This window comes from Emydura macquarii, unplaced genomic scaffold (genome assembly GCF_026122565.2).
Source record: "Emydura macquarii macquarii isolate MOO-44397 ecotype Brisbane River unplaced genomic scaffold, CSIRO-AGI_Emac_v2 contig_845, whole genome shotgun sequence".
In the NCBI taxonomy this organism is placed as follows: Eukaryota; Metazoa; Chordata; order Testudines; family Chelidae; genus Emydura; species Emydura macquarii.
Window position 1 is genome coordinate 108044 of NW_027130982.1, and position 68369 is coordinate 176412.

At 57.2% G+C, this 68369-nt stretch overlaps 4 protein-coding genes and 2 pseudogenes across 6 annotated transcripts; 2 read left to right on the forward strand and 4 right to left on the reverse strand.

Moving 5' to 3' along the window:
- The first annotated feature begins 1117 nt into the window (after positions 1 to 1117).
- On the forward strand, positions 1118 to 10849 carry LOC137149839 (ubiquitin carboxyl-terminal hydrolase CYLD-like). The gene is given in 16 exon segments (XM_067543456.1): positions 1118 to 1158; positions 1701 to 2077; positions 2080 to 2129; positions 2501 to 2830; positions 2937 to 3042; positions 3800 to 4122; positions 4451 to 4619; positions 4796 to 4937; positions 5216 to 5338; positions 5823 to 5914; positions 6107 to 6170; positions 6440 to 6584; positions 6687 to 6795; positions 7185 to 7303; positions 7592 to 7808; positions 8565 to 10849. Coding segments are annotated over 16 exon segments (2592 nt in total). The 3' UTR covers positions 8750 to 10849.
- A 12885-nt stretch (positions 10850 to 23734) lies between these two features.
- Positions 23735 to 34142, forward strand: KHNYN (KH and NYN domain containing). Of its 3 annotated transcripts, XM_067543448.1 has the most exons (9): positions 23735 to 23786; positions 24397 to 24657; positions 27769 to 28325; positions 28410 to 29300; positions 30031 to 30161; positions 30492 to 30588; positions 31221 to 31328; positions 31699 to 31800; positions 32078 to 34142. In XM_067543448.1, exons 2-9 carry the CDS (start codon positions 24430 to 24432, stop codon positions 32388 to 32390), a joined length of 2427 nt encoding a protein of 808 aa, XP_067399549.1. In that variant the 5' UTR covers positions 23735 to 23786; positions 24397 to 24429; the 3' UTR covers positions 32391 to 34142. The 3 variants fall into 3 exon arrangements, with proteins under 3 accessions (XP_067399549.1, XP_067399547.1, XP_067399548.1); XM_067543446.1 differs by having other exon boundaries at positions 27769 to 29300; XM_067543447.1 differs by lacking the exon at positions 23735 to 23786 and having other exon boundaries at positions 24297 to 24657; positions 27769 to 29300.
- A 394-nt stretch (positions 34143 to 34536) lies between these two features.
- LOC137149830 (uncharacterized) lies at positions 34537 to 37028 on the reverse strand. Its single transcript, XM_067543449.1, has 2 exons — positions 36860 to 37028; positions 34537 to 36408 (listed from the first exon to the last, which is right to left on the reverse strand). The coding sequence occupies exon 2, from the start codon at positions 36391 to 36393 to the stop codon at positions 35362 to 35364; it is 1032 nt and encodes a 343-aa protein (XP_067399550.1). The 5' UTR covers positions 36394 to 36408; positions 36860 to 37028; the 3' UTR covers positions 34537 to 35361.
- Positions 37029 to 38164: 1136 nt separating this feature from the next.
- Positions 38165 to 40383, reverse strand: LOC137149833 (uncharacterized). The gene is made up of 3 exons (XM_067543452.1): positions 40122 to 40383; positions 39978 to 40042; positions 38165 to 39426 (listed from the first exon to the last, which is right to left on the reverse strand). The coding sequence occupies exons 2-3, from the start codon at positions 40002 to 40004 to the stop codon at positions 38377 to 38379; spliced, it is 1077 nt and encodes a 358-aa protein (XP_067399553.1). The 5' UTR covers positions 40005 to 40042; positions 40122 to 40383; the 3' UTR covers positions 38165 to 38376.
- A 7804-nt stretch (positions 40384 to 48187) lies between these two features.
- LOC137149834 (HLA class II histocompatibility antigen, DP beta 1 chain-like) lies at positions 48188 to 50372 on the reverse strand (annotated as a pseudogene).
- A 3713-nt stretch (positions 50373 to 54085) lies between these two features.
- Positions 54086 to 56763, reverse strand: LOC137149836 (H-2 class II histocompatibility antigen, E-S beta chain-like; annotated as a pseudogene).
- Positions 56764 to 68369: the final 11606 nt, after the last annotated feature.

Sequence of the window (68369 nt, forward strand, 5' to 3'; positions counted from 1 at the left end):
CTGTCAGGCTCCGCTTTCCAATACGAATCACGCCCCAGGGAGCTGGACTCTGACCCGAGACTCTGTGGAGCTTCCCCCTCCCCCCCCCCCACCGGCTTCCCCCCTCGGGGCAGGGCTGCGCTCCCAGCCCTCCCCCCCCCCATCTCTGCGGGATGGGCTCCTAGCCCCCCTGCTTCCCTCCCTCTTTGGGCTGTACTCCCAGCCCCCCATCTCTGCAGGGGGCAGAGTCATATGGGCACCGAGGGTCTCTGCACCCCCCCACCCCAGTTGGAGTTATCAGACCCATGGGGTCTGCTGCTGGACAGAGGCGGCTGGTGCAGTGGGGAGGGGGCATGGGCTGTCGTGGAGCCCTGTGGGGCCCGGGCCCAGCGAAGGGGTCACTCCCCCAGGCACGGCTGGGCACAGGGCAGCCCCGGGGCTGTGTGAGGGGGGGGTTGGATGGGGCAGGGGCTGCCAGGGGCTCCCCGGTGCTGTTGGCTTTGTGTCTGCCCCATAGCTCCCCCACCCCCCACCCCAGGGTGGCTGCACATCCGTGGGTCAAACTGTGCACGGTCCGTCCGCTTTCGCCACACACACGCGCCCTCCCCCCAGCAGGACGTGGCAGGGACAGACAGACAGACCCCCCCACTGCTCCCCTGAAAGCCAGCCTTTGCCTCTTTCCCCCCTGTCTGTCTGTCTGTCTGTCCTTCCTTCCTCCGGCCTCCTTGATTTTTCTTTCTTTCTTTCCCCACCTCTCCAGCCCCATTGGCTCCCTTCCCCCTGATCACACCCCTTTGATTCACACCCCTCTGCCCTCCAGTCCCTCCCCCCAGCCTCCACCACTTCCTCATTTCTTCCTTTCCAGGGTCCCACGTGAGTCTCCCCGGGGTGGGGGAGAGCCTGGACCTTCCTTGCCGCACCCCCCCTCCGCCCCCTCCTAGGACCCCAGCCAGGCCAGGAGAAGGGGAACGAAGAAACCTTCCTGGAGGAAGAGGGAAAACATCGCCAGGCTTGAGTTTCTTCCATCCGCCTGGCTCTGGCTCTGTCTCTCTTTTTCTGAGCTTTCTCTTCTTCGGTCCCCTCTGCCGCCAGCCCGCCGGGGAACCCCGCCACGACCCATGACGTCCGGCCCGGAATGATGGGCGACAGGCGAGTCCCAGCAAAGGTCTTCTCCCTCGGGTACCCAGGCTGGAGATGGCCCGTCCCCCCAGGGCAGGATGGGACCCCATGGCTCATCCCCCCCAGGGCAGGATGGGACCCCGTGGCTTGTCTCCCCCCCCAGGGCAGGGTGGGTCCCCGTGGCTCGTCCCCCCAGGGTAGGATGGGCCCCTGTGGCTCGTCCCCCCCCCAGGGCAGGGTGGGTCCCCGTGGCTCATCCCCCCCCAGGGCAGGATGGGCCCCCGTGGCTCGTCCCTCCCCAGGGCAGGATGGGCCCCCTTGCTGTTGGGGTCCAGAGCCCCCACCCATCCTAATGTTTCCTCCAAACTGGCATGGTCACGTCTACTCCCCTACCCCTAGATCAACCCCCCCGCATGGTTCCCCCACTCCCGCCCCCCCGATGAGCCTGGGCTCCCCCCAATCAACTCTCCCCCCAGCCTGGTTTCCCCTCTTCCCTGATCACTCTCCAGCCTGGCCTCCCCTGCCCCCCAGCCCAGTCGTCCCCCTACTCCTCCCCGCCAGCCTTTCAGCCTCATCTGATCTCCCGTCTGCCCCCCCCCCAGGTCCCGCGCCCCCCTCGCCATGCGGCCACGCCGGTTCTTCATCGCGGTGCAGGATTTCGGTGGGGGGCCGGGCCGGGTGCCCCAGGGCAGCCTCCTGAGCCAGGCGGGCGAACCCCCAGCGCCCAACCGCCCCTTTTGGGCCAAGCTGTTGGACACGGAGGCCACGGTGCAGGTGCCGGCCCGGGCGGCGCTGGAGCTGAGCAAAGAGCAGGCCAGGCTGCTGCAGGCTGTGACCAACGGGGATGAGCGGCTGGGTCTCCTCGGACAGGAAGGGCTGCTGCGCAGGCGGGGGGCCCTGCACCAGGGGGACCGGGTCAGGGTCCAGATCACCTCGGCCTCTGGGCAGAAGGCCCGGGGCATCCTGCGCTACCGGGGACCCGTGGGGAGAGCCAGGAGCAGGCTGGAATCATCTTCGGGGTGGAGCTGGTGGTGAGTGAAGGTGGTTGGCCTCTAGGGGGTGCCAGCTCTGGACTGGCTGGCTCAGGGGGGCAGGGAATATGACATGGGGCCTTTCCCCACTAGGGGGCACCAGCTGTGGTCCAGGATTGGCGGGCTCAGGGGGAAATGGGGCCTTTCCCCTCTAGGGGGCGCCAGCTCCTATCCGGGATTGGCTGGCTCAGGGGGAAATGGGGCCTTTCCCCACTAGGGGGCGCCAGCTCCTATCCGGGATTGGCTGGCTCAGGGGGGGAAATGGGACATGAGGCTCTTCCCCTCGCGGGAGCGCTGGCTTCGGTCCAGTCCCACGGCGGGGGACTGTCTCAGCCGTCCACATCGGGTCCCCTGTTCTGCCCTCCCTGCAGGGATCTGCGGCCGGGAAGGGTTTCACCGACGGCTCCTTCCGAGGCCAGAAGTTCTTCTCATGCCGGGAGAACTGCGGGGTGTTCGTGCCCGTGAGCCGGATCGAGCCGGATGAGGGGGGCGAGTGCAGCCCTCCGATGGCCCCCCGGGGCAGCCGCCGGGCGTGCACCAGGATCCAGCTGGCCGCAGGGGACCCCCTCAGATCTCCACCCCTGGAGCTCGGCGATCGGGTCTTCTTCCAGATGGATGACAGCACCCCTGCGGGCAAGGTGGTTTTCTGCGACTACCTGCCCAAGAAGGAGATGGCTGGGGTCTTCGTGGGGATCCACCTGGTGAGAGGGGGCTGACCCCCAACTTACGGGGTCGGGCCTGAGAGCAAGATCCCTATTTGGAAGCTCTTATCGGGAAGTCCTTCTCTTTAACCCCTTTACTTTCCAGGATCAGCCTGTCGGCTCATGGGACGGCGACTTCAAAGGCCAATCGCTCTGCCACTTCCCCTCTCCGGAGTACGGGATGCTCCTGCCCATCTCCAAAGTACATAAAGGTAGGACCTACGGTAAACAGCAGGGGCGGGAGACCCACCGGGCTTGGCCTCGTTGCGTGGGGGTGGGCCCTTCCCACACTGTGCAGTCGCCCGCTGAGATACAACTGCCCTTCTTGGCCATCAGGATGGCCTGTCTCCCAGCCATGACATAATAATAGCCCTCTCAGGCCTTCCGACTAGCTGGCCAAGATGGCCACCCCAATGATGGTCTGTCGCCGCAAGCCAAGATGGCCACACCCCCAGTGGCGATGAATGCCTGCTGGCCAAGATGGCTGCCCCAGTGGTGGTCTATCACTGACAACCAAAACAGCCACCCCAGTGACTGTCTGCCCTTGCCAGCCAAGATGGCTGCCAACGTGGTTGACGATGCCTACCAGCCAAGATGGCCACCCCAGTGGCAGCCAGCTCACACCAGCCAAGATGGCCATCCCAAAGATGGTCTGTTGCTGCGAGCCAAGATGGCGACCCCAGCAGTGGAGGTCAATGCCTGCTGGCCAAGATGGCCACCCCAGTGGTGGCCAATTCACGCTAGCCAACATGGCCATCCCAACGATGGTCTGTTGCCGCGAACCAAGATGACCACCCCCCAGTGGTGGTCAGTGGCTGCCTGCCAAGTTGGCTGCCAAAATGGCGCTCAATGCCCGCAGGCCAAGATGGCCGCTCCAGTGGGAGTCAGTTCCTGCTGGCCGAGACGGCCGCCCCACTGGGCCCATCTGCCTAACGTCTGCCCCAGTGGTTGTGGTTCCTTTCCCTACAGAAAAGGCTGAAGAGGGCCCTAAGGCCTTGCGTGATGACCCCTCCCTAGAGCTCCTTGGTGACCCCCCGCCCTCCTCCTCCATCCGGTACCCCCCCAGGCCAGAGTGGGGGTCCTCCCATGGGCCACGCTCCTCCCTCTCGATGGAGGGCAGCCCTGAGGAGCAGGAGGATGAGGAGGGGGACGAAGGAGGAGAGAAGGAGCTGCCCTTGCCACGGCTGGAGGTCAACTCCATGGTGGAGGTGCACGAGCCCCCAATCTATGGGGTGATCCGCTGGATTGCAAAGCCGCCGGATGTGGGGGAGCCCATCGCTGGGCTGGAGCTGGTGAGGCAATGGCAGGCATCTGGGGGGGGGCAGACATGGAGGTTTATGGGACCCCCCAGTCCTATCCCTAGTGGTGTCACCCCATGGGGGCTCTGGGACCCTATTCCCATTCCTAGGGGGTCACCCTATGGGGGGGCCATGGGACCCTTTACACGTTCCTAGTGGGGTCACCCCAATGGGGGGTCTATGGAACCCCATGACTGTGCTTAGTAAAGTCACCCCATGGGGGGCTATGGGACCCCTTTATTGTCTTTAGTAGCGTGACCCCATGGGGGGCTATGGGACTCCCCTCCGGCCCCCTTGACGTGCTCCATGCCCCTCCCCCCAGGAGGAACCCCTGCCCTCCGGCTGCACAGACGGGATCTACCGAGGGGTCCGGTGTTTCCAGTGCCCCCCCGGCAAGGCCCTCTTCGTCAAGCTGCGCCACTGCCGGCCTGACGCCCGGTTCGGGGCGCCCCAGCCCCTCGAGAACCCCGTGCTGCGCTGCAACTCTCTGGGTAGGCCCCGGCAGGGGAGAGACGGGGACCCCGGGGGGAGGCCGGGGCAGGGGATGCGCTGGAGGGGTATTGCCGTAGGGGGATGGGGACAGAGCTGTGGCGGGGTCTCCCCGTGGGGCTGGGCGGGGCAGGATAGGGATGGAGATCCCACCGTGGGTCCATCTCCCCCACCCCAGCTTTCAGGGTCTACGCCAGCGAGCGGGTGCTGGAGGACACCCCCCCGGAGCTGGGCGAAGAGGGGGGACAGCGCCTGGTGGGCTGGAAGAAGGGGATTCAGGGCCACTGCAACTCCTGCTACCTCGACGCCACCCTCTTCTGGTCAGTGAGTCCCACCCCCCCGAACCCGGGCGTCCTTGCTCCCCGCCCCCTGTTCTAACCACTAGACCCCACTCCCTTCCGGATCCGGGGGAGAACCCAGGAGTCCTGGCTCCCAGCCCCCCTGTTCTAACCACTAGACACCACTCTCTTCCCAGAGCCGGGGGGGAAACCCATGAGTCCGGGCTCCCAGCCCCTTACACTCTAACCACTAGACCCCGCTCCCCTCCCAGCGCTGGGGAGGGGACCCAGGCGTCCTGACCCCCCCCTTCCCCCCACAGCATGTTCGCCTTCAGCTCGGTGCTGGACTCGCTGCTGCTGCGCCCGGCGGACAAGAACGATGGGGCGTCCTACGCCGAGACCCGGGACCTGCTGCGCACGGACATCGTCAACCCGCTGCGCAGGTGCCGGGGGGGGATCTCGGGGAGGCAGGAAGAGGGGGTCTCTCCGGGGGGGACTTTCAGGTGGAGCAGTGTCTTGGGGGGCAGGGAGAGGGGGTCTCTCTGGGGGGGCACAGAGGAAATGTTTGGGGATAGAGAGGGGGTGGTTCTGGGGGAGCAGGGAGAGGGTCTCTCCAGTGGGGCTGGGGAGCCGTGGGGGGGGGGGGTCAGCGTGGTTCTGGAGGGGAGGCAGTGGGTGGGGGGTCTCGCTGGAGTCTCTGGGAGAGGCTGGGGGTGGGGTCGGTCCAGGGGGATGGGGGTCTCGGGGGGATGAGGGGGAGGGATATATGGGGGGGCAGGGGATTCCTCCATGGGAAGGGGGGCTGAGGAGGGGTGAGAGGGTCTCTACAGGGGGTTTCTCCAGAGGGACCGAGGGGGGGTGTCTCTCTGGGGGGAGGGGGTCTCTGGGGGGGTTCCCCATGGGGTGACCCCCCCCACCTCTTCCCAGGCACGGCTACGTGTGCGCCACCAAGGGCATGGCCCTGCGGCGCCTCCTGGAGGCGGCTGGACGCGCCCCGGGCTTCACCAGCGAGGAGAAAGGTGGGTGAGTGGGGGGGGGGCAGGTGGTTGGCAGCTGGGGGGTCACAGAGGAGTGGGGGGCAAAGGATGGGGGCACGGGGGGGAGGGGAATGGGACAGCAGGAGTGCGGGTGGGAGGTGTGGGGGGAGGGGAGGATGTGGGGGTGTGGGGGGGGTCCCCGCTCTCACCCATCCTGCGTGTTCCTCCCCCCAGACCCCGAGGAGTTCCTCACCCTGCTGTTCCGGGTGTTGAAGGTGGAGCCCCTCTTTAAGATCCGGTAAGACCCCCCCCCTAAGCCCCCCATCCGTCTGTCCGGCGGGGTCCCCCCTTTCCCGCCCCCAACTCCTCCCTCCCAACCCCTCCCCCTGCCCCATCTCTCTCCTGCCAAACCCCCCCTTTCCTCCCCCCTCTGCTCCCTGCCTCTCCACATGTCCCCTGGCCCCTCCGATTGCCCCCAAACTTCCCCACCCCCCTGCCCCACACCCCTCCACCTGCCCCCTCCACCCCCACACCACACTAACCCCCCCCTCTTTCCCTCCCCCCCAGGTCAGCGGACAAGGACCCCCAGGGCTGCATCTTCTACCAGATCTTCACGGAGGAGGGGGCGGGGGGGGGGGCAGGCCGGGGGGTCCCCACGGTGCAGCAGCTGCTGGAGGGGTCGCTGGCCGCCGGCGACCTCAAGTTCACGGAGGTGAGATGCCGGGGGGCTGGGGGGGCCTGGGGTCCCGATCCCCCTCCCTTTCCCTGCCCCACCCCAGCACTGACACCCCCATCCCTGCTTCCCCCCCCGCAGGCCCCCTCCTGTCTCATCCTGCAGATGCCCCGCAATGGCAAGGAGTACAAGGCCTTCGCCACCATCCAGCCCAGCCTGCAGCTGGACCTCACCGACCTGCTGGAGGACAGTAGGTGGGGGGCAGGTGGGGGGCAGGAGGGGGGGGGGAGAGAGCGAGAGGGGGGGGTGGGTGGGGATGCAGAAGGAGGGGGAGGAGGGAGTTGTTCGGGGGTGGGGGGAGGGCGAGAGGAGGCAGCCCTCAGGGGTGGGAGGGGCAGGAGGTGGGGGAAGGGCTCAGGGAGGTGGTGGGGGAGGGGCAGGAGGTAGAAGGAGGTGGGGGAGGGGCAGAGTGAGATGGTGGGGGAGGGGCAGGAGGTAGAAGGAGGTGGTGGGGGAGGGGCAGGAGGTAGAAAGAGGTGGTGGGGGAGGGGCTCATAGGGGTGGTGGTGGCGGGGGGGTGGCTGGCCACAAGGTGGGGGGCTCCTCTGCACCGTGACTGACCCCCCCCTCCCTTGGCAGCCCCCCGGGAATGCTGCATCTGCCAGGCACTGGCGCGGAGCGAATGCCCCCAGTGCTATGGGGACCCCAGCATCGCAGCGGGGCGCCCCCACCAGTACTGCACCATCTGCTGCCAGCAGGTACCCACCCGCTCCCTGCCCCGCCGGGGGGAGACTCGGAGATGGGGGGGCACCTGGGCAGGGGAGGGGGGATGGACGACGCGGGAATATGGGGGAGGGCAGGGAAGGCAGAGGTGGGTGTCGGGGGGTGAGAGAGCCAGGTGACATTCTGGGGGGGGGGAGGGCGGGAGAAGAGGGATGGGTGTTCTGGGGGAGGTGCGGGGGTGGGGTATATGTAGCGGGATTGGGGCGTTTCTGGGACACATTTGCCCCCCCCCGTAACCGCCCCGTCCCCCCTCCCCTCTGCAGGTCCACCGTCACCGCGCCCGACGTGCCCACCGCCCCCGCCCCTTGCGCCTCCCTCCGGAGCTGACCCACTCGCCGCCCCCCCCAGGCCCACCGCCCCGCCAGACCATGCAGCTCTACGCCGTCCTCTGCATCCAGACCAGCCACTACGTGGCCTTCGCCCGCCACGGCCCGTGCCGCCACCACTGGCTCTTCTTCGACAGCATGGCCGACCGGCAGGGTGAGCCCCGCGCCGGCCCTTTAAGGGGGGGAGCGCTGCAGGGGCGTGGCTGGGTGCTGCCCCCACTGGACATCCCGGGAATTGCAGCAAGCAGACTCCACGCTTTTCCCTCCCTTCTCTCTCTTCCATTTCCTCCTTCCATTTTTTCTTTTCTGTCTCATTTCTTTCCCCTTCCTCCTTTTTACGAGGCCCTCTCCATTCTTTCTTTCTTTCTTTCTTTCTTTCTTTCTTTCTTTCTTTCTTTCTTTCTTTCTTTCCCTTTGCCTCATTCTATTTTCCCCTTACATTCTCCATTTTCTTCTTTTTTCCATTTGCCTTTTCCTTTCTTCCTCTCATTCCCCCTCCCCGCCCCCATTTCTCCTCCTCCGCTCCTTTATATCCGTCCTTTCCTCCACTTTTCCCTTCCTTCTCTTTCTAGCTTTTGGCTCTCTTTTTATCTCCCTCACTCTCTTCCACTTTCTTTCTCTCTCGCCTTTCCCATTCTCCTCGTCTCACTCCATTTCTCCTCTTCCTGTTTTTCATTCCCATTTTCTGTATCCATTCTTTCTTCCTCACTTCATTTTCTTTTTTCTTTCCCTTTCCTCCTTTCTCTTTCATCATCCGTCTCTCCCCTCTTTTCTCTCTCTCCATTTTCTCACTCCTCTTTTCTTCCCCTTTTCTCTCCTTCCACCCACTGTTCCATTCATTTGTCTTTTCTCCTTTTTCTCCTCCTCTCTTTTCCGCGCTCCTTTTTTAACTCCTCTCTTTCTTTCCCAGGGGGCCAGAACGGCTTCAACATCCCCCGGGTCACGCCTTGCCCGGAGGTGGCCGACTATCTGGAGATGACCCCCGAGGACCTCCAGGCCGTGGACCCCAAATCCCTGCCCCCCTGCGCCCGACGCCTGCTCTGTGACGCTTACATGTGCCTCTACCACAGCCCGACCCTGGAGCTGTACAAATAGTCTTTCCCGCTGGGCAGAGGGATACGGGCAATCGGGAAGAGGGCTGAGAATTACTTGGCCCCATATCTCCACCTTGATATCCCTACGCCCCTTAAAGGGGCTGGAGCAAAGCTGGCGCCCCCTAGAGGGGAAAGGCCCCGTGTCCTATTCTCACTCCTGCACCTGGTCCAATTCCTGGAGCAAGAGTCAGCACATGTGCCCCGAGCTCTTATATGTCCTGCCGGGGAGTGTCACCAGGGGGCCTGGACTCATGGGTCTTAGGGTGTCCCTGGACCCCACAACTTCAGCTGCTTCCCCCCTCATGGCCACTAGGTGGCGATGGCTCTGTGGCACCACCACCGTTGAAAGCCGCGAGGACTGCAAAATCTAGACCAGATTTAAGAGGCATCCTTCACAAAGGCTGGTTGCTTGTTGGATCACGGCCCCGAGGACGACTGGACCGGCCTGGTTTTTATCCTGGCGCCAGCACCGCTTCGGCGCCGAGGCTTGCGGCCTCCAGCAGCCGCTGGAGACATCCTGGAGAGATAGGGGGTGGTGTGAATGCCCCTGGACAAATCTGGGATGCAATTGTGGCCCTCCCTCCCTCATTCCATAACGAGGCATTTAAACGGGAGCAGGCACTGAGAAGGGAATGGAGAATAGGTCTGACAGAGGGGCGGGAAAGAGCTGGGCTTGTTTAGTCTAGGAAAAAGACGGCTGAGAAAGGATCTGGCTGGTTTCTATAAACACATCGGACGGGGATGGGGTAAATACGAGGGAGGGTGCAGAGCTGTTTGAAGCTAAAGGCCAATGTTGGCAGGAAAACAAATGGCTGCAAATGGGCCAACAGCCCCCGGCGGCTGGAAAGAAGGAGGGGGTTGCTAAGTATCAGAGGGGTGAGGCGCTGGAATGGCCTCCAACCAGGGCTACGGGGGCAAATAATCAAGTAGTTTAAAAGCCGAGCTGGGAAAAAGTACGAGCGCGATTGAATGATGGGGTTGACTGTGACGGAGTGAACCTTGGAGCCGATCCGTCGCCATTCCAAGTGGTCATGCTTCAGGGTTCCAGCCGGCTGCCAGCAGGGGTCAGGAAGCAATCCCCACCCAGTGCATTCTGGGAAGTTATTTTTGAATAACTCGCTGCGTGGAAGCACCAGGGATGGCCACCTCCGGAGAGGGGCCGGCTGGACAGGGAGGGGTGGTTCTGAGGTGTTCCTTGCTCGTGCACTCAAGGTCTTGCTGATTGCCAAATCAGGGGTGGGGAAGGAATTTCCCTCCCCCGCCCAGTGCAGATTGGCAGGGACCTTGCACGGTTTTTGCCTCCCTTTGCATGTGGGTGATAATTTTCTGCACTATTTTTATGAATCCGGTGTGTGCCTCAGTTTCCCTCTGTACATTGCCTTGCTGCCTGGTGGGCGGGCATGGGAGGTGGGGTCCCCCAGCTGTCTGAAGGCCAGCAAAGAACAGCTTGGAACTGAACCAGCTCCGCACAGGATCCAGAGAGGAACGAGATTCCCTCGAGGACCGAACCAGTGACGCCGGGTAGTGGGAAACTCCGGCAGGCGGGACGTGAGGACTGAGCTGGGAAACAAAGGGGAAAAGGCGCCAGGGGGCTGGGGTGAGAGGGACTGACTTCTCTCTGGTCTAAGGATGAAGAGACAAAGCTGGAACTAGGGGCACTTTCCTGCCTTCTCCTCCATTTCCCCCCTTCTTTAGCCCCCCAAAGTGGAACAAAAGAGAAAAGCAAGGAAATTCCATGCCAACAACTTGGTGAACGCTAATAATGTAGGCGATAAATATGCTGGCTTTCTGTGGCAGATTCAACCCCAGAATGATCCCAAAGTAGAATTCAGGCCGCCAGTGGATTGGATTTTTATTGGTAAATGTGGATTTCAAAATCGACAGCTAGGCAATATAAGAAAAAGGCTGTTTGAGAAATGACTAAAAGTCGATTCCAGGCTGCGTATTTGGACAGGCGCTGTTGACAATTTCTGTTTCAATGGCTATAAAGCGTTAACTTTGTGACTTTCAAGCAATTATCGTCTGTCCTCCCCCATTGTCTGCTCCCCCCAATTTCCCACAAATGTAAAAATGTAGATAGATCAAATAAAAAAAGTTCTCGAAGTCCATAATTTTGCACATCCCAAGAGGAGAGTTAATTAAACAATCTGCGATGCTAAGGATCTTAGGAGAACTGCTCAGGGCTGGGGGGTGAGCCGGATTGGCTGTAGGGAGGAAGACGCTGGCAAGCTGTGAGCGTGGATTTCGAGAGATTGATTTCTAAGAGGCCAACGGGTTGGCTCAGGCAGACATCCATGGATGGTCACAGCGGCGTCCGTGAGCTCCGTCTCCAAGTTTGCAGATGACACGAAGCTCGGGGGAGTGGTAGAGATGCTGGAGGGCGGGGATAGGACACAGAGTGATCTAGACAAATTGGAGGATTGGGCCAAAAGAAATCGGATGAGGTTCAACAAGGAGAAGTGCAGAGTCCTGCACTTAGGATGGAAGAATCCCATGCACTGCTACAGACTGGGGACCGACCAGCTAGGCAGCAGTTCTGCAGAAAAGGACCTGGGGGTAACAGTGGATAAGAAGCTGGATATGAGTCAGCAGTGTGCCCTGGTTGCCAAGAAGGCTAACGGCATTTTGGGCTGCATTAGTAGGAGCATTGCCAGCAGATTGCGGGAAGTGATTGTTCCCCTCTATTCGGCGTGGGTGAGGCCACATTTTCAGTATTGTGTCCAGTTTTGAGCCCCCCACTACAAAAAGAATGTGGACAAATTGGAGAGAGTCCAGTGGAGGGCAAAAAAATGATGAGGGGGCCGGAGCACATGATTTATGTGGAGAGGCGGAGGGAACTGGGCTTGTTTAGTCTGCAGAAGAGAAGAATGAGGGGGGATACGGTTTCTCACAGTATTCTTATCAGCAAGTTAAAGAAGTATGGGTTGGATGAAAGGACTATAAAATGGATAGTGAACTGGCTAGAGCATAGGGCTCAACGAGTAGTGATCAATGGCTCCATGTCTAGCTGGCAACCGGTCACAAGCGGAGTTCCCCAGGGGTCGGTCCTGGGGCCGGTTTTGTTCAACATCTTTATTAATGATCTGGAGGATGGGGTAGATTGCACCCTCAGCAAGTTTGCGGACGACACTAAGCTGGGGGGAGTGGTAGATACCCTGGAAGGTAGGGATAGGATACAGAGTGACCTAAACAAACTGGAGGATTGGGCCAAAAGAAATCTAATGAGGTTCAACAAAGAAAAGTGCAGAGTCCTCCACTTAGGAAGAAAGAATCCCATGCACAGCTATAGACTGGGGACCGACGAGCTGGGCAGCAGCTCTGCAGAAAAGGACCTGGGGGTAACGGTGGATAAAAAGCTGGATATGAGTCAGCAGTGTGCCCTGGTTGGCAAGAAGGCCAATGGCATATTGGGCTGCATTAGGAGGGGCATTGCTAGCAGGTCACGGGAAGTGATTATTCCCCTCTATTCGGCATTGGTGAGGCCGCATTTAGAATATTGTGTCCAGTTTTGGGCCCCCCAATACAAAAAGGATGTGGACAAGTTGGAGAGAGTCCAGCGGAGGGCAACAAAAATGATTAGGGGGCTGGGGCACAGGACTTATGAGGAGAGGCTGAGGGAACTGGGCTTGTTTAGTCTGCAAAAGAGAAGAGTGAGGGGGGATTTGATAGCGGCCTTTAACTACCTGAAAGGAGATTCTAGGGAGGATGGGGCTAGGCTGTTCTCGGTGGTGGCAGATGACAGAACAAGGAGCAACGGTCTCAAGTTGCAGGGAGGGAGGTCTAGGTTGGACATTAGGAAAAAGTTTTTTACTAGGAGGGTGGTGAAGCACTGGAATGGGTTACCTAGGGAGGTGGTGGAATCTCCATCCTTAGAGGTTTTTAAGCTGCGGCTTGACAAAGCCCTGGTTGGGATGATATAGCAGAGGTTAGTCCTGCTTTGAGCAGGGGTTGGACTAGATGACCTCCTGAGGTCCCTTCCAACTCTAATATTCTATGATTCTATGATTCTATGATTTGATAGCAGCCTTTAACTACCTGAAAGGGGGTTCCAGGGAGGATGGGGCTAGGCTGTTCTCGGTGGTGGCAGATGACAGAACAAGGAGCAATGGTCTCAAGTTGCAGTGGGGCAGGTCTAGGTTGGATATTAGGAAAAGGTTTTTCACTCGGAGGGTGGTGAAGCACTGGAATGGGTTACCTAGGGAGGTGCTGGAATCTCCATCTTTAGAGGCTTTTAAGGCCTGGCTTGGCAAATCCCTGGCTGGGATGATATAGTTGGGGCTGGTCCTGCTTTGAGCAGGGGGTTGGACTAGACACCTCCTGAGGTCCCTTCCCACCCTCATCTTCTCTGAGGCTCAGGAGGACAAAGGCAGCGGGAGGTCGGAGGGCCGTCTGGGGTCACGGCACATGAGGTTGGGCTCCTGGCCCGGGCTGAGGCAGAACTGCCATGCAAAGAGGTGCTTCGCAGTCACCTTCAGCATCTCCTCAGCTTCATCCAGCCCTCCTGCTTGGTCTGGGATCCGCTCCTGCCCGATCGGGTTGGCAGGGAGAACTGGGCCAGAGTGATGAGCTGGGTGAGCTCTCCCAAGATCTGGTGGTGGCCATGCCCCAGCTACACCTGACGCGGGACAGCTCCCCCTTGGTGGAACCCAAGTGAAGCTCCTGCCATGGGACTAAGGTGACCAACCACCACCGAGAAGGCACCAAACAAGACCCTGAGAAAGGAACCGGCGCGACGGGCTGCCTGGGCCTCAGAGACCCCTGAAATCCCAGGGTCCTCAAAAACTCCCAGGGTCGCCTTAGAGCCCTCAGAGCCCGCACTGGCCTCTTGGCCCCTTCGTAAGCCTTGCTGCATGCAGGTCATCATGGGTTAGTCAAGCTCTGGGGGTCATACAGGCCTCATGGCCAAACAGGCTCTCCTGAGGGACGTCTTCACAGGCCACGTGGACCCTCAGCTTCTTCACAGGCCTTCAAGGGTCCCACAGACCACTTGTTTCATACAAGTCTCAGAGGCCCACGTCTCCCCCCACCCCATCATCTCAATCGGCACTTCCTGAGCCCCCCAAAGCCCCCAAAATAGCCAGTGGTTACAGGGGAAAATGTCTGGTTTCAGATGGACCGGCCCCAGTGAGGAAGGGGAGGGAAGAGTTGGGGGCACTGCTCTGAGGGCATGTCCAGGGGCTTTCTGGCCCAGGAGTCGGGAGTTTTTGGCCCATGAGTCTGGAGGGTTTCATGAGCTGGGTTGTCCAACCGTGTGGGAGGAAGAGAAGGGTTGAGGTCTTCTGCGACGGAGGCCATTTCGGCCTCATCTCCGCGGCCCGGAGAGGAAGCCGAGAGTGGTTCATTCTTTATACTGCAGGAGTCCCCGAGCAAGATCACAGCACCACCAGGCTAGGCCCAGTACACACACACTGCGAGAGGAAGTCCCTGTCCCGAAGAGCTAACATTCTACATTGACCAGCCCAAGGGCAAACTCAGTCACAGAGAAGGGAAGGGACTTGCTCACAGTCTTGCCTGGCAGCAGAGCCAGGAAGAGAACCCAGGTGTCCTGACTTCCAGCCCACAGCTCTACCCACTGGACGACACTACTGGCTATGGTGGGACTAGGCCCCTTGAGAGAACTCTGGGGCTCTTGTACACCACGTTCGCTGGGGTCCCCCCTTCCCTCATTTCACCCCAGGTTACAGATATTTTGGGGAGCTCCCATGAGCTTGGGGCACTTGTACCTCTTGTGCCCTTCTCGTCAATCCCACGTGGGGCCTGCATCTTACAAACCCCGCCCCACCCCAATCTCCAAGCCCGGCCCCAAGATTCTGTGTTTACAAAACTCCTTCCCTCCACCTTGCAGGTTTCACAATCTCTGTCGCGTAGGCTCCACCACTTCCTGGCCCGGGGAGGGTGATGACGAAAAGGGGAAGAGAGACGCCAGCAGGAAGCTCGCTGGAGCAGCGGTCGTGTCTCTGAACCCTGGTGGGGCCCTGGGTCTTTGTTGCACCGCATCCCCCGATATTTCTTGGCAGATCCACGTGTTTCTGGGTGTAAATTCTCCCCGATATATGGCTGGAGAACAGAAACGGAGGATTTAGCCCGGGGTAAGAAGGTCTCAACCTGTCTCAAACAGAACCTGGCCAGCTGGGGCCATTTTCCTATAGTCCTTCCTTGCCCATCCTCTCCTCCCGGTCTCCCTCAGGGCCTGGGTTTCGATGGCCAAGATCGTCCCCCAGAAAGAGGCCCCTGGCACCAGCATCTTCCGGAAGAGACACGGAGACTTCATCGTCCGCTCCGACCTGGGTTTCTACTTGCGGACGGAGCGCCTGGAGACCGGACGCAACATTGAGATCCGGGGCCTGCATCCCTCGTGCCGGGGCGGGGACCACTATCTGGGCTCCGAGCGGGACCCGGACATCTACATCATCAAGGGCGACTCCTACCGGGTGGTGCAGGATCTGAGCACGGACGAAGGAGCCAGGGTCTACGAGCTTCATCCCAACTGCCGCAGTGGGGACCACTACGTGAAATGCACCGACTTCTTCTTCATCCTCTTCTTTGGCCGGGGGGTCGTGCGCTGTGTGTGTGATTTAAGCACGGACTCCAGGGACGACGACCTCCCCCTCCATCCCCAGTGCTGTCTGGGACTCTACTACTTGGGCATTGGGAACTACTGGGCGTTGGTGAAGGTGGACCAAAGATGGGGTGCTCAGTTCTGCCTCTACAAGAGCTTGGTCACCGCCAACTTAGCTGCCGTCTACTCCATCCACCCTGACCTGGTGAGTTTCCTTCCCGGGGGGCTGGCGTTGACCAGGGGCCCTTCCTTCAGCAGCTGGGAGTGCATCAAGACCCTCTCCAACGACTCGGACACCCCCATCACCTGGACCCACGCTGTGGCCCGGAAGGTGGGCTTTGCCAAGGAGAAGGTGGCCAGCGTTGGGCGCAACTGGGAGATGGGCGCCTCCGCCTCGCTCCAGTCCGGGGAGCTGATGGCGGCTGTCGTCAAGGCCCAGTTCTCCCTCTCAGCCCAGTACGGCGGGAGCAGTGTCAAGACAGAGCAAGAGGACTGGACTGAAGCCAGAGAGGAAGAGGAAACCCTCCAGGCTACCCTGGAGCCCGGGCAGAGCCTCTACGTGTGGCAGTTCCGCCTCGGCTTGGGCCAGGAGCCCATCTTGTTCTGCCGGGACATCAAGTTCACCAAAGATCCGGCCCCGCCCACCACCATCCCACTGCCTCATGTGTTTTAGGACCATCAACCAACATTGGATCAACCAACTTTGGATCAACCAACATTGGCCAGGAAATACTTGTGCATCCACACGGTACGTCCTCACCGTCTAGTGGTTGTAGGGTCACAGCTAGACTCAGCTACCCAAAGTGGGTCTTTTATCCTCATTCCCTCAGATCCCAAGGTTCAACCCCTGAGGCCGGCAACCCAACAAGGGCACGCTAGTTGCACGGCTTGAGCATCTTTGACTTGCTCTTGTGTTAAGGTCCAGCAATCAGGGGGGAAAGGTGCGACTGGGGAGTTAGTTAGGCCCCCAGAGTGGGGCTCAGGAGTCGTGGGTTCAATCCCTGGCTGGGACTCAACCCTCTTCCATGACCTTTGGGTGGGTCAAAGTAGGGAAACTGAGGCATCAAGTGACTTCAAAGTGAAAGCAACTCAGGCGCCTCAGTCCTGCAGAAAGCTTCCAGGGGACCAAATCACTGCTGAAAAATGGGGTCTGGCTCCCTAAATCATGTTGAAAAAATTGACCCTTCAGCATGGTGTGCCTCAGTTTCTCCATCTGTACAACAGGCACAGCAGCATTTCTGTACTGAACAGGGTATAGTGAGGAGCTTAGGCAGGTTTGGGCATCAATTTTATGAATTTGCCGAGGCGCCAGTTAGATTTTAAATCTACCAAGGGAGATTTGCTGACTGGAAAAATACTACGGCCCGTAGTGGACTGGAATTGAAAGAGAAGCAGCCCCTTTTTAGTGACTCTAGGCAGCTTACTTATTCACAGGCTTGGTTCTGCTCAGGTCAGCTTGTGAAGTATTTCCCAGATCAGGGCACTTGCTTATTCTTAACCAGTCAACGAGTTTATTAATTCACCAAGGACCACATAGGTGATGATACGTCACTAGATTTAGAAATGACGTTCAGATACCAGGTATGGACTGAACCCCAAATACATCTGCTGTCTTGCCATCAACTGAAACAGAGCAGCGTTGGGCCCAACCGTTATGGACTGATCAAGACGGCGACAGAAGAATTCTGCCGATTCCCAGAGAGGAAAGCAAACTCCAGAATGAAATCGCACTGCTTCTTCTCAGCCCTCGGAGCCCTGCGGCAGAGGGTGTCTTTCCACGTGGCTGGTCTAAGCGTTGCTAGCACTTCTGCTGCACCCTGTGAGTAGGCGCAATGGGGGGGTGAGCTATCTCTGGGGTGCCACATCCTCTGTTTTATACATCCTGATTCAAGGGCCATTGGAAACTGGCCGGCTTCTGATTTATATTGGACGCTTGCTAAACGACTCGCGATTTTTGGTGGTTTGCCATGTAGACATGTTAGTCCCAGGATATGAGAGCGACAAGGTGGGCCAGGTAATACCCGGTATTGGACCAGCTTCTTCTGGTGAAAGAGTAAAACTTCTGCTTCGGCTCTGTGGAACTCAATGGCTTGTCTCTTGCACCAAGAGAAGTTGGTCCAATAAAAGATATTACCTTGTTTCTCTCAGCCTTAGCTGATGTCTTCTGCCGCTTCCATTGATGTCCAGTAGATGGTGATGGTGTTTAACAAGTTTCCTCAAGTCTCTCCTTGGAAGGTTTTCAAGTTTTATTTATTTTAATGGCCGTATTTCTCACCCCAGCTGGTAGCTGGGATCTGCCCCCCCTTTGAAGCACTATCCTTGTGCCACTTTGCGGATTTCAATTCTTTTTTCTTCTTGTGACCAACGAACCTTATAACTTCTAGGGTGCAGCGGTCATAGAATCATAAAGATCAGGGTTGGGAGGGACCTCAGGAGGTATCTAGTCCAACCCCCTGCTCAAAGCAGGACCAACCTCAACTAAATCATCCCAGCCAGGGCTTTGTCAAGCCTCAGCTTAAAAACCTCTAAAGACGGAGATCCCACCACCTCCCTAGGTAACCCATTCCAGTGCTTCACCACCCTCCGAGTGAAAAACCTTTTCCTAATGTCCAACCTAGACCTCCCCCACTGCAACGGGAGACCATTGTTCCTTGTTCTGTCACCACTGAGAACAGCCTAGCTCCATCCTCCCTGGAACCCCCTTTCAGGTAGTTACCCCCTCACTCTTCTCTTCTGCAGACTAAACAAGCCCAGTTCCCTCAGCTTCTCCTCATAAGTCATGTGCTCCAGCCCCCTCATCATTTTCGTTGCCCTCCACTGGACTCTTTCCAGTTTGTCCACATCCTTCCTGTAGTGGGGGGCCCAAAACTGGACACAATACTGCAAATGTGGCCTCATTGGTGCCGAATAGAGGGGAATAATCATGTCCCTCCATCTGTTGGCAATGCTCCTACTAATGCAGCCATATATGCCGTTAGCCTTCTTGGCAACCGGGGCACCCTGTTGACTCATGTCCAACTTCTTGTCCATTGTAACCCCCACGTTACATGGGGGAGATGGGTAAACTGATGCTTGCAGAGCAATGCACAGCGTCTAATTGGAGGTGAAAGATAACAAAGGAGCAAAACAGATTACCCAGGGGATATTTTTGCATCGATTCAGCAATCCCAAGGCCTGAAGGGACCATTGTGGTCATCTTCTCTGAGGTCCTGTGTAGATTTTCCCCCAAATAATTCCTTTTGAACCTCAGCCCATCTTCTAACAAAAATCCCGTTGAATAAAGGAAACATAGAGGCTATAATTATCGAAGAACTCGTTTATGGACTCAGGAAACTCAGTCCCGGGACCCCAGAGAAACCAGTTCTTAACTGGTTTAAACTCACAGCTCCCTCCCCCAGCTCTTGATCACGATTAGAAAAACAAGGTCTTTCTCAATTTGATAATGCACTGGAGTCCGGTACAGCTAGGCCGGGAAGGAGAGAGATGTTTAATCCGTATGTGAAATTAAGAGTGATCAAGGTGCTTAACGGTGAACTTAATTAAACATCTTCTATTCCTGGGGGACTACAACCTCTAACCATACAGAGCCATAGAGAAGTCGGGGTGGAAGGGACCTGGAAAGTCACCAAATCCAGCCCCCTTTGCCAAGGCAGGACCAAGGAAACCAAACCGCCGCTGGTGGGTGATTGTCCAACCTGTTCTTCAAAACCTCCAGTGGTGGGGACTCCACAACCTCCCTTGGAAGCCCGTTCAAGAGCTGAACTCCCCTTCGAGTTAAAAAGTTTTTCCTACTCATCTCAATCTCCCTTGCTGCAGATTAAAGCCAGCGCTTCTTGTCTTCCCTTCAGTGGACCCAGAGAACCATTGATCTCCGTTCACTTCAGAACAGCTCCTCGCCTATGGTGTTGCCTGGTTTCTGGGGTGTTTAGTAATTCAAATGGGGTTCTAGGCTCCTCAGTTGATCTGATCAGAAGATAATGAGGTTCTCGGCCTGGAATCAGGCTCCAGAAGAGTTTTATAGGGACCTCCGGGTGCACGACAGGGATGCTCACACTGACAGCTGAATCTGTATAATTTTATACACTTTTATTAAGAAATTATAAACTGATAGCCAAATGACTGATTAAAAGAAAAGGAATAATGAAATGGATAGGATCACAGTCTTATTCTAAAGACACGTCTTATTTATATACATATTTATACGGGATGCTTTGGATTAATACACTCACACCCTTCCCTGATGACCCAGTTGAGAAAGATGTCTGGGTGCTCAACTTTTGAGTAGAGGGGTATAAAGCCAGGCCATGAGCGAGAGCTAAGAGTTATAAGGCTAAGACTATCACTGCCAATAATATGCAGTATAAATGAAGAACAAAAGATTTTAACACCCTAACTAAAAGACGTTTTAAGACGGACTAGCTGACAACCGCCCCAAGTAAGATGGTTTGCCCCTTCTTACACCCTGAACAATACGGGTCCTCCTTCGAAGTCCAAACTTGGCTTCTTCATCCCTCAAATGATTAGGGCACATTTATTCTGTAGGCTGGCAGGTTCGTGCATATTTAGGACATATTCACATCCTTCCCAGATGGTTCCAGATGGTTCGCTGACCTCACCTTTGGTATTTCTGGCCCGTTTGTCTGTTTTGTGGTGTATCTGTGAAGTTTACTTGGGGCATAACCTAAAACAGCCCCCCCACCCTGTCCTGATGCCTCCTGATTTATCTAGGGCAGTGTTTCTCAATTTTATTCCCCCCCGGAACCCTTGCGCACCCATGCCATACCCTCCGCCGAAAAGTCGAGGAAATCTTCCTCTTTTCGGCGGCGCGGTGTAGGCTTGTTTCAGCGGCGCGCTCTCTGAGCCGTTTTCGGCGGCCCCATCAGCTGTTTGGCGGCGCGCGAACAGCTGTTGGGCGGCACCCGATTTTTGTCACTTTCGGCGGCGCGGTTCCGCTTCTTCGCGGAACCCTTCAACTCAGCCCACGGAACCCTGGGGTTCCGTGGAACACCATTTGAGAAACACTGGTCTAGGGTAAAGTTTATAACCATGTATGTCTTCTCCTTTAACTCATCACTACTCAACTGGGCCAAAGGTCCCGAGCAGATGTATACTAACTGCCTTAACTTTCATACAGGATGTGGCCTGTGAGGTACCTTGCAATATACTTTAATATAAATCTATAACTCTATTATAATAAAACACCAATACTTAAATCTATTAAAAAAAGGCATATATATGCAAGCAAGCAGGCTAGTCCTATAAGCTGCAATGGGAAGCCTGTTTTCAGGCCCGCCCGTCCCCCAGTCTTTTTTTTTCTCACGACCGAACGTGCCCTGTTTTTTCACGTTTCCTCCCACGTTGGGTTTTCTAAACCGTTGATCATTTTTGTTGCTCTTCTTTGGACTCTCTCTCAAATTTGTCCCCCTCTTTCCTAAAATGCGGGACCCAGAACCTAAAGTGTGGGGCCCAGAACCTAAAGTGTGGGGCCCAGAACCGGAAACAGGACTGCAGTGCTGAGCAGAGTGGGACAATTACCTGTCATGTCTGACACACAACACTCCTCAACACACCTGTGACAGGGTGGACACGGGCCAGAGGCCCCCTGCTGGAGGCTGCAGGCTCCTGCTACACACCCAGTCCTAGAAAGGAGCAGAGGAGAAGTCCTCCAAGCGGCCTAGAGTGGTTGCGGGGAGGCAGCCAATGAGAGAGGCGGCAAGGAGAAGCCAATCAGGGCCTGGTAGGGTCAGATAAAAGGAGCGGCAGAACAGCGCAGCAGTTAGTTACTGCCTGGGGAAGAGAGGACTATGCTTCTGGCTGGCTGAAAAAGCAACTGGGCTCAAGCTAGGTCAGTGCTGGCGGGGATTGGAGGAGTGTCCAGGGAGGAAGTGCTGGGAGTACGGCCCAGTACAAGGGCCAGGACTATTTAAAGACTGAGCCGGGGAAGGGCTAGAAAGACGCCATTGGAGGGGTACTTGAGACAAATCCCTGGTGGACTGCATACCCCAGAAGGGCTTTTTTTTCCCCCTGACTCACATACAGACACGGCCGGAGAGCTCTCACTGAAAACTGCCTGAGAAACCTCCGGCCGGGGTCACCCGAACTGAAAGACGCACCCGCCCAGAACGGGGCGCTCGCACGCCCGACCCCGTTACAACACCCAGCTTTTTCCCAGCTGTATCATTCACATTCAGTTTGGGAGCTGCTGTCACCCCAGCCCATTTCCAGCGGTAACACCAGTTATTCCCCGGTTTGGAGCTGTTGTTTTCCTTCCTCCGCAAAGTGCTTTGCCCTGTTTCATCTTCCTGACTCCAGACCCAGTCTCCAGTTTGTCAAGGTCCGTTCGAATTCGAACCCTCTCCTCCCAAGCGCTCGTGATCCCTCCCAGCGCCGTGTCACCCGCAAATTTCGGATGCATCCTCTCTGCACCATTATCCCAGTCGTGAATGAAAATATTGAGCCGTCACCGACTCCACGACGGACACCCTCCCGGTTTGACAGCCAGCCGTTGGGGGTCGGTCTTTAGCCAATGATTGTTGTTTTCTTATAGTCGCTCGTTTCCAGCCGGGATTCAGGGGAATAGCCCAAGAGAAAGTAATTGTTATCAGGCACGTATTCGCGGCATAATCGCCACCTCTGTTTCGAACAGGACCTAACCCCTCCGAAGGCCTCACGTTCACAATACTAGGGTGATCGCACAAGGGACTGACTCCTACTGGATAACCAGGTTATCCCTGATCTGTGTTACACAAGGGACCAGAGAAGATGATTTAATTGTCTCTTTAAATCCATGAATCGAAGCATCTATAGGGACTATTTCCTGCCCCCTGACACCAGCCTACGGGCTTTTAGTGACCCAAGTCACTGCGGAAATGGCAGCAATTTGTCAGCCATGAATTGACAAACGGGGGATTTCCTTGGTGATGTGGTTGTGTGCAGATTTTTTTAAATTTTTTTTAACGGGTATGATTTGGGAATGGAGGACGAAACAAAAGGGAGATGCAGTAGGTAGAGGATGTGACTGAGTGTCCGGACACCTGGGTTCTATCCCTGGCTCTTGGAGGGGAGTTGGGTCTAGTGGTTAGAGCAGGGGGGACTGGGAACAAGACACCTGGGTTCTAACCCCCCCCCCCCGCTCTGGGAGGGGAGTGGGGTCTAGTGGTTAGAGCAGGGGGGGGGAGGCTAGGAGCCAGGATGCCTGGGTTCAATCCCCAGTTCTGGGAATGGAGTGGGGTCTAGTGGATTCTTATCCAGCTGCCCCACCCCAGAGCTGGCTGCATTTCAGTGGGTGGGTGAATGTGTCTGTCTCCCTGTGGTGCCTTTGGGGCATTTGGCAAAGGGTTGGGTGGGGGGGGGGGCAGGAGGGCACCGGGCTGGGGGCAGGGGATGAAGTGGAAGCAACTGGCAGCAGGCGATTGGGAGGCAGGACACAGCTCTGCCACTGAGCTGCCAGGAGGCCTTGGGCGAGTCCCTGCCCCCTCCCTGCCTCAGTTTCCCCTCCCTCCTTTTGTCTATGCCCATGTCCCTGCAGTGCCCGGCACGAGGGCCCTGATCTCTGCAGAGGGGGGCTCAGGAAACAGGAGCTAGTCCCAGGTGGGCGGGAGGGAGGCCAGAACTTTCCATCCGCCCCAACCCCCCCACACCGCGGGTGGGGAATCCTCCAAGATCTTCCTGCCTGTGTCACAACCTGGAATTTCCCAGCTGGGGCGGGGGCGGGGAAGGAAGGGGACCTCTAGGGGGGGGGAGAGCAGGGACAGACGGTGTGGGGATAGACAGATGGAAGGAACGGGTTGGGAGGGACAGATGGGTGGGGGGGCATGGGCAGCTGGGCTGGGGGGGTGAGGACAGGGTTAGACGGGGAGGTTGGACGGATGGACAGGCTGATGGGGGGGGGGCTGAGAGGGTGGATGGCTGGACGGACATACAGACGGAGGGGTTCGGGGGTGGATGGATGGACAGACAGACGCAGTGGGGGGTGGATGGATGGACAGACAGACGCGGTGGGGGGTGGATGGATGGACAGACGGACGGAGGGGTTCGGGGGTGGATGGATGGACAGACAGACGCAGTGGGGGGTGGATGGATGGACAGACAGACGGAGTGGGGGGGTGGACGGACAGATGAGGATGGATGGATGGACAAACGGTGGGGTTGGGGGGTGGATGGTTAGAGGGGGCGGACGGACGGACAGACGGAGGGGTTCGGGGATGGACGGACAGATGGAGGGGTTCGGGATGGCTGGAGGGAGGGACGGAGGGGAGCGGGGACGGACAGACGGATGGAGGGGCGGTTCGGGGGCGAGGGTGGACGGACAGACGGTGGGGTTCGGGGGCGGACGGACAGACGGACACGGGGGGGCAGCGACACTTTGCTGCCGCCGGAGCCCCCCTGTCGGGGCCCCGCGCGGGGCGGAGCCGCAGCCGAGCCACGGCCGGAGCTTCCCCTTCCGCCGCCTCCCTGCGCAGCGCCCGGCCCGGCCACGGTGGGTGCCAGCGGGGGGCTGCGCCCGGACGCCTGGGTCCCCTCGCCGGCGCTGGGAGGGGAGCGGGGTCAAGCGGTTAGAGCGGGGGGCTGGGAGCCCGGACTCCTGGGTTCTCTCCCTGGCTCTGGGAGGGCAGCGGGGTCTAGTGGTTAGAGAGGGGGGGAAGTTTGGGAGCCAGGATTCCTGTGTTCTCGCCCCGCTTTGCCTCCGGCTCACCTTGGGAAAGGCCCTTCCCCGCTCCATGCCTCAGTTTCCCCCTCTGTCCAAGGGGGGAGATGATCCTGCCCCTCCCCCACCCCGCTGCCCCTGGGGGGTTACTGGTCCCACACAGAACTTGCACTCCCTTGACCTGCCCCGATGTCCATAAAGTGGCCCCAACTCTGCCGCTGGGGGGGAGGGGCAGTCATGCCAGTCGAAAGGTGCCTCCAGTTAGGATGGTTTACTGGGAACCAGTTCTCCCAGTATAAAGCACCCCCAATAACAGTGGACGTCAGTTAATAATTCGCCCAGTCCCCACCTGGCCCCGCCCACCTGGCGCCCGCCATCTCCCCTCCCATAGTTTGATGTCCTACAATTCACGAGGATTAATGGCGACTCGTTGTCCAGGCAGGCGGAGGCAGGCGCCCTGGCGCCGGGTGGTGCCATGGAGATGGGCTCCGTGGCAAGAGGGGGACTGGATGAGTTTGCGGTCCCCGAGGAGGCCCAGGCGGCCATCACGGAGCATCGGCCCCGCATCGAGCGGCTCTTCGGCGTGGGGCTCAACGTGCAGGGGGCGCTGGGCTCCGGGCAGGGGCCCTCCCATGTCTCCAGGGGCGTCGGGCAGATCTGGCTGCAGCTGAAGGGACCCCGGCAGGATCTGCAGAGAGCAAAGGTAATGGGGGGCGGGAGGGAGGCGCTGGGTTCACCCCGACACTCCCTCATCCACCCCATCCATCCCCGCAAAACACACCCTCACCCCCCATGCCCATCTCCTCACACCCTCCGTCCCCTACACCCCTCTAGTTATCTATCACCATACACACCCCAATAGCTAGATATATATTTTTCAGTTTCCCTTCCATCCATCCATACACCCATCCATCCATCTGCCCACCCTTCCATCCATTCATCTCCCTACAACCTCCATCCATCCATCCTTCCATCCATCCATCTGCCCACTCTTCCATCCATCTCCCTACAACCTCCCATCCATCCATCCATCCATCCACCCACCCTTCCATCCATCCATCCATCTGCCCACCCTTCCATCCATCCAAACACCCATCCATCCATCTCCCCACAACATCCATCCATCCATCCATCCATACAACCACCCTTCCATCCATCCATACACCCATCCATCTATCCTCCATCCATCCATCCCCCCACAACATCCATCCATCCATCCATCCATCTGCCCAACCTTCCATCCATCCATCTGCCCACCCTTCCATCCATCTCCCTACAACCTCCATCCATCCATCCGCCCACCATTCCATCCATCCATACACCCACCCAAACCCTTCCATCCATCCATACACCCATCCATCTACCCCTCCATCCATCCATCCATCCATCTCCCCACAACATCCCTCCATCCATACATCTACCCACCCTTCCATCCATCCATCCATCCATCTCCCCACAACCTCCCTCCTTCCCTCCCTCCTTCCATCCATCCCTCCATCTCCATCCATCTGTCCACCCTTCCATCCATCCATCCAAAACTCCCCTCCACAGTTTCTAAACCTGTGCTAAAATGGCCCAACCTTTTCCAGCCTTTGTGCGGAAACAGAAATCCACCCTCAGCTTATATACAGCAACAAGCGGTGAGTGTGCCTTTAACCGTAAAGACTCAGTGCACGTGTGTGTCTCTATCACAATCCTGTGTGTGTGTGGATCCCACCCCGGCCTGTGTAAATATATCGCAGTCCTGGGCGTGTGGATATTTACCAACCCTGGCTGTTGATATTGATTACAAACCAGCGAGGATAGAGATCACAACACTCTGTGTGTGTGTGTGTGTGTGTGTGTGTGTGACTATATCACAACTGGGAGTGTGAGATAACGCTAAAAAGGTTTAATACATAAGGGATTTAAGAAATACGCCCAGCCTTGTGTTTGTATCTATCACAACCCTGTGTGCACCTATGCCACAACTCCAGAAAAGATTCAATCCCTGAGGAATTTGACACACAACCCCAGTGTGTGTCACAACACCCTGTGAGTAGGTTTCATATCGCCCTGTGTGTGTCAACACCGCTGGGCGTAGCTCCACCAACACCCCGTGTGCATTTCAACCTCCTGACTCTGTTTCACGCCATGTTTACATTGGATAGCTAATTCACGTCCTCCAAACCTCCCTGCACCCGTCTCTCTGCCCAGGGTGAATTTCGACACACCCTGCGCCCTCTTGATTGTCGTTTGCTGCCCGCATAACAAAATCATCTCCGGGGACTCACCGGCGCTTTGCTCTGTGTCGCTTACGTCGCTCCGGTGGTTTATTTACACCCCGGAGTGACATAACTTCGGCCGATGCAGTGTAGACACAGGCTGAGTCCTCTGCCTGCTGTTCCCTGCCTCTGAAATCAAAGGGCAAAGTCGCATGGCGTCTTGAACGTCCCCCAATTGTCTGGCGTCACCTTGGGTGACCAGAGAGCACGTGGGAAAAATTGGGACGGGGGTTGCTTGGATCAGGGCTGTCCCTATAGTATCAGGACATCTGGTCACCCTCCCAGGCCTGGAGATTGCTATTGGAGCCCGGTGTTTTGCCCCTGTTTTTCCCTCCCCTGCCTTCTGTGTTGTGTACAAGTGAATTTCCTGGTGATTTACAGCTATGGCCTCGCCAGCTGGGAGATCGACCTCCCGTGTGAGATTAACACAGGCCACGACTCAGAATCGACACCCATTCTTATAACCCCCACGGCCGATTTCAGGGCCAGCATCCCCTGCCGACCTCCCACGGGCAAAGTTGTTGCTGAAAAAGCCTAGCTTGATTCTAGGAGGGAGGTCTTGCGGGCAGCTCACACGGGGAAGTGATTGCATTTCAGGACACACCTTCAGGCAGCTTTTGCTTTCGATTTCACCCCAAGCGGCAGGGAAATTTTCTTCTGCCAAGGGCGTGAAACTGACAGGGGGAAAAACTGCAGCCAAAATAAGCATCTGCCCCTCCCACGTCCCGCCTACGTACTGATCAGCTGTGCAGACGGTGGGTTAGGAAGAACACGCAGGGGGGCGGGCCTAGGGCTGGGAGAGCAGGGGGGCTGCAGGTCAGGAGTGAGGGGCATCACCACACATCCTTTGATGCCATGGTTAATTCTGCTAAGGGGAACTAGCGGTGACTTTGTATTTTGTCTGCCGATATTTCAGTTCTGAGAGGGATAGAGAGAGAGAGGAGGGGTGTGTGGCTAAAGGGACAGAGAAGGAGAGGTCTGTATGAGGCTCGCTAGACACGTGTGATCATGTAATTAAAACCCGTGTCATGATGTAGGCACGGGAAGCGGGCAGAGTTAAGGTTACCCAGATGTCTGCAATGGTACCATTTCCTAAGAGCTGGGCTTCACAGCCTAAAATAATGTCCTTTAAATGTAGATTTTTTTTGTGTACAAACATACAATTATTATTGACAGTATATTAGTGCCTAGATGCCCTGACCGATATCAGGGTCCTATTATGCAAGGCGCTGCCCAGACCCTGACCAATAACAGGGCCCCGATGTGCCAGGTGCTGCCCAGACCTCAAGCAAGATCAGGGCCCATCGTGCCAGGCGCTGCCCACAGCATGAAGGAGATCAGAGCCCCCTGTCATGCCAGGTGTCGCACAGACTGCCTTTGCCTCAAAGAAAAATCCAACCTGGGCCACTGGAGACTCTCTTTCAGCGCCGAGCAGTACAGGGCTCATGACACACAACAAACAGTAATCAGATTCCAGCCAGTCAGATTCCACGGCAGCTGGTGTCCCACCAGATCATGTCCTAACCTTGTCCCCGTGTCGTGTTCTCCAGGAGTACATCAAGGGTCTCTGCAGCCCGGAACTGAGCGAGGAAGTCTGCTTCCCTAAGGACATGCAGTGCATCTTCGTGGGCGCTCAAGGCATCTTTTTCGACTGCCTCAGCAAGGGGACCTCTGCCAACCTGGTCCTGCTCAACCCTGGCTCCCTGCTGGTCTCAGGTCTCGCCGAGGCCTTCGTGATGGCCCAGAGCCGCATCCAGGAATTCGTGGAGAAGTACCAGAGCACGTCCCGGCTGCCCGAGGAGCGGGAGGCTCTGGTGAAGAAAGCCTTCCGGGAGCTGGTGGAGTCCCACGACGACAAACACGCCATCGACCTGCTCATCCTACCCACCCCGCTCAAGGAGTCGCTGCTCCGGCTGGTGCGGGACGTCCAGGAGGAAGCCGGGGAATGGGCACCGAGGAACGGGGCCTGGGTGCCACCGGGCTCCGACCAGGACCCGCTGCCGTGGCGGGAAGCCAAAGCGGCCAGTGGGACTAGGCCTCAGAGTAAACCTCTAGACCAGATCAGGCCTCAGGAGATCGCAGGTGGCCCCCCAGAGGCCTCTGACAGGTTGGTGCTTTACAGGCGGTCCTCTAAACCCATCCCAGGTTTGGACGCCAGCCAGCAGACTCAGGAAGATTTGGTGTCCCCCAGCACCCAGGACCGGGCCAGAGGCGCGGAGGAAACGGGGCCGCAGGAGAGCAGCCAGGAGGAAGAGGAGTCGTCATTGGCCGGGGCCCTGTCGTCGTCCTGGACGGAGAAGGAGTTCAAGATGAGGCTGAATTTCTTCAAGACCATGGGCTACGAAGAGCGGGTGGTGAAGAAGGTGCTGCTGGAGGGAGGCGTACGGGAAGCCCCCTCGCAGATCCTGGACCGGGTCCAAATGGAGCAGGCCTCGTCTTCCCAGCAGGAGGGGGGCGCCGTGCCCTTCCAGGTGTCCGGGACAAGGGAGACGTCTCCTCCTCTGTCTCCACCACCGCCACCGGAGACGACCCACGATGAAGACGCCTACCTGCTGGAGGTCATCAAGTCAGCAGCGGCCAACTGCGGCCACTCGCCCAGCGAGATCCCGGCGGAGATCCGGACAGGGGCCCCCTTGGCCGGCCTATTGAGAAGGCTCAACGAGAAAGCCAGCCAACAAGAGGAGGCTGGGCTTCAGGCCGGGCCGGGGCGCAGAGACAGCCGCAGCGATGGCGAGCCGGCCCTCTTGAATGACAAGGACTCTCCCCGCGGTCAGCACCACTGTGAGCCGGGGAGGAAAGGCGGGTCTCCTGTCCACAAGGAAGTCCGTGGCCCACCTCCTCTCCCGGAAGGCTCTGATTTCCCCATGGACGTGAGCCCCGTAGCTTCCCCCTCGTGGGCTGCCATGGAGAGCCAGCCAGCTGAAGACATATACCCAGGGCCAGCGGGCCCGGTGCCGACGGTGACGGGAGCCCAACGGTTCAAGGAGGCCATCCAGACACCCTTCCAGCTCGTCCTGCCCAACACGCCGGGGAAAAAGAACCTACGGCGGGTCATTATCGACGGCAGCAACGTCGCCATGGTGTAAGTAGCCCGCGTCTCGCTCTGCAGCCCTCGGGCATGGTGGGTGGGGTGCCCAGCCAAGCAGCCAGGCCAGCTGAACCCCGGTTAATGCCGTTGACTCGGACCTTGGAAACTTGCCCGCAGGCCTGAGGGCACCTCCAACAGGTCTCAAGGGTCTAGCCTTCATTTTCCGGTAGGCCTCAAGACCAGATTAGGGCTGGAGAATCTAGGCTTGACTTGTCCGTAGGCCTGAGAACCAGACATGGCCCGGGGCCGACCTGTCCACAGGCCGCAAGGCCAAACCAGGCCACGATACGCCTGAAGAGCAGCTAGGCGCCAAGACTGTAGGCTTGGCTATCCTATAGGCCTCAAGACTCCATCCCATGGACGGACCAAGACCCTAGACTTGGCAGGTCAAACCGAAAGTCCTGTGGGCTGGTTGGGTCTCGAGGTCTAGGCACAAGCCAGTCTCAGGTTTCCGGGGCCTAGTCTAGGAGCCTATGGGATGGTCAACTCTTTGGTCTTGGGGCTTCATCTGGATGTGAGGTCTCCTAAGGCCTAAGACTTGTCCATGGGCATCAGTTAGCCTCAAGACCAAACCAGCCCCTCTTCCTTTCCTGCAGCTGGTGTAGGATGCCTACAGCTGTCCCGTTGCATTGGCCTGTCTTCCCCTATTTGCCCGACCCTGTGCTGGGGCGGACCCGGGCCCAGCCCTTCCGGGCCTCACCATCACCTTCCGTCCCTCCTGTAGGCATGGCTTATACCAGTTCTTCTCCTGCCGGGGCATCGCCCTGGCCGTGCAGTATTTCTGGGACCGCGGGCACCGGGAGGTGACGGTCTTTGTGCCGCAGTGGCGGATGGAGAGGGTCGCCAAGGTGGAAGGTGAGACGGGGCGATGAGGCACCCCCGCATTTGTCAGCTGTGCTCCCATCGCCTCTATGGCCCTGGGTGGCTTTGCCCGGGCCTGCCCCCAGGACCCCTCGCTATCCCCTGGGGCCCCTTGCTACCCTGCTGAGGCTTGCCCCCTGGGAACGCTTGCTACCCCCTGGGCCTGCCCCCCAAGGCCTCTGGCTACCTGGCCCCTGGACTGCCCCCCTGTGAACCCTTGCTACCACCACCCTGCCCCCCAGGGCTCGATGCTTGCCCCACCCCCATAGACCTGCCTGCCTCCCAGCCCCACCCCGCTCACCCCGGCTCCCCTCCTCCCCCCAGAGAAACATTTCCTGATCCAGCTGCGTGACCTGAGCCTGCTGTCCCTGACGCCCTCGCGCCACGTGGCCGGGAAGCGCATCGTGTCCTACGACGACAGGTGAATCTGGGGCCCCCCCGCTGGGTTTTCCAAGCCCACCAGGAACTGCGGCACCCCCCGTCTGGCCACAGGAATTACGAGGGGGCGACGGTGAACCAGGCAGGCCCCCGTGGCTGCAGCTGGCGGGGGGGGGTAATGGAAGGGGACGTCCCCGGGTCTCAGCTCCGGAGGCAGGGAGGCAATAGAAAAAGAAACAAATTCCTCCCTCCTCCCCCCTCACTCCCAACCAGCAGCCCCCTTCTATCCCAGTCCTGGTCTCCCCCCCTACTCTGCCAGTGCCCCTCACTCCTGACCCACAGCCCCTTGCTAGCCTGGCCTTGGGCTCCCTCCACCCCCACCCTGCCGATGCCCCTCAATCCTGACCCGCAGTCCCCTGCTATCCCAGACCTGGTCTCCCCCTCACCCCAGCCCTGCCGGTGCCCCTCACTCCTGACTCACAGCCCCCTTAGAGCAAGCAGAGAGGGCCCATCCCCTCATTATCACACTGCTTCCCCAATGGGGGAGGATGGTCCCACTGGTGTGGTGCTGCTGCCACCTTGTGGCCAGTGTCCGGGTACAGCAGGCATCTGGGACCCAGAGCAGGGCCTGGGGTCTCACACTCTGCCCCCCACCCCGGCCTTTCCCGGGGTTAGGTTCATGCTCACGCTGGCAGAGGAGACGGACGGAGTCATCGTCACCAATGACCAGCTCCGGGACCTCATGCAGGAGTCCAAGAAATGGATTAGTATCATCAAAGAGAGGTGAGAGGACGGGGAACCGGATGCAGGGCCTTTCCCCACCTAGGCGGGGCCGCCTCCTGTACAAGACTGGCTGGCTCAGGGGATGGGGAATGGAGCCTTTCCCCTCTGGGCGGCGCCGGCTCCCATACAAGACTGGCTGGCTCAGGGGATGGGGAACGGAGCCTTTCCCCTCTGGGCGGCGCCGGCTCCCATACAAGACTGGCTGGCTCAGGGGATGGGGAACGGAGCCTTTCCCCTCTGGGCGGCGCCAGCTCCCATACAAGACTGGCTGGCTCAGGGGATGGGGAACGGGACACGGGGCCTTTCCCCTCTGGGCGGGGCTGGCTCTAATCCAGAATGAGTTTGTGAACATCTTCCTCTTCCCACGCAGGCTGCTGCAGTTCACCTTCGTGGGGAACATCTTCATGGTTCCGGACGACCCGCTGGGCCGCGAGGGTCCCACCTTGGACAAATTCCTGCAGAAACCCCTCAGGTACCCAGCCCGCCCCGGGAACCGCCTGGCCCGGCCAAACCCCCCGTCAACGGGGCGGGTTTGATGCACAGCAATGCCCCATGTGCCCAAATCCCTTTAAGGAGACTTTGATTCCTCCCCTTGAAGGCTGGAATTTTTGACTGCCAGATGCCCGCCTTTCCCTGCCCCCTGCTGGCTGGACTTGGGAACTGCATGCATGTTCCACTGCTGACCATCTGGGGCGGAGCAGGGGGGCTGGGAGCTAACGTTAACTTTGCCTCCTCCCTCCTCTCTGCAGGCCGAAGCCCCCCACTTGCCACTCCTTCGCGGGGCGGGGGGCTCCCTTTCCCGCCTCCAGCCGGCCGGCCTCCCAGACAGAGGTGCTGCAGCTCCGGGACAGGAAGCCTCCCGGGGAGCGACGGCGGCGGAGGCAGCCGCCGGAGGAGAAGGAAGAGGAGATGCGGAAGCCGGTGGAGACGGAGCGACTGAGGCAGGCCCTTCTGGCGATCTTCACGGGTCAGGACCAGAAGGTGGACTTCGTCCTCCACAGAGAGCCCGGCATCCGGGATCTGAACAAGCTCTCGGAGACCCTGCTGAGCCTGCGCTTCTGAGATGCCTGCCTTGGCCACCTCTGTCCCCCTCTGGGGAATCTACCCTCATCCTCCCACCAGCGGGGATCGCGCCTGCCACAATCCCAGCGGACCGCTGTTAGCAGCAGTAGGCTATTAACCTCCGGCACGGACCAGCCTCCCGTGGTGCATCACGAACAAGGACTGAACCAAGGACCTTCAGGACCAAAATCACGGACTTTGCCCCACGTGACTTCACTGGCCGGTAGCAGTAGGAAGCTGTTATCCCCTCATGTGGGTGAGCTCCCCTCCCCCCACAAGTCACCAGCAGGGCTTGAACCCACAAATGTCAGTGCTGATAATCATGGTCCGTGTCCAACTGAGCCGCAGGGGTAAGCCCGTTAGCTGGTAGCAGTAGTAGGTTGTTCTCCTGTGTGGACCAGCACGTTCTGTAGCAGCTGGGTCACCAGCAGAGATTGAAGCCACAATCTGCCATGGCCACACCCAACATCACAGACTGAGCTGTGCATGTGACTCCCATTGTCGGGTAGCAGTAGTAGGTTGTTATCCCGGTCTGTGGCCCACACACGTTGCGGGTGAGTTACCTGGGACGTTTCTCTCCTCTCCTCCCTCTGTGGTTGGGCCTGGTGTCTGATCCAGGTCAAACCCCACTGTCAGGGTCTCACCCAACCCTGAAGGTCTGCCTCCAGTTCATCTAAGGTGCCATCCTGGTGAGAGACATCCAACCCGGAGCACCCGCCGCAGTTTACCTCCCCGCCCGTGATGGAGAAGGGACAGCCCATGGCGTCTTGCTTCCGGAAACCTGACTGCTAGACCTGGAAGCTATGACCAAAGCCACCCCAGGGAGAAGCGTCGACCAGCCGTTCTCCAAGCCAGCCATTGGCGGTGGCCTCGCTGAAGGCGGACGGAATGCAAGCGGGCACAGTCGTCTTCTTCCGTCCTGTCCCGAATCGATGAGGGGGAGGGAGCCGGCGAAGAAAGAAAGATTGGAGGAGCACAAGGCTGGGTCCATCTCTCTCCACCCCACATCCCTTCCTCTCACCTTCAGACCCAGCGAGCTGGTCACTTCCCCACCCAGCTGGCCCAAGGAGACCTACAAAGGTCTGTCCATCCATGGCAGGACGCCGGCTAGCCCATCCTCTTGCTGCTGCACGGAGATCTCCCGTTGCAGGGGCCTGCGGGGAGTCCATGACTCTCCTGCTTCCCCTCTGGATGCTTCTCCAAGTCCACGCCCTGCGCTCCCGGTCTGGTGTCCCCTTCCACCGGGGCCACCAATTCCGCTCCGGCATCAACGAAGCGGAATCTGATCGGGGGGCCTCGGGACCTCGCTACGCCCTGAACTGAAAGACTGTAGGACGCTCAACATCTCCTTGCGAGGGCGTCTCTCCAAGTTTCGGCCGTCTCCTCACCTTGGGTCGCTTCCACCATCTTCTGTTTGTCTCCTACCTCTTGCCTCAGCCAGGCCAAAATCCCACGGGCAGAGAGAGCCCCCTTCGTTGCTCTACCATCTTTCCCGGGGTCCATCAACTTTCTCTCTACAAAGGCCTCCCAAGATCTCGTGCCAAATTCTCTCTAAACCTCCGTGCTTGGAGGTGATCGGCCCAGCCTGGTACGGCCTTCATCTTCCTGTGATCTGACAGCGCCCTTCTGCCCGGGCCCTGGGCCTCGTGTTCTCCGCCTTTCTCGCCTGCTCCCTGTCTCGCCGAGGTCTTTATACGTTTAGCGGCGATTTATGTACGTACATTTTTGATAATGGCGGTGATAATAAATGACGGGGCCCGTGAGATAAAGCGGCCGTTTTCATCCTGCTCCCTCGGTGGATTCGCCCAAAAATTCCCAGGCTCCGAGTGGCCATGGGATAGAATTTAGGGTCACCACAACCCTCCCGGGGCTGGGCACAGAAAGGAGTCCTGACACCTCATCCATCACTGCAAATGTCAGACTACCCACGTGCATGCTTCCACTCCCATGTAAACCTAGAGTGACACCAGTGGGTGACTCCAGATGATCTGAATCCAGCCCTGACGCCAATGCATTCGGGGCAGACTCCAGATTGACCCTGCCTAAAGGAAATGGAGGTGCCTGAACGGAGGATGGGGGGGTAAGAGCTAAGAGGCGGGTGATGGGATGGATGGAGAGGTGGGCAGGGAGATGGAGGGACAATCTATTTGCATTGGGGTAGCTCTAGGAGATCCTGACCCAGACTGGGCCCATCGGGCCGGGCGCTCCCTTCGTGAGAGACCGTCCCGGCCCCAGCGCTCTTGCAGCCTCCCTAGGCAGTGGGTGGAATCCTCACCCCATTTTACAGCCGGGCAAACCGAGTCGCAGAGAAGGGCGCATCCCCAGTTGCATTGAAAGTTTGTGGCCGGTGCCCAGGAAGGTCACAGGACCGTCGGCACTACCACTCCGGCCTGCCCCAGATCCCACATATCCATCGCCCCCCAGAGAGCCTGACCCCCCAACGCTCCTCCCTGGCCTCCGCTGGCCACTGTTCCCCCTCCCGCAGCTCAGGTGTCCCCGGATCTAGAAGATGGGGGTCCCTGTTGGGTCGGACCCTGTTTCCCCCCCCAGCCTCCCCGTGACCTGGATAGCCCAGGGGGTAGAACCTGTCCCATGGGTTCAATATTTGCCTGGGATGCTAGGGGGAGTTCAGGGAAAGAAAAAAAAAATGTCCCTGCCTTCAGGACTCCTGGGTTCTCTCCCTGGCTCTGGGAGAGGAGTGGGGTCTAGTGGTTAGAGTGGGGGAGGGGGGAGCCAGGACTCCTGGATTCTCTCCCTGGCTCTGGGCGGGGAGTGGGGTCTAGTGGTTAGAGTGGGTGCCAGAACTCTCGTGTTCTACCCTGACACATTCCATGCCTCAGTTTCCTTGCTCTGGGCGGCAGCGGGGTGGGGTTCCAAAGCCATCCACGCTCAGCCACTTCCTGCACAACAGCCGGTCATTTATTCAGTGACAGCGATGGCCTCTCCACCACCGCTAGCCTCCCTTCCCCAGTCAGACGCCAGCCTCCAATGCGTCCGAGGAGGGCAGCGGGACGTTGGTGGGCGGGGCCGGGCTCCGGGTGACCTTGAGGCCACGGCAGAAGAGCAGAGGCCGCTGTCCCAAGCCCAGGACATACTGCCACCAGTAGAGCTTCTGCCGGGGCTGGAGAATGACCCTCAGCTCCTCGCCCTCTTCAACCACCGCCTCCCACTCCTCCTGCTCCGTCCTGAGCCCCAACCCGCCGTAGGCGGGGGGCAGGGAGAACTGTGCCTGGAGCAGGGCCACGGAAAGCTCCACGGGCGCCGGGGAGCTGGCCCCGGCGAAGGTCCAGTTGGCCAATTTCTCCTCCACGCGTCCCACCTTCCGGGTGATCTCGTGGCTGCCGGGAAGCGGCTCGTCCGTCTCGTTCTGGATCAGCTGGACGCGCTCCCACGCCCCGAAGGCGCTTCCGTGGACGGAGGCCAGGCCGCTGGGGAGGAAGCTGGCCACGTCCGCGTGGACGGGGAGGACCTCCCGGTGGCCCGTGCTAGAGCAGATCTGGCTGCACAGCCCCTGCTGCTCATCCATAGCCAGGAAGGCCAGGTGGGTAGCGCCAGGGGCATAATAGTAGAGTCCATGGCGGGCGGCAGGCGCCAGGGGCGTCTCCTCTGCCTCAGCCCCCGTGGTCAGGTCGGCCACAGACAGGACCACGCCGCGGGCCAAGAAGACGATGGAGAAGCGGCCGCCCCACGAGGCGTAGTGGTCTCCGCCCCGGCACGTGAGGTGCAGGGGGAGGGCGCCGGGGCTGGGGGCAGCACTCAGGTCCGGGGCTCGGTGGAACGTGTCTCCCCTGAGGATGCAGACAGCGGTACCGGAAGCTTCTCCCACGTAATGGTGCCCGCCCCGGCAGGCGGGGTGCAGGCCCTGAATCGCCACGGTCCCCGGGGCGTGGCAGGCGGGCGCCTGAAGGAAGCAGCCCACGTCGGAGCGGACGACGAAGAAGCCGTGGGGGGTGGCGAAGACGTCGGTGCCTGGGCAGAGCGCCCGCGGGGCGATCCCGGCCATGGGGGGGCTGGGAGTCTGGGGGACACAAAAGGTGGATAGTGAGAGGGAAAACTGCTGGCCTGGGGGAGCGGAGACACCTCCACACTGAGTCTGGCCAGGCCAAAACCAGCCAGCCCCTGGGGGTGTGGGCAAGGCACGGGGTGGAGGAAGAATGGGGGTGGCCTGATGCCGAGACCGGCCAGCCCCCAGCGGGGAAGGTGGGGCGGGGAGGATGTGTCTGTGTGTGTGTGTGAGGGCGGGGGCAGCCCTGGGTGTCTGGGGGGCAGGAGGGGACCTGGGCCCGCGGCTGGGGCTGTGTGGAAACTGGCCACGTGGGTAATCAGCAGCCCAGCGGCGCCTCTGCTCCCCGCACCCCAGAAGTGGGGGGGAACCTCCCTTGGAAAGGCCCCACTGACAGAGCTCTCAGAGTAGGGCTATGGGGCAGCCCGGAAGGGGGCGGGGATGAATGGCACCCGGATGGGCTCACCGCGGCTGGGACTGGAGACGCTTCCGTGCGCCCCTCTCCAAGGCTCTGCGCTCCCGGGCCGTGCGCCCCTCTCCAAGGCGCTGCGTTCCTGGGGCGTGCGCCCCTCTTCAAGGCGCTGCGCCTCCCGGGCCGGGGAATGGATCGCGGAATTGCCCGGGTCGGGCCGGGCCAGGGATTGGGCGGGGATTGGGCAGGGCCCGCCCTCCACGGGAAGTCGTAGCTAAAGCGGGAGGCGAAGCGGTTGGTCGGCTCCTCCCAAGGGCAAGTCCTTTAAAGGGCCACGGACGGCCGGGGATCTGGGGGAGGGGGAAACAGGACGCCTGGGTTCTCTCCCCGGCTCGGAAGGGGGGAGGGTCTAGTGGTTGGAGCTGAGGGGGCTGGGGACCAGGACTCCTGGGTTCTCTCACCTGGTCCAGGGGGTGGGTCTAGTGGTTGGAGTCAGGGACCAGGACTCCTGTTTTCTCTCCCCTGCTCGGGGGGGGGGGGGGGAATGTGGTCTAGTGGTTAGAGCAGGGAGATCAGGAAAATGGGAGGATAGGGCTTTTGGGTTTTATTCCCAGCTCCACGGGTGCCTTCTGCCTTCTTGTGCCTCAGTTTCCTCTTGGTGAGTCACCCGGAGCTGGGAGCTAACTGGCCCAGATTCTGCCGTGCTTGCCCCAAAACTGTGCTCTTACTGAGGGATCCCTAGGGTCCGTCAGCCCAGGTCGCCCATCTAGCCTGGCTTCTGCCCCCTGACAGTGGCACCCCTTTGTGGACAATTATGGAATAACCTGCCCAGGGGAGCCACTCCCTCCTGCCTCCCTTCCCTTAGTGCTGGATCAAGCCCTGAATTACAAGCATCCTCCCCCTCCCCGCCCCGGCACATGGCTCCTTTACCCTGCTGGGTGTGATCCTCACAAACCTCAGACTGGCCTTTGAGCCTCTGTTAAATTCATGTGGTGGTGAGTTCCACAGGCCATTCCTGTCCCCATGGCTCTCAGCGTTCCATTCCTACTGCCCCCACTACCTCCGTCGGCTCTGTCCCATGGTGACACCCAAAGAACCACCTGCTGGGGGCTCAGCGACCAGGGCACGGCCCAAGGACCTCTGGATGAACAGAAGATGCAGAGATTCTCTCCCCCTCCCCCCCCCCCCGCCAAAGGTCATGTAAGCGCGCTAATGAAAGCTTGCGTCCCACGCATACCTGCGGGGAGAAGTGCGTGTGGAAAAAAGCGGGGAGCTGTGTATAGAAAGTCTAAAGTTTCCAGGGGGAAATCAAATGCCATTTTCCAGTGGGCAATAATAAGAATAACAGGAAGGGAAAGATGTTTAATTGAGGCACCTTTGTTGCAAATTTAAGATTTGGGTAAAGCTGGGAACACGAGGGGAACCAGGAGGGGAACTGGTTGGGATGAGGTGGGAGAAATTTTCGGCAGCTCCGAGAGAGATCTGCAGGGGGTAAGACCAGTGCAAAGAAGCTGACATGCCCACATCCAGAACATCGTCATGGTGATGGCGTTCTCCATCCTCACAGATGCTCAGGGTACCGGAGGCAGCGGGATGCGGTTGGGCGGTTTGTTTTCTTTGGTGAATTGAACATCCCTGCAGAACAAGACGGGCTTCTGGCCTAGGCCGAGGTGGTACTGCCAGATGTACAGGTTCTTTTCGGGCTCCAGGGTCACCTGGATTGACTCCTCTTCTTCTCGGGCTTCGTTCCAGTCTTCTTGCTCCGTGGAGACGCTTTTCCCGCCATACTCGGCATTGAGGGAGAACTGGAACTGGGTGATGAGTTTGGTGAGTTCTCCTGCCTGGAGGGATATCTCGGCGGAGATGCTCCAGCTGTTTTCGATGCTGGAAATCTGCTGCTTGGCATAACCCACCTTGCGGGAGACCTTGTCGGACCAGGTGATGGAGGAGTCGGAGTTGTTGTGCAGGGTCTTGATGCACTCCCAGCTGCTGGTGGAGACGCCCTTGGTGAGGGCCAGCCCGCCGGGGAAGAAGTTCAGCACGTCGGGGTGGATGGAAAAGAAGGAGTCCAGCTTGTCTTTACTTGCGTCTGGGTACAGGTAGAAATGAGGCCCCCACTTCTCATCCATCCTGATCAGGGTTAGGTACTGATCGATCCCGAAGTAGTAGAGCCCCTTGCGGCAGTCAGGGTGCAGGACGAAGTCTTTTTCGCCTTGACCTGTGCTCAGATTAGTCACCCAGCGGATTACGCCCTGGTCTTGGAAAATGATGCAGAATGTCCAACCCACCCTGCCGTAGTGGTCCCCACCGCAGCACCGGGGATGCAGCTCGTAGACCTTGGCTCCCTCGTCTGTGGTCAGGTCCTTCACCACCCGGTAGGAGCTGCCCTTGATGATGTAGACGTTGCGTTCCTGCCGGCTGCCCACGTAGTGGTCCCCGCCCTGGCACGAGGGGTGCAGTCTGTGGATGGTGATGTTGCGCCCTCTTTCCAGGAAATCACTCGTCTGCAGGTAGCAGCCCAGGTCGGAGCGGACGATGCAGTCTCCCCTGTCGTTGCGGAAGACATCGGTGCCGCGGGAGTCCTTCCGAGGGACCAGTGACCCAGTGACCGGCCTGGAACCCTAGGGTGGGGAGAAAGGGGAAAGGGGGAGTTGAGGAAAGGATCGAGGTAACTTGAGAAGACCAGGTGCACAGTGGGTTGGACAGGGGCACATCAGTTTGAGAAGACCATGTGCACGGTGGGTTGGACGGGGGCACATCAGGGGACTTCTCTGTTTGTATCCTGGGCAAAACGTTTCAGCAACGCCGGGAGTGAATCCCTCAGGGCCACGACGGCTCCTCCTCTCTCAGCCCCATGGAGCGTCGGCTGATACGCACTGGCTGGGGTCTGGCCCACTGACACCAATGGAGCTAGTGACCTTTGACCGTAGCTCATCCGATCTTTTGTGAATCTTTGATGCTTGGAGACCCCTTCCCATGGGTCCAGTGGCCCCCAGGTACTTGGGATAGGAATGGGGCAACCCTGGGAGATTTCTGCAGTGACGTCTCCTCGATGTGCCCTGGGCCTGCAGCCCTATCTGCAGGGGCTGGGATTGTCCTGAAGGAGGGAGGGAAGGGGGAAGCCCAGGGTCCTGCCCTGGGAAGATCCTACTTCTCATAGGATCCCACTTACCACCACTGATCTATCAGACTCAGCCATGCCTCCTCTGTCTCACCCTGGAAGTCCAACGGGTTGCCCTGCATGGAGAGAAAGAGTTGAGGAAATAGCAAGGCGATCCTGACGTGCCCAGCTGCAGAGCCCATGAATTGACCTCACCGGACAAACGATGCACCCAAGCGCCTTCAGTCCTGACCTGCAGCTGCCCGAGAGGCTCATGTGAGGCAAACTGGAGCTGGAGAGCAGATGGGGAGAAAAATGCTCTGTGTGTGTGTGTTTATCTCAGTCTGACAGCCTGCCATGAAGTACAGGAAACCTAATTTTCTTTGACCGTTTCTTGGCAGGGTTCCCGGGTGTGTTTTCTGTTGTTTACTGCAATTCGGAGTTCCTTTCATTTTCCCTGCTATGCTTATGGGTGGTGTTTAATCTTTGCAAGATAAGAGCAAATTAAAATGATCCGGGCGTTTAAGGGGCTTTGGAGTTTGGAAGGAGTAATAGTAAGTACCAGAAGTATAAGGAATTGTAGTTGCCTCAGGGCCCCATGACCCACGCTTTGACATGGCGGGAGAATTGATTTTTTGTTTAAGCCAGCAGAAAGGCCACAGTGTTTCATTCTGCACAACTGTCCCGGGCGGCGCTCAGATCTGTCTACCATCAGCTTGTCCCAGCTGCTTGGTAGGTCCTGACTGGGTCAAAGACCCCTCAATCATCTAAGAGGTAAAAGAGGGGAACTCACCCCTACCCTTCTGTTGTTTCTTGGGACCTGTTGGAAGGAATTGTTGAGGCTGGGTCTGGGGTGTTATTTCTTTTTTGTATTATTGAAGGGACGCCTTCCGATTTCGAGGGAAGAATAGAATACAGGGTTTATTACAGAGGGTTGAAAATTCGGCTCGCTGAAGTTTTTATTTTGGAATGTCAGTGAGTTTTATTTGGTGCTGAGATGAGTGGAGTGAAGGCGGTACGGTCTATGGGGGCTGCCCGCGGTACGGCTTTGGGAAACATTGACAGAAAATATATTAAGGACCACACAGGAGGTCTGAGCATAACTGAAAGAGAGTGAAATCATCTCTGAACATAGTAATCCAGGGGGTTTTGTGGGTCAGGTCTTTGCTATGGAAGGAGAGGAAAAGGAAGACTAAAGAGGGGGGAGATGAGTTGCTGCAGAATGCTGGCTGATGGCTCGTAGCGCGCTGGGGTGGAAATTGAATAAGAAAAGAAAGTAACTCAGAAAAGCCCAGCAAACTTTGGATGGGGAAAGAGAGTCAGCAAATCAATTACGTGTTGCTTTGGGGGAGCGTTTTGTTTAAAAAAGGACAGAAGTTGGAGAAAAAGTTAGAAGGGAGTCAGTATTGTGTACGGGAAACAGATGAGAAAACTCGCTGTTCGCAGGACGGGGAAGCTGCCAGCTGCAAATCGCTGGCCGGCTACAGATCAGAGCGGGGTGGGCTGTTAGACGGAACGGTAAGTTGGAAAGTATGCGTGGGATGTTAGAGAGAGATAAGGTGAATCAGCACGCAGCCCTGCCGGAGTGTAACGGGGCTGCAGAAATGCCTGCTGCATGCTCCTGGAGAAAGGGAGGTAGCAAAGCAGGGAAGATGGGGGCAGAAATTGTCAGAAAGCTCAGGGACGATAACGGCGCGTTGGTACGGGAGAGCCGACGGAGGGAGCCCAACGTGCAGGGCCAGCCAACGAGAGAGTTAGCGCAGGTGGGCACGACATGGTACCTTCAGGAGCAACGTCGGCGGTGACGTCTCAGGAGCTGCAGGAGAGGAAGTTAGCGGCGCGACAGCTCCGAGCAGTCTGTGGGCGGAAAAGGGAAGTCCCGGAGTGTGAGAGAAAGAGGTGGAGCCGGACGTTGTCTTAGAGGAGATGGCTGGTGAGGCGGAGGATGAGATGAGCAAAGGGAGAGGGGACGTCCTCTTTTCCGTTAGCACCTGCCCTCCATCGAGAAGAGGGAGTGCCTTTGGGGGGCTGGGGTCGCACAGGGTCCGGAAAAGGCGATGTCAGAAGTGGTAGCATCTACGTTGGGTTTTTTGGCTAAGCTGAGGCCTTGCTGTTGGGGTGAGCAGTAGGAGCCATATTAGGAGAGGCACCAACCGTGAGCTGAGCAGTACGTAGCTGTGACCCTTTCATGCCCAGGGCAGCCACCGGATAATGCCAAGGTCAGGGCAGGCTGCAAACGGAGAACAGATTCTCCCAGCGCTGGTGGGTGACACTGAATCAGGCTCCCCAACCAGCCACGAACTGCTTCTGATTTCCCCACACTGGTTATCAAGAAGCCAGTCCACAAATGCCCACAGCCCCCTTTACTGCATTTCAGTTCCTGGCTCCCAAATCAGCCACTAGGTCCAGTAAAGGGACCAGTTCTTTAAACTCTCTGCTCTTTACTAAAAAGGTTCCCTCTGACCCCAAGGGGTCAGCCACAGCACCAGAGCAATATAAGTTTGGATCTTACCTAAAATCCCACGCTGCCAGCCAATCCTTCAGTAACTAAAACTAAAGGTTTATTGTAAACAGAAACAAACCATAAGAGAAACATTAAAGGGTCAAAGCAAATCAGATACATACAAATGATCGAAAGTCCATACACATCAAGCTTTGGGGAGAATTGGTGGAGTTGCAGGCTTGTGTAGTTCCTCTGGTGTGCAGCCAATCTTTGGGTGGGCCTCAGTCCTTTGTTTCACAGCTTCAGTTCAGTTGTAGATGGGCTGATCCAGAGGTAGGTTTGTACCTGAAGCTGAATCCTGGCTGAAGACGAAATGGTTTCTGTGGTTTGCTCTTATCTACCCTCTGTCCCTGGCCATGCGGCCTGTGGAAACTTACAGGAACTAAAATCGAGTCCAGAATCACATGGGCCAATCCCGGTAACTCTTCAGGTCTGCCTTTAGTTTCTTCCTGGGCCGCTTGCATCTGTGAGTATCTTAATGGGCCATTAAGCAGGCTATTGTCCTGCCGCCTCTCTGTCTGGGGTACTTCCCAGCCAGCGCAATTTGAAACACAGATACATCAAATATAGTCTTAAACTTCTACTACACACATCACACCTGAATATAAACCTCATCATCTTACCTAGCGCTTTATAGCCGTTCTAACAGTACCTGACATGGCAGATCCCACGTGGATTATTATCAATGTCAAGCCATATAACAAATGCTCCAGCCTGCGTGACACCCCCAACGCAAGACTGGTGTAGACGGGAGAAATCAGAGCTTCTGAATACACCTCAAGGGCCCCCCTTATCCAGCCAGTGTGACAGAAGTCACAGCTTCACCTTCCTGAAATTACTTCAAGGTAATGTAATACCAGGCTGTTAAGAAGATGATAGTGTCCTAATGGTCCCTCCCACCACCAGAGAAAGAAACAGATCTTCAGATGCTCATAGAAAACGTTGTTGGGTAGCATTGTCGGGAAGGAACCACTTATCGACCGTGGGGGTTGTAAAATCTGTGCTTCCCTCTTACAGGGTTGGCTGCCTCCAAAGAGATGGAAGGAAAGCCCGGGGCCTACTTGTCTGCATCCTCTGAAGAATACCCAGAAGGATGCCAGCAGGCCCTGAGCGAAGTCCTAGCCCATTTAGGCAGAGCAGGAGACCCACAGTGTCTGCCGTGATAGGGGGCCGCCACGTGAATTTCATTATAGATACTGGGGCAGCGATTAGCATGATCCATGTCAAAGACCCTGAATCCTCTTCTATGTCTTCAGGGCGTACAAAGATGCTATCAACTTTTGCAAGCATCCTGGTCATTCCCACCCTTTCTAAACCTGTCCTAGTGCAGATAAGTCACCTGCGAAGACCCAGACCTCTGCTTTGGTGAAATGGTCAAACCCAAGGAATACTTTCCCAGGGTCTGATTACTTCACTTTTCTTTCCTGCTCTGTTAAAGGGAAGTAATGGCTGTCCACATTTGTGCCTGTAAACAGTTACTTGGGGTTGGTTCTGCTTTGAGCCGGGGGTCGGACTAGATGACCTCCTGAGGTCCCTTCCAACCCTCATCTTCTGTGATTCTCTGAAATAACAGAGGTGAGGATGAGCGAACTGTCTGGAAAGGACATGGGTAAGTCCTTCATATGCACCAACATGCCGGCCTACAGAACACATGTCACCTGATACTTGGTGGGTGAGCAAGCGAAGTTTGCAGATGGAAGGAGGGCAGCCGTAGCGGTCGGGTTGTAAGAGAAGCAGCCCCACCGTGTTAAGAAAAACAGTGTCTTGTGTCTTATGTTTAGTATCATCTCGGTCCTATTGTTATAGTCTTTCTACAGCTCTTAACTCCTGAGCTGTTCTGCAGATCTTCACCTCCCTGGAGAATTGAGGAACTGGGACATCAGCACACAGGGATGGGGCTGGTCCTTTGTCTCATATCACCAGGTTATCAAGGAAGGGTGTGAATCTATTCCTCCAAAAGCTTTATGGGACACCCGACCACATGTTTCTCTAGAATAACATTATTGCCTTTGGAATTCACATGGATCTTTATCCATTTGATTATTGTTCTATCTGACTCCATAAAAATCTAGGAGGCTTTATTTCGGTTCTTAGGGGGGGTGTCTTTGTGCCAGACCCCAAGGGTCCTTGCAAAACTCCATGTAGCCTGATTCTGGGACAAAGAACTGTCTGATCTTCTGGCCAGCTGATAACCCCAGTCTAGACACAAAAAGGTTAAGCAGCGAAAATCAGGCAACACCACCGCTCTGTTAGGGCCCTTGAATGCCGATCTGCAGAGCCCTGGGCCGACACTCCGACACGGGCCAGTGAGCTCTTTGGTCTGTGTTAACGGGTCCCCAGGTCTGTCCACCCCCATGATCAGCTCTTTGCTGGGACCACACGGCAGAAGGTGGGGCCCTTGCCAGGCTCTTATCTGCACGCTCTATATTGTGGCCACCCCTGTATCAACCCGTCCCCCGTCTGTAGCCATTCGTGCATTTCCCACGGCGGGAGCAGGACGTAACCGACTGGGGCTGGAGATTCTCCAGTGTGTGAGCGGGTCGGTGAATGTGTCACGGGGCCTTTCCACTTTTAGGGGATCTGGCTCTGACCCGGCCCCGGGGCGGAGGGATTGACACATCAGGGAGGCAGGAATGGGGCATGGTTCCTTTCCCGTCTAGATGAACTGGAGGGACAGGATTTAAGGAGCTAAACCACTGCAGTGCAACATGCTCAGAACTCTCGCAGCCCCCTGTGTGAAGAGAATTATTCTAATCCAATGTCATGCTTCAGGGCTTTCCTGGCAGGGGTCAGACCGGAAGAATTAGCCTGATGCCCCATTGACTTCCCGTATTCTGGGATTCTTTTCCACTTTTCTCCAAAGCATCAGGGATCATCCACAGCTGGAGATGGGGACACGGGACAGTGTGGGCCAGGGTTCGGAGGTGGCACCAAGAAACCCATGTCCAGGTGCCTGGCTGGTGGCTCCAAATAATCATCAGAATTGACGTGGGAAAGGTCAGATTGGCAGGCACTTGGAGTGGGGTGGGGGGTCCTCTTCAGTGTGGGGCAGGGGTCACCCCTGCGATTATCTCCCAGCGAATCAGCCCCTCGGTCCTTCCGGTTCTCTGCCGGTGGCCACAACAGCCTAGCCTCCCACGGAGTGAAACACTTCGGTCTGACTAAAGCCTGTTGAAATCACACCTGGATGACCCCTCTTGGCCTGTGCTCTGCAGAGGGTCAGGCTGGGTGATGGGATGATTCCTTCTGGCCTTCGAAGTGATGAAAGAAGAAAGTGGCTGTGATGCCCAGATGTTACTGTGACCTGTGATTGCCCCAAACTATGCAGGGGAACAATCCGAGTTCCCCCCACAAGGTCCCGTGCTTATCTCCATGGGCACCACACCATGCCACCGGCCTTTGTTGGAAATAGAAAAGCTGCTGTCTAGGGACTGACTCGAGGAGCTCAATCTATTCAGTTTAACGAAGAGACGTGATTAAGGGGAGACGTGATTCTATCAGTACCGAAGCGGGAATGGATATTGATCTTTAATCTAGCAGAGAAAGGCCTCACGCACGTGGCTTCAAGTTGAGGTAGACAGATTCAGAAGGGAAATAAGGCGTACGCGATAAACAGTGAGAGTAATTCACCATTGGGACAATTTACCAAAGGGGTGGAGTGGATGCTCCGTTATCGACGATTCTGACATCAAGGTTAATCGGCGTTAATCAGCCCCTGGCCCAAGCCCTGCCTAACATGGGCCAGAGAATCCTCACCGGAGTTCCTGTCTCAGCCCAGGAGCTAAATATCGCCGCACTAGAGCCGGCTGAACGTTTCCAATGAAAACGTTGTCCCAAAGCTAAACAACCCACCCTTGTCTCCCCAGAGACCCCAATGCTCAGGCCTTCCCGGTTCCCCCCTGCTTTGCTTCTTTTGTCCCCTTTAATACACTTCTATAAATGCCCAACCAGGGAAAAAAACAAGGAAATTCAACCCCCAAAACTTGGTGAATACTGAAAAATTGATTCTGTATTCAGGCTGAGAAATTCTTTACGTTTCAGCAGCAGATTCAAATCCTCCCAACGATCCCAAAGCAGAATTCAGGCTGCGGTTATCAAGGTGGGCTGTGCAGATGTCCAGCGCCAAGCACAACTGGAGCATCTCCATGGGATGTCCCTCGGGACTGGAGAACTCACCAAGCTCATCACCCAGTTCCGGTTCTCCCTCTAGGCTGAGTAGGGCAGGAAAAGAATCCTCAGGGTGCAGAAGCCTGGGAGGAAGAGGTGTCAATCCACTTGACTGTGGAGGCCAGGCCACACCTCTACATCTGGCAGTTCAGCCTCAGCCTAGGCCTCAAGCCCGTCTTGTTCTGCACGGGCATCCAATTCAGCAAAGAAAACAACCCGCCCGGCCTCACCCCTGCCTCTGCTCTGCTGAATGTCTGTGTGGACAGAGAATGCCAGCACTGCCATGATGTTCTGGAGCTGGGCCTGTGAACTTCTCTGATCCAGTCTTGCCACTGCAGATCTTTCCCCAACTTTCTCCCACCTCATCCCAGCTGTTTTTTCCTGCCATTTTCCCTCCTGTTCCCAGCTTTAATGAAAACTCTTTGGCAACGTAGATGGTTCCATTAACTCTGCTTTTCTTCCGATTACTATTATGACTAGCACAGCTGGGCAGAAGATGGTATTTGATTTTCCAGTGTAAAACTAACACTTTCTCCAGCTCCGTTGACGGGTTCAGTTCTCTGAGGTCCACCATGTTCACCCCAATTCATATCCCCTGTTTTATGGTTCGCTGGAGGAGGGCAGTCCTCCAATTTTCTATTGCACACTTGCCACCAGCTCTCAGATTCCTGGCCTGTTGCTTTCTCTGCGTCTACTTTCACTACCCAGCAGATGGCATTGGTGCATCGACCTTTTCTTTCATTCTTTGCCTAGCAGAAGCTCTTTATGGTTTAGTCATTTCAGACCCAGGATTATAAAGACTAGCCAGACTGTGTTTGCCAAGAACAAACCAAAGCCAATCAACTGGATTTTCTTGTTTGACAGGGGTATGAGGAGGGGGAAGCAGTTGATGTTACCAGTTTTACTCGTCACCTTGGGGTGCGCTTATTTATTAGGGTTACGTTCTGGGGTCTCTGTAGTTTTATTAATGTGTTTCCTGTGTCACTTGTATTTCAGTGCGATCCAAGTCCAAGTCTGGGAGAGTTGCCTTAATCCTGTCATCCTTGTCCGAAGGGGTTTAAGTGCGTCTCCCACTGCCTTTTCATTGCTTTTTGTAAGTCTTTCTTCTGATCAGTTCTGGTTCAAGCAGAGGCGGGCAGGGGGAAGGAGTTCTTCATGAGTCAGACAGGCTGGGTACTGCACCAGGGTTCCCCAGGAACACAGAGCTGCCACGTAACAGGGGGAAGAGCCACACAGAAGACGCCATGGGTAGCATCCAAGAAAACCAAGGCAATGACGAGGCTCTGATAAAAAACTTTGTGAACGTGAAACTTGTGTGGATGTCTCATGCCTCAAAAAGCACCACAAATTCTGCAGTGGAGAATGATTGAGGTGCCGCCTGCATGGGGACACAGAATGGAAATAGGGGGAGGTTTTGGGGGGGCTGGGAGCTACGGGGCATAGGGTGATTGGAGGGTGGGAAGGAGCACAGGATGGAAAAGTACATCCCACCCTTCAACATCAGAGTTTTTGACCTTATCTGCCACCCCTGCAGCACCTTCCCTTTGCCAGAGATGGTCCATGTGGCTCCAGTCCAGGTTGCTAGTCTTGGCACAGCCGGCTCCACATCTGGTCACTCGGTGGCATCCGGGCCAGAAGGTGCCATGGACGAGGCGCCTCCTGCTGACTAAGACGTGTTTGAAACTGAGTCGATGGACCCCGGCTGTGTCTGCGCCGGGAGATATGGCTGCTTCTGGCCCCCTGCAGGGGAAGGCAAAGCAGGAATTGACTCATTCGGATACGCTGCTCCCTGGGGCTCCTTCCTGCCCCCTACAACCAGGGTGTGTGGGGGCAAAAATTGCAATCCAGCTACGGGCTGAACACGGAGCCCCTGGGACCTCATGCTTCGATGGGGAGAAGGAGGGGCATTGGGGGCACAGAGCGGGCACAGGTGTGGGAAGCAGGAGGGGCACTGGGGGGCTCTGTGGGGCCATCACTCACTTTTCCTCCCCAGGTAGCAGCCCAGGGCCCCGGCTCCCAGCACAGCGAGGAAGGCGCCAGCAGCGATCGCCAGGAGACCCTCCGGGGCTGTGGCCTTGGCATACAGACTGAGCCATGCGTCCCCCCAAAGCCCCTGTGTCCCTCCCCTCCCATGGGTCCTGCCCTCTACCTCGATAGACCTCTCTCTGTCTACCCATCCCCTGATGCCCCCCAAACTCCCCCTTTGCATTTCCCACCTCCCTCTTCCCCCCACCCCTTGTGTCCATATCTCCCTCTCAGTAGGGGGCTCCCCCATTGCTCCCTGCCCCCAGTACTCACCCCAGGACACCCTCAGGGAAGCGTCCCCCAGGCTGCTGTGTCTCACCACACACACGTGCTCCGTGGGGCCAACCCCCTCCTGCCCCAGCTCAATGGACACCCGGACCTGGAAGGTGGGGTCTGCGTTGGGCTGGATCCCGCTGGTCACCTGCTCCCCCTGGGCCCCCTGGCCCCCCGCTCCCAGGTCACTTCGATGTCGCGGGGGTAGAAGCCCGTCACGTGGCAGACAAGGCGGGGCGGCCGGTCCTGGGTCCCTGGGACGAGGGCCACACGCGCTGCGGGCCGGGCTGTGGGGAAGGCGAGAAGGGGTCGTGAGTCACAGGGACTGGCAGAGCAGGGGCTGTGGGTCAGGAGTGAGGGGCACCGGCCGAGCTGTCACCTGTCTTCTGATCCGTGAACGGCGTGGCCTTCTCGATCCAGAACCTGCAATACTGGGGCGGCAGGAAGCTCATCACAGCGAACGTGTCCCCTTGGCGGTTCCAGCGCTCGGCCACGTGCCAGGCATCCGGGTGCACCGAGAACCAGCGGTTCTGGTCGGCCCGGTACAGCAGCACGTCCTCCCCATTGAGGGAATATCGGGTGGTGGCTTGGATGGTGTCAGTGCCATCGTCCAGCTCACAGCTCTTCAGGATCTGCAGGTAGTAGGGCTCTGGCGGCAGAGGGGCTGTGTCAGCCACTCAGCAGCTACTATGGGGCCAAGTGGGGGCAAAATTTTCTTGTGCACAGAACCCAGGTGTCCTGACTCCTTGAGCCGCCCCCACCAGACCCCTCCCAGAGCTGGGGCTAGAACTAAGGGGTCTTGGTAACTTCTAAGTATCAGAGAAATCACTGCCCTCTGGTGTCCCCTGACCAGCCCCAGCTTCCTCCCCCCTGCTTTGAGCTGCCCACTCTTTCCATCTGGCCCAGTTCAGGGACTCACCCGCCCTTGGGGAGCTGGTGTTCATCTGCCGCACCAGGCCCTGGTACTCGGCCTCCACCCAGGAGTCCCAGGCCAGGCACCGAGTGCTGTGCGCTCTCCAGAACTGGTGGCCGCCCTGCTCGGCTGGGGTGTAGCCGTTGCGGGGAGCCATGCGGCCGCTGCCGCTGTCATAGGTTGAGAGCACCAGGTCGTTCACCCTCATGACGGTTAAATGCTTGTGCAGGCCTGGGGTCGCCTGTGGGGAGATGAGCTGGAGAAAGGAGAGGCGGTGAACCCCTGCAAGAAGAAGACAGATGGAATGAGGAATGGGACCCAGGCATCCGGGACAGCAACCCAAGGAGTCCCTGCAGCACCCAGTCCTGGGGGAAGATGCTGAGATGGGGAAAGGGACCTAGTCATCCGGGACAGCAACCCGAGGGTGCTTTGCAGCGCCCAGCCCTGGGGGAAGATGCTGGGATGGGGAATGGGACCCAGGCATCTGGGAGACCAGGAATCACTTACCAGCCAAGGAGAGGGAGCAGAGAGACAGGAGCCAGAAGAACGAGGCAGATTTGGCCCGAGGAGCCATCGCCCTGGAGGGGACGGGACAGCCGCTTTACGGGGCAGAGTGTGGGGCCAGACCGCAGAGAGCTGGATGGGGCACAGTTACCCTTCCCTGCACTGAGCTGTCTGACAGGAAACACGAGAGGAGAAACCCAAACCCACAAGTGGAGCAAAATCCAACACAGACAAATCAACCGTCTTTTCCCCGCCTGGCTTGCTGCATGGCAGGGAGCCTCGCTCCCCAGCAGTGCAACAGAGATTCAGTAACTCCTGCTGCCGGCTCCCAGCCGTCTCTCCCGTACTCAGTCCATGCGGGCTCCCGTTTATCCCGTGTCACCCTTCTGCCAGGCAGAGCTGGCAGTAGCAAGGGCCCGGTTCTATCCCACCCCAAACTGCCTCGAGCCCCTGCTCAGGCCCCTGGGAAATCCCACACTTCCTCTCCGGCAAGCACAGAGTCTGAGTGTAGAAAGTAAACCTCTTAATACCAGGAAGGAAGGAACACAGCGCAGAATTCAGGAACTCAATGAGTCATACGGGGCCGTGTCCTTTGCCTCTCCCTTCTTGCTTTCCCCTGTCATCGTTTCAGTGTCCACCTCTCCGTTGGGGCTCAGCCCGTCCCCTTGTGCAGGCTCCTGCCGGACGCAGGCTTGACCAGTGCCTGGCACTGCTGTCTCCTGCCACCCCCGGGGCCCCGCTGCTGGTTCCCGCCGTCTGCAGGCGCCCACCGCTCCTATTATCGGCCAGTGCCTGCCATCTGCTGGCACCTCTCTGCTGGTTGTCAGTCCAGGCTTCTCAGGCCCTCCAGTGATTCGGCTCTGGGTGAATTTCAGGTTGCAGCTCATGGGAAAACCTTCTGCTGACACAGGAGCCACGTCCCTGCTTTAAACGAAACCAAGACTCCAAAAGGAATCAATAATTTTACCTTCTAACAGTGGGGGGAGATCGTCAATCCATGCCTGGGGATAGCCCTTCGCCAGGGCTGGTGCAGTCTCAACAGGAGACTTCTCACCCCTCCCCGCACAATGCTGGAGCATCCGTCCGCCCGCCTCGCTGGGCTCGGTTTAGGTGCGAGTGAATTTTTCATCAGACCAGGCTAAACCCAGATCTGTTGCCGTTCGTTCATACCATCGCAGGCCGACAATTCATTTCCCCTGCCGGCCACACAAAAGTGACTTGGAACACAACGCCAGACACACCGACCATTTCCCAGCATGCTCAGCACCTGGTGCACTTGTGCAATAGCCGGAGTATTTCGTTGTACAAAGCCCAAGCAAATAAAGTGCCCCCCCCCCATCAGTCGCTGCGCAGGGAGACCATGCTCACACCCGTATTCCAACAGCAGGGGCAGTTCTCACAGGTGCATCTTTCCACTCCCTGGCCCTTCGGTGCTGTGCCGGGAAACAAGCCGGGGCATCGCTCAACCGCCCGGGGCTGGGAGTGGCAAGATGCACCCATGCGTGACTCCAGCCCGGCTCCGTCTGCTTTCCCTGCGCAGGCTCTGTCTGGCCAGACGAGTCGACGGAGGCCGTGTGCCCTGGAGCTGCACGGCAGGACTGGGGTGCGGAAGAGGATTTGTCTGGTCGGGTGGGGGGTCAGCACTCATGGGGTGCAGCCTCCCCATTCGCCGGGTCTCTGCCCACGGCTGCCTCCTCTGAGGGGCTGCGCGTGTATCAAGAGCCTGTGCAACGACTCTGATTCTTTTATTATCTGGTCTGACGCCGTCACCCCCAAGCTGGGCAGTGCCAGGCAGCAGATGTCCAGTGTCAGGCACAACTGGAGCATCTCCATGGGATGTCCCTCGGGGCTGGAGAACTCACCAAATTCATCACCCAGTTCCGGTTCTTCCTCGAGGTTGAGGAGGACGGGAAAAGCATCCTCGTGGTGCAGAAGCCTGGGAGGAAGAGGTGTCAATCCAGGTGACTGTGGAGGCCAGGCCACACCTCTGCATCTGGCAGTTCAGCCTCAGCCTAGGCCTCAAGCCCGTCTTGTTCTGCACGGGCATCCAATTCAGCAAAGAAAACAACCCGCCCGGCCTCACCCCTGCCTCTGCTCTGCTGAATGTCTGTGTGGACAGAGAACGCCAGCACCGCCATGATGTTCTGGAGCTGGGCCTGTGAACGTCTCTGATCCAGTCTTGCCACTGCAGATCTTTCCCCAACTTTCTCCCACCTCATCCCAGCTGTTTTTTCTGCTATTTTCCCTCCTGTTCCCAGCTTTAACAAAAACTCTTTGGCAACGTAGATGGTTCCATTAACTCTGCTTTTCTTCCTATTACTATTATTACTATTACAGCTGGGCAGAAGATGGTATTTGATTTTCCAGTGTAAAACTGACACTTTTCTCCAGCTCCATGGATGGGTTCAGTTCTCTGAGGTCCACCATGTTCACCCTAATTCATATCCCCTGTTTTATGGTTCGCTGGAGGAGGGCAGTCCTCCAATTGTCTATCCCACACTTGACACCAGCTCTCAGATTCCTGGCCTGTTACTTTCTCTGCAGCTACGATCACTACCCAGCAGGTGGCATTGGTGCATCGAGCTTTTCTTTCATTCTTTGCTTAGCAGAAGCTCTTCATGGTTTAGTCATTTCAAACCCAGCCATTTACATACATTTTTTAAGCAATTTCTTTTAATATTTCAGAGTAACAAATACGTTTGGTGCGTCCGTCTCTCAGTATTCATTTTCTTTTTTGTGCCAGACAATTCCTCGGAGGGAAATATCACATGAACATAAGAACGGCCAGACGGGGTCAGACCCACGGCCTATCTAGCCTAGTGTCTTGTCTTCTGACCGTGGCCAGTGCCTGTTGCTTCAGAAGAAAAGAACAGAACAAGCAATTATCAAGTGATCCATTCTCTGTCACTCATTCCCAGCTTCTGTCAGTCAGAGGCTTAGAGACGCCCAGAGAATGGAGCTGCGTCCATAACCATTGTGACTAACACCCTTGTGTGACTAACACCCCTGTGCGGAGGGTTTAGGTGTTTCTCCCACTGCCTTTTATTGCTCTTTGTAAGTCTTTCTTCTGATCAGTTCTGGTTCAGGCAGAGGTGGGGGAGTTCTTCGTGAGTCAGACAGGCTGGGTACTGCACCAGGGTTCCCCCAGAACACAGAGCTGACAGGTAACACGGGGAACCCAGTGACTGCAGGAATGGGGAAATTTAACACTTGGCATATTAAGAAACTAACTATTATTAAACAGTATTTTCAATAGCTGTAACCCTGTGCCACTTGGTGCATTATTTTGCAATCTAGAGCATTTCCCTTTTGTGTACAACTGTGTAATGATATTTAGTTTATTATTCTGCCAAGTGTAAAATTTCACCCCTCTGCTGTCACTAGGGTTTGGTCCAAAACTGTTAGAAATTAGCAAAAAGACTTTATGGATGAAAAAGGAAACTTTTCAAATTCAGGTGCCTGCCTAGCTGGGACAGCAAAGAAACCGAAGGCAGTTTGGTGGAATCAGCAGGGGAACCGAGAGGTTTGGGACCAGTGTGTTGGTCTGAAAGCAAACGGATAGTGAGACGCTGTGGGAACACAACCAGATGTTTCAACAGAAGCCAGCAGCAGAATTACTCGCTCCGTTACTTGAGTCAGACGTTCAGCCAGAACAAGCATGGAAAGCATCATATTATGAGAAGCAACAGAGCAACACATATTAATAAAGAGTTTTTCACCATTTTATGTGCATACAATGTTGCAAATATTTTACAAATGTAGAAGACAAAGTTAATTTCCAACAATGAAAGGGGAAAAGCAAAAACAATTAAATGGGATCCACCCGCTTCCACAGTCTTAAGAGCTGCACAGAAGAAGCTACGGGTAGCACCTCAGAAAACCAAGGCAATGACGGGGCTCCAATAAAAACTTTGTGAAGGTGAAACTTGTGTGGCTGGCTCATGCATCAAAAAGCACCACAAAAAAATCCCCAGTGGAGAATGCCTGAGGTGCCGCCTGCATGGCGACAGAGAATGGAAACTGGGAGAGGTTTTGGGGGGGGCTGGGAGCTACGTGACATATGATGATCGAAGGGTGGGAAAGAGCACAGGATGGAGAGGTACATCCCACCCTGTGACCTCAGAGATTTTGACCTTATCTGCCACCCTGCAGCACCTTCCCTTTCCTAGAGATGGTCCATGTGGCTCCAGTCCAGGTCGCTAGTCCTAGCACAGCCGGCTCCATGTCTGGTCACGCGGCAACATCCGGGGACAAAGCTGCCATGGACGCGGCGCCTCCTGCTGGCTCAGCTGTGGCTGGAGAAGAGTCGAGGGTCCCTGGCTGTGTCTGCGCCGGGCGATACGGCCCGTTCTGGCCCCCTACAGGGGAAGCCCAAGCAGGAATTGACTCAATTGGAGACCAGCTGCCCGGGGCTCGCTCCAGCCCCCCTGCAGCCTGGGTGTGTGGCGGCAACAACGGGGAACCCAGTCACGACTCCTATATCCAGCCAGGGTTCAGCACGGAGCCGCTGGGATCTCACACGATGGTAGTAAGGCTCAATGGGGGACACTAGGAGGCGCTGTGTTTTAGGAGGGGCACTAGGGGGCGCTGTGCGGGGGGCAGGTGTGTGGATCCAGGGGGATTACTAGGGGGTGCTCTGTGGGGGCATCACTCACTTTTCCTCCTCCTCAGGTAGCAGCCCAGGGTCCCGGCTCCAAGGACAGTGAGGAAGACGCCAGCCATGATCACCAGGAGACCCGCCGGGGCTGTGGCCTTGGCATCTGGAAATGCCCCGAGACAGACTGAGCCACGGACCCCCCAAACCCCTGTGCCCCGCCCCTCGGATAGGTCCTGCCCTCTGCCCCAATAGGCCTGGCCTAGCATCCTTCCTTCCCCTGGTCGGGCTGCTCCCCCGGCCACCCGTCTGTCTGCCCTGCAGCTGGACACCCCCTTTTCTGTCTCCCCTCCCCTGAGCCCCTCAAATCCTCTCTCCCCCTCTCCCTCCCCCCAGTGCCTCTCTCTGTCTACCTAGCCCCTGGTGCCCCCCAAATTCCCCCTCTGCATTTCCCACCTCCCTCTTCCCCCCACCCCTTGTGCCCATCTCCCCCCCCATTAGGGGATGCCCCCACTGCTCCCCCACCCTGCCCCGCCAGTACTCACCCCAGGTCACTCTCAGGGGGCGTCCCCCAGGCTGCTGTGTCTCACCACACACACGTGCTCCGTGGGGCCGACCCCCTCTTGCCCCAGCTCGATGAACACCCGGACCTGGAAGGTGGGGTCCGCGTTGGGCTGGATCCCGCTGGTCACCTGCTCCCCCTGGGCCCCTCGGTCCCCCCGCTCCCAGGTCACCTCGATGTCGCGGGGGTAGAAGCCTGTCACGTGGCAGACGAGGCGGGGCGGCCGGTCCTGGGTCCCTGGGACGAGGGCCACGTGCGCTGCGGGCCGGGCTGTGGGGAGGGCGAGAAAGGGTCACGAGTCAGGGACTGGGACAGCAGGGGCTGCGGGTCGGGAGTGAGGGGCACCGGCCGAGCTGTCACCTGTCTTCTGAGCCATGAAAGGTGCCGTCATCCCGAACAAGAACCGGCAATAATGCAGCGTGTGGACTTTCATCGCAGCGAAAGCCTCCCCTTGGCGGTTCCAGCGCTCGGCGATGTGCCAGGCTTCCGGGTGTACGGAGAACCAGCGGTTCTGGTCGGCCCGGTACTGCAGCACGTCCTCCCCATTGAGGGAATATCTGGTGGTGGCTCGGTCGGCTCCGGTGCCATCGTCCAGCTCACAGCTCTGCAGGATCTGCAGGTAGTAGGGCTCTGGGGGCAGAGGGGCTGTGTCAGCCACCATCTCCCACTCCCTATCCCCCGTCCCACACTCTGAGCTCTAGGTATCAGGGAAATCACTGCCCTCCAGTGTCCCCTGCCCAGCCCCAGCTTCCTCCCTCCTGCTTTATGCTGCCCGCCCCATCCATCCCCTGAGCTGGGGACAGGGACTCACCCGCCCTTGGGGAGCTGGTGTTCATCTCCCGCACCAGGCCCTGGTACTCGGCCTCCACCCAGGAGTCCCAGGTCAGGCACTGGGTGCTGCGCGCTCTCCAGAACTGGTGGCTGCCCTGGTCGGCTGGGGTGTAGCCGTTGCGGAGAGTCATCTTGCTGGTGCTGCTGTCGTAGGCTGTGAGCACCAGGTCGTTCATGCTCAACACATTCAGCCGCTTGGGCAGGTTGGGGGCCTCCCAGGGAGAGATGAGCTGGTAACAGGAAAGACGGTGAACTCCTGCAGGAAGGAGAGAGATGGGATGTGAATGGGACCCAGGCATCCGGGACAGCAACCCGAGGGGGCCACAGAGCGCCCAACTCTGGGGGAAGATACTGGGATGGGGAATGGGACCCAGGCATCCGGGAGACCAGGGGTCACTTACCAGCCAAGGCAGGGGAGCAGAGAGACAGGAGCCAGAAGGAGACCGAGACAGGTTTGGCCTGAGGAGCCATCGCCCTAGAGGAGACGGGACGGCTGCTCTAGGGGGCAGGATCTGGAGCCAGGCCCCAGAAAGCTGGAGGGAGCACGGCTGCCCTTCCCTGCGCTGAGCTGTCTGCTGCTCTGACAGGAAACACGAGAGGGGAAACCCAGACACACAAGCGGAGCCAAGTCCAATGTAGACAAATCAGCCGTCCCCTCCCCGCACAGCTCACTGCATCGCAGGAAGCCTCGTTCCCCTGGCAATGCAACAAAGATCAAACCCTCCTGCTGCTGGCTTCAAGCTGTCTCTGTTGTAACTCACATTTCCTTTACGGGGAGGTTTTTCTCTGAGTGCAGCAGAGCAATCCTGAGCTGCTCCGAACCCCCCAGTCGTCCTTTCAGTCGGCCAGGGTTTTCCAGAGAGAGGGGAGTTAGTGGGTCTTGTCCTTCAGTCCAGGAGGCTGGATTCTCCTTGCCTTAGTGATGCTGCTGGAGCTGGTCCAGCTGCTCAGTGCTTCTGGCCTGGAAGCTCTGGTGTTATCATCACCGGCTGGGCCTGACAGTTACCCCGTGTTACCAGGGACGGCCCTCATTGAAATAGAAAATTGCCTGTCCTGTACTCAGGCAGTTCAGGGCACCTTTATCCCGTATTCTAGCAGCAGGGGCCAGTTCTCATGGGTGCATCGCTCCACTCCCCGGCCCTTCAGTACTTTGCAGGGAAACGAGCCAGGGCGTTGCTCAAGCGCCAGGGTCGGGAGTGGACTGGAAAGATGCACCCATGAGCAACTCCAGCCCGGTTCCATCTGCTTTCCCTGCGCGGGATCTGTCCGGCAGGACGAGTCGACGGGGGCCGTGTGCCCTGGAGCTGCACGGCAGGGCTGGGGTGGGGAAGCTGCTCTGTCTGGCTAGGAGTGGCCAGTTTTCTTGGGTTGCAGCCATCCCACTCGCCGAGTCACTGCTCAAGGCCCCAGCAGAGGGGAGGAGCTGCTGGTCAGAAGCTGATGTCTCTGCAGCTGGGAAGGAGCGAGGCGGGCGGGGAACCTGGTCCCCGCAGCTGAGGCCACCATCCGCGCCTGGCCCTGCTCACCGTTGCAGGGCGGGGGTGCTAAGGAAACAGTCCCTGGTTTTTGCACTGCAGGGTTGGCCCCCTGCTAATTCAGCAGCTCTCCATGTGGCTCGTAAAGGCGGAGCGCAGACCAGGTGTTTTGTCTTCAAGCCACAGGCCTAATGTCCTGGCTCTGTGCAGACAGTGCAGGGTGACCAGATGTCCCGGTTTAATAGGGACCCTCCTGATACTCGGGGCTTTTTCTTATAGGCACCTATCGCCCCCCATCCCATTCTGATTTTTCACACATGCTATCTTTCATCCTATGAGTTGGGGGTGGAGGGTGTGGGTTGGGGGCACAGGTATAGCAAGAGGGGCTGGGGCTGGGGCTGGGGCTGTGGATGGGAGTGGCAAATGAGGACAGGTGGTTGGCAAGCCTTGGACCGGCTGTTTGTGAAAATCTGTATTTTCCTTGTTGGGGGAGGGAGGCGGCATCATCTCTTGCCGGCTTTGCCGTATCTTACACGTTAAGTTCTCTCTCATTTGCCACTGAATAACCATGACAACGACAGTATGAGATTGTCTCCTTTGTACCCTTCTATAGACACCCAACCAGGGAAAAAAACCGAGGAAATTCAACCCCAACAAGTTGGTGAATGCTGAAAAATCGATTCTTTATTCAGGCTTGACAAATTATTTGCATTTCGGCAGCAGATCCAACCCCCCCAACGATCCCAAAGCAGAATTCAGGCTGTGGTTATCATGAGAGACGACAGAGAGAACATGTCATGAAATCATCTGCCTTGGTAACAAGATTGAAAGAGAAGCTGGGGCACAGGAAACAGACAAGTGTTCTTTGCAAGCTCAGAGGTGGGCAGTGGGAAGTGGTAAGTACGGGTTTGAAGGGACTGATTTCATCCCATTGATTTGCACAAGGCCAACAAAAGACAACCCGAGAATCTCTCACTCCTACACACACCCATAAAATTCCCACTGGGCACCGCCCTGCACCTTCAGCCACCTCAATACCGTCAAAAAGAGGCCCCGTGTCCACTCCATTTAGAGGAACTATATGCAATTGTGTTTGTTTTTTTCAAAGTGTCTGTTGGTGGCTGAAGTGACTGGAATTGTCTGGCCCCAGAAGAGAAATTAATTATTGAAAGGCAGAAGCACCCGACGTGCGTGTGACTTCCAAACTTTAAAAGCAGTTGCTTGAAAAAGGGGAGGACCCAGTTCATAGGCCGGGTTAATCCAGTAATTTGAATGACTAACAAATAGAGCCTCCTATAAGCAAAGAAGGAAGGAAAATGTCGATGCACGAATGCCATCTACTGGGGAGTGATGGAAGCAGCAGAGAAAGTCACAGGTGGGAAATCTCAGAGCTGGTGGCAAGGGGCCAATAGAGAATGTGAGGATTGTTGCCCTCTAGCGACTCCCAAAACAGGGTGTGTAAACTGTGGCCAGCGCAGTGACCTCACCGTTAACTGAACCCACCAACAAAGCTGAAGGACTTAGATGTGCGACCAGATGCGGGGACAAGTGTGCGACCTGCTCTCTGCTATCCCAGGGTTACATGAGACAGAGAGCTGGGAGCACATTTTGGAGGACTGTGTTGAGGGGAATTTGGAATTTTTTTTGGCAAAAGGAAAATGTTCACAGAAAATATCAGTTTCCCTCAAACTCTCTTGCTGTTTCATCAGAAAACGTGAAAAGTTTTGGCTAAAACTAAAACATTATTCACATCTCAGCAAATATTGTTTGTTTTTGGTAACTTTCAGACAATATTTGTCAGTTTTTTACAAGTTTTCTGCCAACATTTCGGGAGGTTTTTGGCTACATTTTTTATCTGGTTTTTCAATAGGAAGTCTAAATTTTCCGTGGGAAAATCAAACACCGTTTTCCGACCAGCTGTAAAAATAAGAATAGGAAGGACAGGACAGCTAATGGAATCATCCACATTGCAAAGGAGGATTGGGTAAAGCTGGGAAGAAGAAGCAGAAGAGGAGACAGAGCTGGGATGAGGTGGAGAAATTTAAAGCAGCACAGTGAAAGTTCTGAAGTGATAAAAGAGAACCTCACACACACACACATCAACAATAGCATCATGGCGCTGGCGTTCTCTATCCTCACGGACACTCAGGGCACCGGAGGTAGGGGGATGTTGTCAGGCAGGTTGTTTTCTTTGGTGATATTGATGCCACTGCAGAATAAGATGGGATGCTGGCCTAGGCCGAGGTGGTACTGCCAGATGTACAGGCTCTTTTGGGACTCCAGGGTCACCTGGATTGACTCCTCTTCTTCCTGGGCTTCGTTCCAATCCTCCTGCTCCGTGTGGAACCTTTGAGGAACAACTGATACCTGGCGATGAGTTTGGTGAGGGCTCCAGCCCCAAGGGACATCTCAGCGGAGATGCTCCAGTTGCCCTCAATGTTGGACATCTGCTTCTTGACGGAGTCGGTGCTCAAGTCCTTTGACAGCCGGTAGGAGTTGCCCTTGATGATGGTGATTTTTTTTGGGGCCCCCCACATAGTGATCCCCGCCCCGGCACGCGGGGTGCAGCCTTTTGATCTTGATGTCAGTCGGTTTCTGTATTTCCTTTGTCCACAGGTAGCAGCCCAGGTTGGAGCGGACGATGAAGAAACCCTCATCATTTTGGAAGATGTCGGTATGCGGGGCGTCCGTGTGAGGGACCAATGATCCATCGGCAGGTGTCCAGTCCTGGGGGAGGACAGAAAAGGGGAGAAGGGAGGGGAGGAGCTGGCGAAGGGATTCAGGCACCTGGAGACGCTCATATCCCCATGGGGTGTAGGAAGGGCCCCAGATGGGGATCACCCTGTTTCTATCAGTGGATGAACTCTGCAATCACACCAGGGGTGAATCCAGAATGGCTCCTCTTCTCCGATTCTAGTGGAGCTATGGCCCATTCGCACTAGCTGAGGTGATCATGTATGAATTGCTGGTGCTTTGGGATGCCCAGCCCAGGCAGGTGGGTGCTGTGATGTCTCCTGGATGTGCCCTGGGTCTGCAGCCCTATCTCCAGGGCTGGGATTGTCCTGAAGGAGGGAGAGGACGGAAAGCCCAGGGTCCTGCCCCAGGACGATTCTACCTCCTACGGGATCCCACTTACCACCCTGCTGTGCTCTGTCCAGGCCATGTCTCCTCTGCCTGTCACCGAGCAGGAGGGGCTGTCCTGTATGGAGACAGAGAAATGGGGACATAGGAGAAAGCTGGGGTGAGGGCGAGATCCATGAATATGACTCACAAACCAACTGATGCTGCACAGAACTGTAGACAGACAAATTCCCTCCATCCTGACCCTCAGCCCCTGTATCCCAGCCCTGGGCTCCCCTTCCCAGCTCCCACAGCTCTGCCGGTGCATCTCACTCCTGACCCACAGTCCCCTGCTAGCCCAGTTGGGATATTTCTGCTGATCCCCCAGGCACTCACTGGTAGGGACGGAGTTTGAAGTTGCTGCCTCGTCTGAGTCTCTTCCCCTGGGGTGGATGGAGCTGTCCTTTCTAGAAAGGATCCTCAAGAAGTGAGACGCTCTGACAGCCTCTGGGTTATATAGGACAGACCTGGGTGTGTCTTGACTCTTCTCCCTTCCTCACCGCTGCCTTCCTCTCACCCAGTCCTCCCTGAATTCCTGGGATCCCCTTGTGACAATGGACGTGACCTTCTCATAGACTCATAGCCTCTAAGTCAGACGGGACCATCGTGCTCATCCTCTCTGACCATCTGCACGTTGCAGGCCACAGAACCTCAGCCGCCCACTCCTGCAACAGTCCCCTGCCCTCGGGCTGAGTTACCTCCCCCGGGATCCCACTTACCACAGTTGATCTATCGGACGGGAACATATCTCCTCTGTCTCAAGCAGTGAAGTCGACGGGCTGACCTGCGTGGAGGTTAAGAGGGGAGAAAACAGCAACCAGATCCTGGCATGTAACTCACTGCCCATCAGCAGAGCTCACAGGAAAACAATGCACAAAAGTCCCCGAAGTCCCGCCCCGCAGCCCCCTGCTAGCCCAGCCCTTGGCTCAGCCATCTCCCCCATCCCCAGCTCTGACAGTGCCCCTCGCTTTGGACCTGCAGCCTCTCATATCCTGGTCCTAGGCTGGCTGGACAGGAGGAAGAAACTCACTGTGGGCTACCCCCTGGCTGCTCCCCCCACGTAGGCTGAGCTGCTGCTTGCAGTAACACCAGGATCTCCTGAAAGGTCTGCTCCAGCGACGGCAGGGACTGCTCTGGGGGTGTCCCCAGTCCTGCTGCCTCTGCGGTCCTGAGCCATCCTGGCCCAGGAGACAGTCGTGCTGGACTCTGGGCCGGGTGCGGTTCCCAGCAGCAGGGGAGCCCATGGACGCCCCTTTCCCACCCTTCTCTTTGTGGCAGGAGGTGCTTGGCCGGTGAATCCAGCCTCCTTGCTGATTTCTTGTGCTTCTGCTGCAGTCCTGGCCTCCCCTCACACACTGATCTGAACACTGTTGTATCTGGCCGGTGGGCACCCAATGGGTGAGGGGCGCTACCTCAGTTTCCTAACTGGCTGGGCCAAGCTGTGTATGAGGTCAAGCGGTCCCCACTGAAAAGAAGGGCTAAAAATGAGCAGCTGTATCTGAACCAGCGGGAAAGTGGGAAGCTGGGAGACAGAAGGCCCAGGACGCAGAGGCCCAGAGCATTGTGGGATAGCATTGGTGGACCATCAAAACAGGAGCCTGGCAAGAAAGCTGCAGTCAGGTCCTGGCTGCCAGGTGGGTGGGATGGGGCACATGGGCTTGCACCCACCCACTGGGCAAGGAAGCCAGCAAGTGTCTGAAGGAGGGAGAGGAGTGTGTCAGAGTGCTTTGTGCGCGGACCCTTTGGGCTTCAAGAAGTGTCAGGGCCTCCGCACACTCTGCTGTGTAGATGCACCGTGTGAGCTTGGACAAGCCACCTCTGAACCTCAGTTGCATCCTCCTCTAAGCGGGGTTAAGAGAACACTGCCCTTGTCGCTGTAGGGACTGATCTGCAGCCAGGGGAAAGAGGCCGGTTGGTTTCACACGGGTCGTGAAGGGGTCCTGGGCTTGCCAAGGCAGGCACTCCGGGCTAGAGGAAAGGGAAGTTGGCTGAGATCCTGCCTTCACTGCACCCACTGGGAAATGCTCTTATCCAGAGAAACCCTCAGTGTCACCCGATTGCTCTGCAGTGTTTGCATAAATGCCGCTTGACCTCACCACGCTCCGAAGTTCTGCCTCTGGCTTTGCCCAGGGGTAACTTCCTACCCTGATTGACCTAGAAGAGGATGAGCTGAGCAGAGAAATAAAAATCCATGAGGGGAGCAGAGCAAATCCAGGAGACCTGTCCCTGCTCAGTCCTTCAGGCTGGCAGGAGGGGAACGGGTCAGTCCAGAGGTGGCACACGAGCCCCTCACCCCGTCTCTGACCTGTCACAAAGAACCACTTGAAGCATAGTGCAGGGCTTTTCTTGTAAACCAGGACTGGGGACTTCGCTTCCCACTAGGCTAAGTGCTTCAGCTGTCAAAGGCTTTGAGTCTCCGTGCTAAGGTGCTGGTGGGTGTGGAACACCCAGAGCCTCTCAGCTGTAGCCAGCTGTTAGCTCTGATGCCTGACTGACAAGCCAAGCTCTTTGAGCAGGGATGTCAGCCCATCACCTTGACAGTGAGAGCTGCATCGGCTCTCACAGTCAGCTGTTCACGTGCACGCGCAGAGCTGTTTGCCATGGAAGCGGGGAGAACCCAGGGCTGGGATAGGAGGGGCTGCAGACTGGGATTGAGGGATACCAACACAGCCCTTGGGGTGCAATCTAGAGTGAGGGCAGCAGGGGCTAGCCTGTGGGTGGAGATTGAGCTGCACCGGCAAAGTGTTTAAAGTCCACACCTTTGTCAGCAAATTTGTCCTTTCTCCAGTCCTCACTTGACCCCCGTGATTTAGTTCCTTTCACTCTTCATTCCTAGGAAAATCTCTGTTTGCTAGTGTGATATCCCATATCTTCCTGGCCTCCTGCCATATCAGGCTCCAGATAACAGGCAGAAGGCTCAGGGGATTTCATCTCAGAAAAAAATTCTTTGAAATGGAATAAAAAATGTGCGGGGAGGGAGGGAATATTGGAAATAACAAAGCATGCCAAAAAGTGTTGTAACGAACAAGATGGTGGAATTGATGAGTGGTGCTAATGACTGATGTTCCATGACAAGGTGTCTTTGTTATTCCTTTTGTTTTCGGTGATTTATAAAATAATGAACGATGTTCTTAACTCATTAGGAATTACCTGTTGCCACAAACGTTCTGAGTCGTAACAGCTGGGGTTAGGAAAGATCAGTCATGCAGCTTGTGGGAAACTGCTGGCTCTCCTCCAATGGATACCGCGATTCTTCCCTAGGTACTGGGTCAGGGCGCTCCCAGTTACCCCATCTCCAAGTCGGGTCCCTCCAATAGTGTCCCATGAGGAAGGGGAGGGAGAAGGGACCCAGGCCCGCCCTCTACTCTGGATCCCAGCCCAGCTATGTGCTGCTGATGGTGTCTAAGCCTGCAACACTTTCCTCTGGGCTGTTTCCCCCTCTGGCCGTTCCGCTCCTTGTTCCCTGCCCCTATGGAGGGCCTCGATCTAGGCAGTGCCCCGATGCCCACTCCTCTTCCCTCCCTCCCTCCCCAGGTGGCTGCCCCTGCTTTCACCCATGGGTCGCCCTTTGGCTCCTTCGCCGCCTCGACCAAGAATGGCACCCCGATGGAGGCCACCCAGCCCTCTGTCTTGGTGGCCGGGCTCTGATTCTCGGGGTGTCCCTTCCTCTGAGGTGGGATAACCCCCCTTCCTACCGCCTGGGGGTACCGGCCTGGTTACCCTTCAGCTGGGGCCGTGGCCAAGGGGGCCGAGGCCACTAAGGTGCCTGGGCCCAGCCCCATGGTGGACATCTTCCCCTTGCCAGCCCCCTGGGTCCCGACCCCACCCAGAAAGCGCCACAGTGCCCTGACGGCCCTGTTGCTGGGACCTTGGATCCCACCCCTTCTCCGGGCCTTGGCCCTTCTTCCACTCAGGTGTCCAAGCCCTTGTTTGTTCCCTCTGCCCCCTCGACCACAGGGGCTGCTGATTCTTTTTTGATCTTCTACTTTGTATCCCTGCAACGAATAAAAATGGAGATAACAAAATCCAAGCGTTGCCTTCCTGGGTGGTGGGTATTATAGGCAGGGGCCTTCCCAAAAAGCCAGGCATGGCCCCACCCACGCGTCACCCTGAGGTTCTGCCCCATCCTCCTGCTCTACCGAGCCCAGGCAGGTGTGGCAGCAGCTCTTTCCCCCCTTTCTCAGCTTCCCCCGAGCAAGTTGGGGCTGAAGGGAGAGGATGGGATTCATTTTCTCCCTGGCACATGGGAGATCAGGCCAGGTATCCCAGATATTGAGCCACTAGGACTGTCTGGGCGGGAATGACTGACCCCGCTAAGACAATGAGAACCGCAGTCCCTGAAAGAATAACACCGAGTAGAGGAAGCTGGGAGCGGGAACGTGTCCAGAGAACAGAAAGCAGAGGGCTCTGGGTCTGTGCGACGACGAGAGGGGTTCACAGACACAGGCTGGAGAATCCCCCTTGCCCCAGGGGTTCCTGCATCAGCCCAGGAGCTAAATCTCTGGATTCGGCTGAACATTTCTAGAGAAAACGTTATCCCCAAAGGGAAACAAACCCCACACACTGGGTCTTTTTCCTGCAGAATATGGCACTGTTTTGTTTAGTGCATTACTGAAACACACAAACCCCTCTGGGAAGAGAAAGGAGGCCGCTGAGCCCTGCCCTAATGTGATCTCTTGTGTTGTGGTGCGTCATGTGTTGGGAGATCCCTCAGGGCACTGAGATGTGGTGTCGGGTGTAGGTGGCTTGTGGGGCCCAGAAGACCTTGGAGGACACAGACTGGAAGACCCTGAGGTCCCCCAGACTTCAAAGGCCCATATTCAGCCTGTGGCCTCTGGAGACACTTTCCTTTGTTCTTCTCCCCAAACTCATTTCTTCACTGTATCAATTCCACCCACCCCCCAGTTTTCATGGTTCTTCTAAATTTCCAACCATCATCTCCACAGAGACCCCAACTCCCAGGCCCTCCCTGGCTCCCTCCTGCTTTGCTTCTTTCGCTTCCATTTCCCCCCTTCTGTAACCCCCCAACCAAGGAAAAAACCAAGGAAATTCAACCCCAACAACTTCATGAATGCTGAAAAAATCAATTATATATTTAGGAATGACAATTTTTTTGCCTTTCGGCAACAGATTCAGCCCTCCTCAGTGATCCCAAAGCAGAATTCAGGCTCCAGTTTTAATGAGAGAAGACAGAGGGACCACGCAATCATAGAAAATGAGGGTTGGAAGAGACCTCAGGATGTCATCTAGTTCAACCTCCTGCTCATAGCAGGACCAAAACCAACTAAATCATCCCATTAATGAAATCATCTGCACTGTAACTAGGTTTAGAAAGAAACTGGGGAACAGGAAGTGGAGGAGCCAGGTTTCCAAGCTGGGAAGAAGGCAACACTTCTCTCATAGAGAGTGTCATTTTTTTGGTCAGAAAACCTGAAAACCAGTAAAATATTTGTCAGTTTTCAGCAGTTGTATTTTGGGGGCGGGGTTTGTGACGTTTTGCCAGTAATTTTTCAGCTTTTGCCATTTTTTCTCAGCTTTCAGTACTTTTCTTCCACATTTTCTGGGGTTTCAGCAGCTTTCAGTCATTTTTTTGTTTGTTTTAATTTCTCAATAGAAAGTCCAAATTTTCCATGGGAAAATCAAACATAATTCTCCAGCCAGCTGTAATAATAATAGGAAGGAAAGGATGTTAAATAAAGCCATCTTCATTGCAAACAATATTTGGGTATATCTGGGAACAGGAGGAAAATCAAGAGAACAACCAGTTGGGATGAGGTTGAAGAAATTTGGGTCAGCTCGGGGAGAGATCTGAAGGGTGTAAGACCAGGGCAAAGAAGCTCACATGGCCACATCCAGACCATCGTCATGGTGCTGGTATTCTCCATCCTCACGGAGACTCAGGGCACCGGAGGCAGCGGAATGCGATCGGGCGGGTTGTTTTCTTTGGTGAACTGGACGTCCCTGCAGAACAAGACGGGCTCCTGCCCTAGGCTGAGGTGGTACTGCCAGATGTACAGGTTCTTTTGGGGCTCCAGGGTCACCTGGATTGACTCCTCTTCTTCTCGGGCTTCGTTCCAGTCCTCCTGCTCCGTGGAGACGCTTTTCCCGCCATACTCAGCCTTGAGGGAGAACTGGAACTGGGTGATGAGTTTGGTGAGTTCTCCGGCCCCGAGGGACATCTCAGCGGAGATGCTCCAGTTGTGTTCGATGCTGGACATCTCCTGCTTGGCGTAACCCACCTTGCTGGTGACCTTGTCTGACCAGGTGATGGAGGAGTTGGAGTTGTTGTGCAGGGTCTTGATGCACTCCCAGCCGCTGGTGGAGACGCCCTTGGTGAGGGCCAGCCCCCCAGGGAAGAAGTTCAGCACGTCGGGGTGGATGGAGAAGGAGGAGTCCAGGTTGTCTTTACTCATGTCTGCGTAGAGGAAGAATTGAGCCCCCCACTTCTCGTCCATCCTGATCAGGGTTTGGTACTGATCGATCCCGAAGTAGTAGAGCCCCTTGCGGCAGTCAGGGTGCAGGACGAAGTCTTTTTCGTCTTGACCTGTGCTCAGATTAGTCACCCAGCGGATTATGTCCTGGTCTTGGAAAATGATGAAGAATGTCCAACCCGCCCTGCCATAGTGGTCCCCGCCGCAGCAACGGGGATGCAGCTCATAGACCTTGGCTCCCTCGTCTGTGGTCAGGTCCTTCACCACCCGGTAGGAGCTGCCCTTGATGACGTAGATGTTGCCTTCCTTCCGGCTGCCCATGTAGTGGTCCCCGCCCTGGCACGAGGGGTGCAGTTTGTGGATGGTGATGTTATGCCCTCTTTCCAGAAATTCACTCACCTGCAGGTAGCAGCCCAGGTCGGAGCGGACGATGCAGTCTCCCCTGTCATTGCGGAAGATATCGGTGCCGCGGGAGTCCTTCCGAGGGACCAGTGACCCACTTATTGGCGTGAATCCCTGGGGTGACAAAGGGGAAGGAAAGCGGGGGGAGTTGAGAAAAGGATGAAGGCAGCTTGGTGGGTTGGAGGGGGATGCATCAGTTTGAGAAGACCATGTGCACGGTGGGTTGGATGGGGGCACATCAGGGGACTTCTCTGTTTCTATCCTGGGCAAAATGTTGCAGCGACCCCGGGAGTGAATCCCTCAGGACCACGACGGCTCCTCCTCTCTCAGCCCCGTGGAGCTATAGCTGATACGCACCGGCTGGGGTCTGGCCCACTGACACCGATGGAGCTAGGGACCTTTGACCGTAGCTCATCTGAATTTTGGGAATCATTGATGCTAGAAAACACCCCCAGCTCCAACAACGCCCAGGTACCTGGGATAGGAATGGGGCAGCCCTGGGAGATTTCTGCAGTGACGTCTCCTCGATGTGCCCTGGGCCTGAAGCCTTATCTCCAGGGGGTGAGATTGTCCTGAAGGAGGGAGAGGTGGGAAATGCCCAGGGTCCTGCCCCTGGGGTTCCTGCCTTGCACGGGATCCCACTTACCACCTCTGGTGTATTGGA

Coding starts and splice junctions, on each gene's coding strand:
- KHNYN (XM_067543446.1), top strand. CDS start 24,430: ATGGAGATGGGCTCCGTGGCAAGAGGGGGACTGGATGAGTTTGCGGTC. Junction 29,301..30,030: donor GGCAGCAACGTCGCCATGGT/GTAAGTAGCCCG, acceptor TCCCTCCTGTAG/GCATGGCTTATACCAGTTCT. Junction 31,801..32,077: donor TTCCTGCAGAAACCCCTCAG/GTACCCAGCCCG, acceptor TCCTCTCTGCAG/GCCGAAGCCCCCCACTTGCC.
- LOC137149830 (XM_067543449.1), bottom strand. CDS start 36,393: ATGGCCGGGATCGCCCCGCGGGCGCTCTGCCCAGGCACCGACGTCTTC.
- LOC137149833 (XM_067543452.1), bottom strand. CDS start 40,004: ATGGCTGAGTCTGATAGATCAGTGGTG. Junction 39,427..39,977: donor AGTCTGATAGATCAGTGGTG/GTAAGTGGGATC, acceptor TCCCCACCCTAG/GGTTCCAGGCCGGTCACTGG.